The sequence below is a fragment of the Cydia strobilella genome, chromosome 27 (assembly GCF_947568885.1).
Source record: "Cydia strobilella chromosome 27, ilCydStro3.1, whole genome shotgun sequence".
NCBI classification, from domain to species: Eukaryota; Metazoa; Arthropoda; class Insecta; order Lepidoptera; family Tortricidae; genus Cydia; species Cydia strobilella.
This window is the reverse complement of record NC_086067.1, coordinates 7,949,163-8,021,251: the sequence shown is the minus strand read 5'-3', so window position 1 is coordinate 8,021,251 and position 72,089 is coordinate 7,949,163. Positions and strand designations below refer to the sequence as shown.

Sequence of the window (72,089 nt, the reverse complement as noted above, 5' to 3'; positions counted from 1 at the left end):
TCTCTCGTCCGTCGTAGTACTGGCTGCACGTTGATCTCACTCCCTCACTAGATGTCACTGACCTGGTGTATGATGAAGGCTGGCGGTTCGTCTCGCGTGTCATAGGTGTGATCCGTCTGCTCCGGTCTCTCGTCAGGGGAATCATACTGGCACTGCACGTTTGCGATCGGGAAATCTGTAACAAATAACGACGTAACGTAAGTATATTTCTTTAGCCTTGTAAGTGTAAGGGACAAAATTATCACCCCCCACCAGTATGTCCTCGCCAAATGATTAAGACACCGGCTTAAGGCTGCATGTCCACTAATTACCTACAACCAATGCTATTGGTTTATTCCCCACATTTCCACTCCACTACGCCTCAGTGGACATGGACAAGCAGTCATAAATCGCTAATAGGGGGTATTACTGCAATGTTCTGCCACCAGAGTGCAGCAGTAGCCCGTTTAGTAAACCATAGAGTAACTTATACATACTGTGCTTTTAACAGTTTTTTGACTAATTTTCATCAATAATAAAATATGACATTGATGCTCCAAGGCGGTTTGTTTACAGAGAACCTACCGAAAAACGCGAATCCGAAATTTCACTATCTGCCTCTTTATCGTGACAGTGACAGAGATATGTAAGATAACGAAATTTCGATTTTCTTGTTTTGCGATAGACCCTCAAATTGTGGTAGTGGCTCCCCCTGCGCAGAGTTTCGCGTAATATTCCCTATTCCAAGAGATTATTGACGTATTATTTGTCTTTCTAGCTTTTTGCTGCTAAAGGAGGGCGGAACCCGTTAAAAACAGAGGATCAGTGGTATTAAACCCAAGAATTGGTGCAGCTAGTGCTTGCTGCTTTTTTTAAAAAACGACTAGGTAGGTACCATTTGGTCATCCAAAAGTTAACCCAAACGAGGAAGTATATATTTCTTACCATTACCACAGAATAAGTAATAGTATTATCATACAGAACGGCCACGCACCGCCCCGCCCCGACTCGAATGACCTCGCCCCGCGACAGCAGATTGACGGCCGTTTGCCGGCCGCTCAGTACTCACAATGACGCATGACGTGTGTACAGACGTGCCGTTCACACATAGAAACGCAAGTGATTTCTGAAGTATATCGTGTCCGCCCTGTGCCATTACGTCCTGTTCCTATGAAGTTTTCCTTTGCCTAAGAAGGGGCTGGTATATATCGATAGATAACATATTTAGTTAAAACAGTTGTATTCGATCTGTGACATTTTCGTCCAATACCTTATAGGTGAATTCCCATGTATTATTGGTTCCTCTACACGATGGGCCATCATACTGGCCCACTAAGATGGGTCAGCGTGTAGAGAGGGTAGTGGTGTCGGATGGCTTATGGCGCGCGGGATGGCGATGGGGCGATGGGATATATGGCCACGGTGTCGGTTTTTCGTCCTCACATCAAAGGTGGTGACTGGTGGGCCAGCGATGGTGCGTACCTGCTCATCTACATGTGGCCCATTACATAGTGCGTGCTCTCAAGCATGGCCATCTCGCTAGTCCAGCGGAGGGCCATGGTGTAGAGGAGCCATAAGGTAAGTCCATCCTGTGCTAAAAATTTTCTACAGGCCTCAAGTATTATCACAATTAGTTCAGCAAACGAAAAGATTGGCGACTTTAGTACATAAATAATTAATATTACAAATATTACTTTTTTTTATAGTGGCTCTGCTCGCGCGTCTGCTGCGTGCGTGTTTTTTTTAAGCTTCATAAGTTTAAAAAATGTAAAAATAAAGAATACTTACTTCGTCGGGTCATTATCACAGCGAACTCACAATGGTCTTAAGGCGGATCCCTGAGCCAGAAGGCGAAAAATCTCCTTATATATGATCATATTTTTAACCGACTTCAAGATTTCAAAGGAGGAGGTTCTCAATTCGGTTGTTTTTTTTTTTTTTTTAATGTTTGTTACTCCATAACTCCGTCATTTCTGGACCGATTTTGAATTTTTTTTTTGATTGTAAGTATATACATACAGATTTGTCCCGTTTTTGTCAAAAAGCAGTTCTGATGATGGGATCCATGAGGGATCGAAGGAACTCCTCAAATGTTTAAGGCATACATATAGTGGTTTTAGTATTTTCATCAATAAATCAAGCACTTACATTAAAAAAGTGACATTTGATGAAGTGGAACTGCTGATGATGATCAGAACGGAACTCTTCAATGACACATAGTTCACGTTTGGCGATTTGTTCTCTTCCTTATGGACCCAGACCCAAACTTGGACCCGCACTCGGACGCGGACCCGGGTCTGGACATGGACCCCAACTCGGACCCGGACCCGAACCGAACTCTGACCCAAACTTGGACCCGGACAGCCGGACACGGACCCGGACTCGTATCCGGACCCAGACCCGGGTTAGGTGGGTGGGTGGGTTTTGAACTGCGATTCTCACAGAACAGAACTGCTATCAGAAAAGTAGGTTAGGTTAGGTTAGAGCTGTGACCCTTACAGAAACGAAATGCTATCAGAAAAGTAGGCTAGGTTAGAACTGCAACCCTTACAAAAACGAAATGGGTGGTTTTACCTCCTTTTCTACATAATTAGGCAAAAGATGCTGTCTTTTTCATTTCATTGTCTGGAATCTAAGAGTGCACCATCAACAATAAGTGAACTTTCAGCGGCATCCCCCATTGAAGTCGGTTTTTTTTTCTTAAAAATTATTCTAAGAGGCGTTGATATTCGTACACGTGGAAAAAATATATAGGTATGTAGTTCTTGATTATATTATCTTTAATTTATAAGCTTTTGATACACGAATATATGACACTTCGCTTGATGCAATTAACTCCCAAAGTAACCTCTATAGTTAGAGGTTAGGTTAGTACCTAAGCTTGTAGCTTGAAATACAAGCGGAAGTCCCTTTCTAACAAAAGCTGTCAAAAAGGGACTTCCACTTGTATTACAAGCTACAAGTTCTTGATAAATGGGCCCCTGCAGAGAATATCCGGACATGCGTAAGTTGAAACAGAGTTATACACGAACTTAGCCCCCATCCCAGGTAGCAAAGTGACGTCAGCGACGTCATAATGACGTAACAATGACGTCATAATGACGTATAAATGCTGTTACCTAAAATAGAAAATCAGAGAATAAAACAAGTAATAGACGACAAAACATTTTATTACCCCGATTACAACCACCCCTTACCCTAAAATGGCGATAATTCGATATTTCCTATAAATAAATACATTTATAAATAATTAAGTCCATACAAATACGTTTTATTCAAACATTTCATTTTATACACAAGTTTAAAAGTTAGAGACGAGTAAATAGCTAAATAATAAAACTTTTAATTACGAGTACAACTAGATGGCGCCACCTTGGCGAATCATACTTAATCGTAACGCCATCTAGTGAGCTCCTAGTTTTATGTGTTGATTTATTATTGTACTGGTCTCCGATTTGAAACAAGAAAACAAGGTAAAAAAGAAGTTTAAAAAAACAGTTTTAATTTTTAAAAGTTATAATTAAATAATTATAGTAATAATGAAATAAAACTATGAAAACAAATTATATCGCGTATATTGAATTTATAATACATCCCTTAAAGTTTATAGTCTATGATGGTTCATTATTTTTGGTATGTGGGTATTTTTGCATTTTGTAGTTTTCCTCAGTCACCCGTTGACCACGAACGCTGTAAAGGGTTCGAAACGTCGGGATGTATTATAAATTCAATATACGCGATATAATCCGTTTTCATAGTTTTATTTCATGAGTAACTATCGCGGTAACCGAAGACAATATTAATTATAGTAATATTTGTAAATATAATCATAATCATAATCATTTATTTGCATTTATAGCGTCCGGCAAGAACTATATTTTGGTAGGAAAAATTATATAAACAAAATAATGCCAGCGACATCTGTTATCGTAAGTACATAGTAAGTTAACACAGCTTTAATTTCATTAATTAATTTTACTATACCATGAGCTCTTATAATTTAAGTACCCAATCATTTTGACCTCGTCCATGACTACTGTAATTAACACGCAATAGCAAACTTTATTAGAAAGTATTAAGGTTTATTTTATAATGTAACCTTTCGCGGCTATGACCGGTGGAGGTGAGTTTGAAAAAAGGTACCATTTACAACGTGGGTACGGGTACTTTTGCGTTGTTACAAAATAATAGTTAAATACGGTAATGTATTTTTCATTACTCATGCTCTGAAAGAGGATCATTGTTGTTCTAAAAGGTGTGCAGAAAATGATACGTGTCTGCACTAGAGCATTTTACGATCGAAGTACGGTTTTTTGAATTTTTTTACGATAAGCAATTGAAATTTGAATTTAAATGGATTTGTTATACAATTTCCATTCTGATATTTGACTCTCCATTCCATAAATAGAGACACTTTTGCCTAAATTGTTAACTGAAGGTAGGGTACCTAAAAATACTATAAAAAATTATACTTGGTCATGTTTTAAAAAAGACATGCATTTTACTTTCCTCGTATTCGAAATGAAAAGTAGAGTGTTTAACTCGGGTGAAAGGCATCATTTCAGCCTCGGACTATTGGCGCTCTCACTGCGTTCGAGCGCCAAAAATACCTCGGCAGAAATGACTGCCTTTCATCCCTTGGTTAACAATCTACTATTTAATTGTACATGTAAAAATATAAAATTGATAAGATAGTTTTAGTTCAGTCAGAAATATAGAGAAGATGGCTGATGAAAAATTACAATAAAATTTATCAGCGCAAAAACAAGTTTTAGCTATAACACTGTTCGTAAAGCCAAATACTTTTAAAAATAACACTAGTTTTACTGCCTTAACACAATTTAATATAAATTCACTGTATTTTATTGACTAACATTTTATCAAATTTTATTAAGTACAGGTAGATTTATTTTAATAAAATAAACTAATATAGTAAATAAACATACCTTAAAATACAATAAAATCAAACTAAGTTGACAACAAATAAAAAAACTAAAAACTAATCAACAAATAATATTATGTTGGATAATCCTTTGGATGTTCTATTTGGCTTTCTAGGAACTTAATATTTGGCAAATAAAATAAAAAAAACATTGAGTGCTTTAGATATGTAGTCCAAGAAGAAATCGAGAAAAAAGTGAGTCCCGGCAAGCTCGGCCGAATTTCACCTTCCCATACAAACGGAGTTTCGTTCTCATTTTAAAACTACATGTTGGATTGTAATGAAAGCTCGCACATACAATAAGATGAAGTAATTAATTAAAATTAATCTCTAATTAGTCTGTAATTAGTTTATATAGCTCTAGTATTAAAAACAAACGAAATACAGCAAAAACAAGTTTTGTATGAAAAACTTAAATTTGCTGTATTTTTTTATTAACTGAACTGAAAAATTGTATCTGAACCTACATAAACTAATTACAGACCTAGATATACCTTATCCTATTGTAATAGACCGCGAGCCAGGCGCAAATTTCGTCAGTCATCGCCTCCCAGGCGAAAACTCATATATATAGCGGTTAACGGCTATGTAGGATGAACCCTCGTGAACGTCAGCTGCCGCTCCGTTGGTGGGTTGAGGAATGGCAGCCACCGACACGCGTAACACGGTCTTTCCACCGCGATACAACCGGCTGACGATTTGTTTTATTAACATAGCATCTAAACTATCATCTGACAAAGTATCAAACAGGAGGCGATGACGCCGATGACTGAAAAGAATTTTCTTTTTTACATGTTCATGTGACCAGCTGACGGTCTTTCCACAGCGATACAATCGGCTGACGATTTTGTTTATTCACAATAGCATCTAAACTATCATCTGACAAAGTATCAAGCGGGAGGCGATGACAATTTTTTTATAGACTTTATTTGCTGCCATTCCTCAACCCACCGACGGAGCGGCAGCTGACGTTCACGAGGGTTCATCATACATAGCCGTTAACCACTATAAGAGTTTTCGCCCGGGAGGCGATTGGTCATGGAAATCTGTTCCTGGCCCGCGGTCTAAAGTTTCAGAGCAATCTAGATAGTCGTTTTAAAATGAGAGCGTAACTACGTTTGTATGGAGAACCGAACTTGCCAGGGACTAAGAGCTGAAGAAGATGGACCATCTTAGATGGCGTTGTCATATGTTTTGTGGTTACTAAATTGCCAATCTTTTGTCATCAAGAATTATCGCAAAATCTTCAACGCACAGTGCCATCTACATTCGCCGTCAAGTTCAAAGCATGAATTTTATTGGCCTCAGATTTTACACATCAATGAATCTATGGGTAAATAAATGTGACGTTTTCAATAAAAAGGTACCACATTGTCGCTTGTCGATAAGGTTGATTTCGAATTGAAGCTATATGGAAATAGCGCCTTATTGACGTGTGTATTGACGATTCTTATTGGGAGATATTATTTGTATTATTTTATACCTACTCCATTAATATCACACTGTAACCACTGTTCCCATTTGGGATAAATTGACTTTTTATTTATTGTTTCTACTTTTATTGTTCTTGTGTGTTGTGTTTTTATTGTTTTAGTGTAAGTTTTGACATTGTAAATTTACTTATATTTTGGATTTGTAAGTATTTATCTACTTACTCTTATTGTAATTGTGTTGACAATCCTTATTGGAGCTATAATTTTATTTTCATTAGTATTGTTATTTTCATTTTTATTTTTATGTTGACGATCATGATAGAAATTCTTATATTTTTGACATTAATGCAAACTTATTATGTAAATTGTCTTTCATGAAATAAATCATCTAATCTAATCTAATCTAATCTATTGACAACCGACAATAAGTACCCCTTTTGGTTGAAAATGGCACAAGTGTTGTTTGGTCAGTCAGAGTGAAATTAAATGCTAGAGTACAAAGAAAAAAGCACAGGAAAGAAAATATACAGTATAAAATTTTAAATAAACGAATTTTACTCTGTTGTATAAAGGAAGTAAGTTACTTTAATATATCTTACTTAGATATATTTGTAGTTTAAACGAATAAGAATGCTTGTTATATATTAATATGAAGTACATTAGAATGTCATTAAATCTACCTTTTTTGAATACAGAACACCCACGTACATACAATTAAAATTTTACCAATCCGGAAGTGAACCTAGAATCTCTTTTTTTTACACAGCAGTGGAATTAAAATAAATAGAAAATTGATTATATAGGAATAATTGAAAAATTCACAATTAATTTTAAGTATAGATGGAATCATATCAATTGGGCTCATGCACTTACCTGTTTACTCAAAGAGTCTCAAGAATACAATGCCATTGAATGGTAAACCACAAATTAGGATAACTACCTCGTAGTAAAAGCAGATTATAACCGCCTTGAAATGTTAGTATAGATTAACGACTCTATTTTTTTAACAATAGACTACAAAATACACTAAATAATGGCTAACATAACTTTATTTGCATTTTACAACCGTCGACACCCAAAACGAATGCACTTTGTAGAAAACCATTTGTTACAACATGTTTTTAGACCATTCAACAAGGAATAAGGTTAAAAATTAAATATACATGCAATGCACTTATAACTTATCTTGTAAGTAACTAGTTGGCGGCTACGAGAACAAAAGCAGATAATAGTATTGTAATAATACAATGCCATTGTTAGTACAGGTAAGTGTATTAGCTAAGTTGATATGATTCGATCTATAAGTAGATAGCTTACTCAACTTACCACAAATTAATAAACATTAAGATTAAAATAGCTGCTCTCGGTAAACAAATATGGCGAAAATAAATTCAGTCCTATTATAATTTACCCTAGATTAGACTAGACGAATATTTTAAGTACACGATGTGACTAATACATTATCCGTTTCAACGAAAGGCTATACAGACATCGAATTTTTGGTAGCAAATTTTAATTACAGTTCAGGAGTTGCTATATCGATGACCTCCTAAGTAGCAAAGTGACGTCAGCGACGTACAAGTGACGTCATGATGACGTCATTTATACGTCACGATGACGTCATTTATACGTCATAATGACGTAACTGACGTCATAATGACGTAGCTGACGTCATAATGACGTATAAATACTACCTGGGCTCAACTGTCGATTCTTTTTTCTTTCTAGTGATGAGTTGATTAATAAGATTTGGCGGTTAAAGAGATACCTAAATCTATAATCCATTTTCTTAGCACAAGATTGACTTTGACGTTAACGCCATCTACTGGTACTGTATTGAAATCTTGTAAGTTACTTCAACTTTGCCCGTTTTTGTTTAACTTTGCCATAAGAATATTTATATAAAATTTTAGAGTACGACACCCTGTGCTATAATAAGCATTTAAAGAGCCATATCTACTGTAAAACGTTGTAAGATATACGTGCGAATAGGTAATTCGTACTCGTAAATAACTATTGCAAAGACTCAGTTTTAATAACAAAAATGTAAATATAACTAATAGTAATTCATTCTATACGGTAATAATCTAATAATAAAAAATAGTTACTTTCAATTTAAATGAAACCTCTTTATTAGTATTTAGTCAGTATTTAGGTACTTCGTTAAAAATCAAGATTTAAAAACATTTTACGAATTTCTCGAGTTCATGTTAATTGTGGAGAAATTTATGTGTGTTACTATTTTTGATGAGTATAAATAAAATACATAGATGCCTATTTTCAGAAATAATAATTACCTTACATCGACTTATAATTATATCAATATATCTATACATATAGAATCTTAGGTTACATTGTAATAATTAACTTTGGCTACTATGTTATATACTTTGTCCCTGTAAATACATATTTAGTAGAAGTCTTTGCCCGGCATAATACCTTTGAAATAAAATAAAAACATGTTTTATGTTAAATGAGCTGCTTGAATGACTAATTATGCTTATATTAATAGTCACATAGACAATTTATACGGAAATTCTTTCCTTTCTTTATAGTATTAGTCCGTATTGAAGTGTGATTCGACATTAAGTACCGTTCACGAAATTACGGAGCTAAGTACATGCATTCGTCATAAACTTATGTCTACCAATTTTTACATCCATTTGAAATAAGTAGGACTTGGATTAAGTACCTTACAATAATATATCTATTTTTGGCAAGATTATTTAAGTACTTACATCGATATATATTTCTTAACAAAGTTCGCTGCAATACTCTTAAAATAACCTTAATCTTGCAGCTCGTGACTACTTAGACTAAACTTTGTTCTTTTCAAAATCAATTAAATTTAGTGTTGGAAAAATCTGGTACATTTTTTACGGTACAAATTCGAATGGCAACTTTGCCCACACACGAGTTTTAAATGTCACTTTTCATTTATTGTGACCGTTGTGAAACCGTAACCATACTCAAGTATTCGGATTGTGAGGGTTTTGCATTACTTTTAAATATTTTATTAAATTCAGTGTGAATATTTGGTTTTTTTTGGATAAAAGCCTGTGAAATAAATAGTGTTTAAGTTACCAAAAGAAATGGAGCTTACAATGCCTCGTCAAACCTTTCTGAGCGAGTCTCCGTCATTAAATCGAGCGGATCTAATATCTGCGTGGACCTGGCGCCGCGTCTGCCTTTAGAAAACTGACTCTTTATATCATACTTTTCCATCCAATTCCTTAAAGTCTTCCTTGGTACCCCGTATTTGTTAGAAGCAGCGTATACACTATATCCTTTCTTCACAGCTATCAGCGCGTCTCGAAGGTGCTGGGATGAGTACTGTTTGTAGCTTTTCTCTTGAAAAACGTCCGTTTCAATGTTGACTATAGCATTAGGTCTCCGTCCGACTATCCGGGGTCTGGCGTGAATATTGAGAGGTATCCCGTGGTCCATGTCTATGAAGTGCCGCGTCACGATTTCCGTGGAGGTCCGTACACCTGCAAAAAGCCAGGAAAAGTGCCCATTAGTGTTTAGTTTGGGAGAGAGCTGAAAGAAATGGGCGGCTTTTCCTGGCTTCCTACAGGGCGGGGGCGAGGAAAAGTAGCACCAAATTTACATTAAATGTTTAACTAATATTACCTAATTTCTCCCGGGACCTGTCTGGAAATCAGCGCAGAGCCCTCTGGCGCTGCACATGCTGAGATACCTTTGCCTCATCATAGATTTAAGTTATAGTTGTGGATAAGTTTTTTTTGTATTTCCAGCTTTTTTTCATAAAATGTATATTTTTTGTTAAGGTATGGCAAGAAATAATTTTTATTGACTATTTATTTATTTACCTTCATGGAAAAATAGAAACCTCACCAAATTTAAATATATTTTGTTTCTTCTCTTTTTGTAAAAAAAAATATAGTTTACAGTCGAATGTCGGTATTCAAATTTAAACACGAGATTTCTAGGTACCTATATGTACTATATTTATATTATAGACAACTATATATACTACCACTAAAATGGGAAGGAAAAATAAATAAATGAATAGTTATATCTATAGAACGTCATCGGGACCGTGGTCTACTTGTAGGCCCGATATCGCGAACCGTGTCTCGCAGAAAATCCCCACTTGTTCGCCCTTTACCCCTCCTGAATGCGCTCTTAGCATCAGCGCCCGAGTGTGATTTATTTGCTGGCAGGTGGAGCGAAGTGCGAGAGGAATTGTTGAGGTTCTGTGAGAAGATGGATGAGCGTCCTTCAACAGTTTGAATGTGCTTATTGTATAATAATATTATTAGTTTACCTGTTTTTGTTTTTAATTTGTTTGTAGTTTTGCAGTGACTTTGTATATTTCATACTGTTATGCTGTACAACTATTTAAAAAAAAAAAAAAAAAAAAAATCAACAGTAAATAATTTGATTTTCCCCTGTAAATATTAGTTTTTCATCTAATTAGTATAATTACCTACGTAGATAAGTAAATAAATCATTAACTAAATTATTTAAATGTATAAAAAGAAAAGAAATGTAGTCGTAAAATTATTTTTATTTTACAATCTATCTTTATTTTATTAAATTAATTAAGAAAACATCTAACTGTAATGTTTTTATCAAATGAAAATAGTTAAAATTTACCAATAAAATGCAGTTTCATTTTATATAAGTTTATTTCATAACTCCCGTAATATAGCAAAACTGGTACAATCATTTCCATATAATAGATAGTATGTATATAATAATACGAATATTACACATGCAAATTGAATAAAGCAGTCCATTTATAGTAAACCAAAACAAAACGGAATTAAATCTTATGGCAATGTTACTATACTAGTACTTGTTATTCAAAACATTAAATTTTTAATGAACTTCTTTCTGTTATTTTCGCCATATTTTTTTTTTCAAAATCTTTTTTGTTAAACTTAATACAGCTTTACTGAAAACAGACTGCCTTATCCAATTTGTATGTATTTATTAATATAAATAAATTCAACGGGCGGACATATTGTTTTTTCATTAAATACAGAGATAACGAAACGACACATGAGATTGACGCATCTTTTTAATAAACATAAATATCAGAAAATCATTTTTTTATAACAATATGTCACTATAATCTAAACACTCGCTTTATTAAAACAATAATAAGATAGAGAATTCGGTGAAACGGTCATAATTGTGGAAGTTGCTCGTAACATAATAATGCCTAAAGGTAAACTTATAAAAGGCAACTTTATAAAATTTCGCAAACTTCCCTTGATTGTTCTCTTTTTAACAAACACAAAAATGTCAAAATGAGAGAAAGTCATAAACGATTATCAACGGCATATTATAGATTTGACAGCCCTTTAGTACTATGCCTTATGGGAAAGTGCCGAAGAGATAGTTCAGATCCGGAAACCGCCACCAACTTTTAGTATGTTGTTGGGCATGGTATCGGATCTCCAAACTGCCGGGAGACAGCGGCGCCGGCCATCTTCTTCAGCGGAATGACGTCATCAAAATGACTCCCGCCTTGTTGCGAATATTGCATATTGCACCCAAACTTTGCATTGCACATACACGTGTGGGGTATTTAACGCCCAAATCTTCCAAATCCCTGTCCGAATCACCGTTTAAGTACAATCTCAACTAAGCAAAAACATAACGACAACTCAATCATACATGGAAAATGTACGCAATGTCAAAAATTTGACAAACAAGAACAAAAATATGTATACAGTACACTTTTGTTATTAAGTTACTTGTAAACGCTCATACATATTTTAGTAACAAAACTTCAGTGGGACTTAGACATTTTTTTAAGATAGTCAATGACGTTTTTATGACGAATATTGCTCGACATGTTTCGTTTTCTAACGAGGAGCTTCAATAAGAGCCAAAAAAAACGCATTGGCTGAGTCGACGCTTTTCGACTTTATAACCCTTAAATGCATATTGTTGCTAAATGTATACAACGCAATGGACAGCTCACAGATTCAACAGAAAAAAGCTTAAGTGTCTGAACGCACCTTTAAACCAAACGCCAAGTAGTAGTAGTAATTTTTTAAATCACGCATTTAAGGGTTAAGGCAAGTGATACTGATACTGTCTGTTTTAAATTTCACAGTGTATTATTTCGCTGTAATGCTGTGTAATTTTTTTGCATCAATAAATAAATAAATAAAATATATAAGTGATACATTTTAATACATTTAATAAGTGTATACATATTTTTGCACTCGGCCGAACAAGCAGCAACATTTACAAAATGAAATTAATACTGCTTACAACATTTAATACGATGACAAAACATTAGATTAATGATGACATTATTATATGAAGGTTTTGTTTATTTTCATTTAATTCATGTCATAATATAATAATCTAAAAGGGAATCGATTAGTCTTTAAAGATGAATAATGTGTTGCCAGAAAAATGTGTCTTCTTAAATTGCAGTACCCAATAAAATACGAGTCTTACAATAGCCTGTCAAATAACGTTGTCAGTAGAAAAAAGACCCTTCGTGCCTACATTTTTTAAATTAGTCGCTTTTTTCTACTAACGGAAATGGCTTGACAGACTATAGATTGCACTATATGCAACCAGTACGGTATGGGATGGGATGCATGTATTGATTGTACAAAGTATGTGTACAATGTGTATTGTGTACATACATACTGCACTGGGCAATGTTGCACTACGTAAGACGTTTGTAAACTTCTTGCGACTTTGCCCAGTCGGTGATATTAAAGTTTAATCTATCTTTTACTGGCATATTTATTTATTTTTTCACTGTCTGTCTCTCTCGTAAAAATCCAATATCGGAAGTGGAAAACGAATAATATTTATAGATCACCCCCATTTAGAGTTCAGTCGTGATATCAATTTTTTAGGCCTTATTTTTTAACCAGCAACAAATAATTCAACTTTAAAGACAAAACGATTATTTTTATTACTATTAAGTTCAGTATACAATAATAGTATATATGTATATCTACAGTAGCACTTACATGACTTACATACTATATATTATGTATATTTAGTTATACACTAGTAGGCACTTCATGGATTTGGGCAATTTTATATTTGCAACACACCCGATTATAAACGTGATTTAAAAGTTAACGACTCTGGTACTGAACAAATGTATCCAGGCTGTAAAGAGTGCAGCATAAAAATTAGCTTTAGATTCCCTTAAGCTTACGATGTCTACAGGAAAGACGCGAACGAATTAAGCATACTATAAAATGTGTATGGCCCAATTCACCCACAATTTTAAGGATATCTGTATAAAAGATTATAAGGTCAACTGAAGGATGTAAGAAAAGATAGTAAGAAATATAGAATTACATATACACAGGGAAGTCGGTGAATACACATATTGTTTTATAAATCCATTGTAATATAAAGACAAGATCTCAAACATAATTGGAGCTGTTAGGTGTAATACTAGTAATTAATATATTTTCAAAAAATTATTTAAATTCTCTATCCTGGTTCCAAGGCTAGTTTAACAACATCATTGCAAATATAAAAGTGTCCATATAAAACAAATTATTCAGTGACAAAACTAAGGCATTATATTCAATATAACTATCTGGAAATTAGGAACATAAAATTGCACCAAAGCCACTAAAATCACTAGTAAAAAAAATGTTAAGATGAAAATTTGCTTTATATTTTAACATTTCTTATTAATATTATGTTTGACTGGGATTTTTCAAACGATAATATGGCTTAGATGGAAGTCTGTAGACTCTGAAGCACATGATAGTTTTGTGTAGTGATTTTATTTGGCCATAGTACGTTTGAACGAAGTATTAACATTCTTTTACGTACAACACACGACCATAACAATACAACAAATATAGAATACATTCCACTTCTTCCAACTTTTTTTAGTCGAATAGTTTGTCAAAACAATATAATCGAGAATTAGACTAAAATGACTTTTCTCAGATTAATTCGTTTTTCATTTTTTTCTTTTCCGATTCCGTGTATATTGTGCGTAAAAGAAACAAGTATTCTACCGAAAAGTATTCGTTTAAAAACTAATGTTCAAGCCACAATGGAAATAATAATATTAAGTACATTATTTATTAAAACACAAATAAATTACAATTTATTGTAATAGTATTAAGCCGTTCGTAATTTTGAAACACTCATTTATGATTTTAGGGTTACAAAAAATATTTTATTTAAGTCGTAATATCGAGTAAAGATTACAATCTTAAAAGTCAAAATTCCTCAAGGTTTTGGTGTTAATAATCCCCATTTGGTTAACAACGAGAGTAAATAAAAAGGCTGTGGGTGGGCAAAACTATGCTCAAATCACATTTATTTAACAAATTTTCAATTCGACTCAAATATAATGATTATTTACTCCAATATAGCCAAAACTAATAAGGCAACGTTTTTTTACTTGTCTCTATCCCTATTCAGCAAAAATGCCTTAAAAGGCTTTTCTTCCTAAGTGTTCAGATATTTTTGACAACCCTAAAACCAGTCCCAGGGCTGTCCCTTAACTCTATTCTAATTTCATTTTAAGTCTTTTCATTGTTAGTGGACGTTGTCCGAACAAGCACTCTTTTAAGTTTTTCTCAAAGGCCAATTTCATTAAATTTAAATATAAATTTATAATTAATTATTTCTAATCACAATTTTAACAAATAAAAACAGTTTTAATTTGATAAAATTGCGCGCTTAATGTTATATTAAAATTAAAATAAATAAAATATGCCTCAGATTCTTTCCAAAAGTTACCCTTTAAAGGAAACTTCACTGGCAGAATTGGGTAAAAGTAACTCTTTGGGTTTTTATTGCGGGGTATTTTTTCTTTGGAATTAGGAATTAGAATATAATTTTTATTTATTTAAAATAATATAATGAAATCTTTGCTTATTCTTTGGCAGTATTTTTTTAAAAGGTCGTATACCTCAGTTTATATATTAATCCAATTCTTCTAAAATTGCCATGCAGTTTTTATAGAAATTGTCTGATTTTTCAGACCTTATCCAACCATGCCCAATTTGTGACCGCTTATGGGCAATAATTACTAGTGCAAACTTTCAAAAATATATGCTCTTGCATATAACCCCACAGCGTTAGATAGCATCATCAGCACAACTTAGCGTCTATTAAGTAAAAATGTTAGTGGGCAAAGTTACCTATAATTTATGTAAATGGTAACTTTGCCCATGACTTTTAACAATGCAAAAATTGCTAGTGACGCATCAAACAAGTGAATAAACAGGATATTTTTAATTCATTAGTGCAAAAACTGCCATGAATAAAAAAACCTATTTAGTATTTTAGCAGGTTTCTTCGACTTACGAGTAGCGCAGAAATAATATCTCCGTATTCACCGTTGTAAAGTTAATCCAATCTAGCAATATTTTGACTGACTATAGCTATCCTACTCATGCACCGTCATATCAATAGCAGAATCATCTTTCTTCTCCCTATCATCATCACTAGAGACTCCTGGAAAGCTCAAAAAATGCTTTCCAAAATCTGTCTCCTCATAATCTTCCCCACTTTTTGCCTCGAATTTTTCTAGTGGGAACTCGAATTTCTCTTCTTTCTGCTTCTTGCTATTTTCTACGAACTGCTTGAGTTGCTGTGGCATGGGGAAGGAGGATTTGATGTGGCATCGCTTCATCCAGTTGCGGAGGGATTTGCGGGGGACTTTGTGGGTTTGGGCGGCTCTGAAATTAAGAAAAATTTGATAGTTATAGGTATTTAACCATTTTCGGTTTTACACTATTAGCTTTTTTACATAAAAAAAACATTAAATCCCCATATATACCGACGGCCGCTCTGGCCTAGTGAGTTGTAACCCTGCTTATGAAGCCGATGGTCCTGGGTTCGAATCCCGGTAAGGGCATTTATTTGTGTGATGACACAGATATTTGCTCCTGAGTCATGGGTGTTTTCTATGTATTTAAGTATTTGTATATTATATATGTGGTATTTTCTATAAAAAGGGACCTTATTGTCGATGGCGCTTACGCCATTATAAACGATGCTCCGCTATGAATACAAAGCCACGCGACGCTGTGCGGCGTAAGCACCATCGACAATAAGGTCCCTTTTCATAGAAAATGACCCATATTTCGTTGTCTGAGTACCCATAACACAAGCCTTATTGGGCTTACCGTGGGACTTAGTCGATTTGTGTAAGAATGTCCCTATAATATTTATTTATTTATATATAATTTTTCAATTTTTTCTCTTAAAATATTTTATAGAAGATCGAGGTCTAAATTGTCTTAAGACAACAGGACATCAACGATTTTAAAATGTTCAAGAGACTGCAAACACACCTTCTATAGTTTAATTCACACAATAATATTTCGCGATTAGTACAAACAATTTTATCGTTTAATGTTGACACCCACGGCGCTGTATCGCGTCCGCAATCACGATCAAAATTCATTTCTTAATTTAAAATCTCAAGGTTTTTTGGCTGTCAAATTCAGATCCCCAGAACTCAAGGGAACTGGCCAAAGTAATACACATATTTATACTTGCACGCAAAATTAACTCACCTATAAATACTCCCTCCTTTCTTGACATCCATAAGCGCAGCCCACATGGCCTCATTCGAATACCGCCGATTCGGATTAAACTTGCCCATCATCACCCTTTCCAAATCCTTTCGCGACAACCCAGACGAACTTACTTCTTTCCCTTCCAAAAATTGATCCAAATCAGACTTCAATACGGTCTCCCCTATATCGACGTTCCTATCTTTAAAAATCGGAGGCCGCCCTCTTCTGCGGATCTGTTTTTCAAGAATTTTAGGGAAATCTTTAGCTTCCTTCGGCTTGGGAATCAATTCTACTTCAGATTTTTGATTTTTGTAATCAGGCTTCGGCTTTTTCTGACCGCATTTGAGGAGAGACACTTCTAATTCCCCGTTCTGTTCCAACCAGGACTTGTAGTAATCGTTTTCAGTTTTGTCTTTAGGCTCCTCTTGGAAGCCGTATTTAGTAAATTCCTGGCGTATTTCTGTGGCGTTCATTTTGGAGAGTCTGTTGATGTATTCGGAATTGGCTTTGGCTAGATTTTGGAGCTTTGTTTGGAAGAATAGCTCGCTCTCAGGTTTTACGCGGAGGTAGTTTTGGCGACCTAAAATAGATTGCAGTGTGAATGTTGATACAGTTTGAAGAGAGCCCTCACAGACCTGCGGCGAGAACTTTCATAAAGACGTTAAATTTTAAATTAAAATGTATCTTCTTACAAACCGAACAATTACATCTTGAATTTAACCAACAAATACCAAAGTAACTAACTTAGCGGTTTCACTCACGTATTTTTAGTCACTCGTGCGACATGTTTCGCGTGGTGTTGTTAAGTTAGTTAAGTTAATATGACTCACGATAGTTTAAATTCGATGAAATACCAAAGTAATAGCTGTATATGTTTTTTTATTAAATTACAAAATGTATTCGATCTAAACCAGTAGTGTCAAAGTCAAGACATGTTTCTGCACAAAAAGCTTCACTATTTGAAATTTGAAAGTCTCGCCATAAGTCTGCAACGGTCACACGTCCACCGACTATGCAAATAAATTATCTAATAATGCTTAAAAACTATACTTGAGTTTGTAGTAAATAAGCTAAAAACAAAGTTAAATTTATTATTTAATGTTGGGTTGCGTTGTCAGTAGCTGTAATAAAATAAACTACAGCAATTCGAAAGTCCTTCTTTGGTATTTTCGAGAAGCTAGAATACACTCAAATTTTACTGTTTTATTCAAACAAGCTTTTATTTTGAAACGCAAGTTTTATTTTGCACATGACCACTAATTTAAATAAAAAGTTTTTATGTAACATTTGTGCCATTTTCAACCAAAAGGGTACTTATTGTCGGTTGTTAATAAGGCGCTATTTCCATATAGCTTCAATTCGAAATCAACCTTATCGACAAGCGACAATGTGGTACCTTTTGCTTGAAAACGTCACATTTTTTTGTTACTTTAAATACATCAAATACACAATAAAAGCTTGTTCACACCGAACCATGAATGTCTTTCACAAAGACTGACATGTCTGTAAGATAGCCCTGTCAGAAATTTAAACTTAAACCATTAAAACACATTCATGGTTCGTTACTACTAAATACCAATCACTATTTTCTCTACAAGTAATAATAAAACTGGCCTACCTTACAGACATTCTTTTTTTATCAATGTCCATTCACAATGAGCCTTCACACACTTTACGGACATTATACACGCGCGAGTTTAAAAAATAAATAAAAAAGGTTTTTTAAGCAAGTGACAGAGTCACATTGCAAATAAACATTGGTTTAAAAATAAAAGAAATGGAAAGAAACATTCATAATGTAAGTTTTTTTAACAATAATTATTTGTTTTGCGTTAACAATTGTATTTCAACAATGATAGTGATCAGAGCACAAAAAAATGTCTCAAAATAAGGTTGAAATGTACTTGTATTTAAGAACAACTACATAATTAATTGACACAGTTAATTGGAAAAATTGCTAAAGTAAATAAATACGTTCATCTTTGCCCATAAAGGTAACTTTGCCCACCAGTAATATGGGCAAAGACAAGTTACGTAACTTTTTGAACCAATGACGAATTATACAATCCTCTCCCTTTATGAGCATTTCATAGTATATTTTTCGTCGCATAGTAGAAGAAGCATAGTTTTTTGTGCTGTGATCTTAAAATTGATTTTGTAGTAATTTAATTTAAACTGTGTAAGCTTACCTGATGGTTGTCCTAGACTGCTGCCGGGTTTGCCTGATTCCTCGTCCTGAAAAGGAAAGGTTTTTGAGTTATATTATTTTATTAAAATTTTTGGGCTGTTTTTTTTTTTGTTGTTTTTTTTTGCCAGTTTTCCATAAAATTTGGTGGATAGATAGTTCCCTATTCAGTAGATAATTTTAGCATACGTCCTACAAAATCTGAGTTACGAAAACGTGTTACGAGTTACGAAATGGTATTTTGGTAACACAACGTAAAATTACATACACGGAGGTCTTCAAACCAGCAAAATTGTATCTAAATGTAAAGAAAAATTAATTTACATCAAAATAAAAAATAAAAACAGCCCATTTATAAAAATAATCTTATGTTTTATACAAAATGTTAAATAATTTTCATTTATTTTAAAAACGTTGCCATACAATATCGAAATTCGATAGCGGTAAAATTACTATTCATAATAAATAACCGAGTAAAGTTGGATTAAAAGTCCTAGTTAGAAGTTACTTTGGGAATTAATTGTATCGAGCGAAGTGTCATAATTCGTGTATCGGAAGCTTACAAATTAAAGATAATATAGTCAAGAACTACATATATTTTTTCCACGTCTACGAATATCAACGTCTCTTAAGAAAAATATGATCATATAAGGAGATTTTTCGCCTTCTGGCTCAGGGAACCGCCTTAACTGCTTCGATTTTTACCTATAAGTCTATATAAAATACCCTACCCAATCATACACCACAACGGCCAAGGCGTCCTCTAGTGCTTTTGAGTTTTGCCTTTGCGAGTTTAGAACGCCATATAACTGAACCATGTTATTTCACTGATATGTGTTAAAATTGTTAAATATGTGTCGGTGTCGCCATCTATCCGAGTATAGGCCAAAGGTGTGGCGCCATTTATTCGAGCATAGATTTTTCTTGATTTTCCGAGGCACGTTTTTTACTTAGACTTTACTTATCTTATACGGAGTTTACGGAAGCGCTGGTGGCCTAGCGGTAAGAGCGTGCGACTTGCAATCCGAAGGTCGCAGGTTCAAACCCTGGCTCGTACCAATGAGTTTTTCGGAACTTATGTACGAAATATCATTTGATATTTACCAGTCTCTTTTCATTGAAGGAAAACATCGTGAGGAAACCGGACTAATCCCAACACGGCCTAGTTTCCCCTCTGGGTTGGAAGGTCAGATGGCAGTCGCTTTCGTGAAAACTAGTGCCTACGCCTATTCTTGGGATTAGTTGCCAAGCGGACCCTAGGCTCCCATGAGCCATGGCAAAATGCCGGGACAACGCGAGGAAGATGATGATGATACGGAGTTTACATATAACTTTGGTTTGATGTTTGAGCGGTTTAGGAATTACTCATGTTGTAACGCCATCTAACGGTTAGTGCAGAAACTACACCTTAATTAAACTTTTCAACGCCACGCCCATCGAGTGCGGCGCGTCATCGTGAACCTTATAATGAATGCACGAAGGTTGATAATGCGCTGAAGCCGCGCGGCGGCGCGCGTCAGTTCAAGTTTTTGGGGCTCAAAGGATTTTGAACTTTGTTTCAATGTGATAGGGTTCAATTTCTGACGCCCTTACGCCTTATAAAGCCTCATTATATTCCCCTCCGCCGTCCCCTTTGTGCCTTTAACTGTTTCCTCTTTGACTTCTGCCTCATCTTGCTTGCGTTTCTTCCAACGCCGTCTAGCGTGGCGGGTAAGAAACACCAAACTAAATCTAGCGCCAGCTATCGATAAATTAAGAAACCAACCTCATTATACTCCATGTTCTCGTGATCCAACTCGCCGTAGTAAAGACCGTCCTCTTCGACCGTTTCCTCTTTGACTTCTGTCTCATCTTGCTTGCGTTTCTTGGTGAGTACCGGGCCGTTGGTGGGGGTTTGTGGTTGTGGAGGGGCGGGGGGACCTGCGGGCAAAATTTATTGTTAGTTACACGCATGTGACACCCTTGGAATTGCTGGTGTCCATAGAATCGCTTCCCAGGGCATATGCTAGTTGCTAGTTTGCCCATTGATTATAAATAATTTATTCACTACATTAAATTAAGCTGTATTCATAATGTGTCATAGTGTTGGTGGGCAATGTTGACATTATGGGCAAAGATGGACGTATTTTATTTATTCACTTTAGAAATTTCGTAAATTAACTGTCAAGTTTTTCAATTAGTTTCAAGTTAGTAATATTTTCTACTGTGTCTATATTTTAATAAAAAAATTACTTTGAACGCCCACTTAAATATTTATTTTATTTTGTTTTTAGTATTTGTTGTTATAGCGGCAACAGAAATACATCATCTGTGAAAATTTCAACTGTCTAGCTATCACGGTTCACGAGATACAGCCTGGTGACAGACAGACGGACAGTGGAGTCTTAATAATAGGGTTCCGTTTTTACCCTTTGGGTACGGAACCCTAAAAATTGAAAAACCTCACCATTGGTAGTAGCTTTGCGTTGCGCGTGCGCAACTAGAGCCTCAGTAGCGACGGTATAGTCTTTGCTGTCTCTTTCTGGCTTGTTCCCTCTCGCTCTAACATACATACCGTTGGTTGTAGCTTCGCGTTGCGCGTGCGCGACTAGGGCCTCAGTGGCGACAGTGTAGTCTTTGCTGTCTCTTTCTGGCTTGTTCCCTCTCGCTCTAACATACATACCGTTGGTTGTAGCTTCGCGTTGCGCGTGCGCGACTAGGGCCTCAGTGGCGACAGTGTAGTCTTTGCTGTCTCTTTCTGGCTTGTTACCTCTCGCTCTAACATACATACCGTTGGTTGTAGCTTCGCGTTGCGCGTGCGCGACTAGGGCCTCAGTAGCGACAGTGTAGTCTTTGCTGTCTCTTTCTGGCTTGTTCAGCTCGGACGCTAATCCACTGCTATCGCTCGAACATAAGCCTGGAAAAGGAAACCTTTTTATAATAATTGAAAATAAAAACAGTTCAATTTTTTAAGCTTCGATTGATTTTTCTATCACACATTGTCATATTGCATTGCCATAACTGTAGGGACGTCGACCGGGACAATTGCTTTTTTTTTATTTGTCAGGAGGGGTGTAAAGGCCGTAACACACCATCGCACCGCACCGCGACCTTGGAGCAGTTCTAGGAATAGGTAGTACTGGCGTGGGCTTCCACACTATCGCACCGAACCGTCAAAACGGTATGATCCTACCTTAATACAGACTGCCGCACACGTGCGCCAGTGTTGCCAAGTGTCCCATATTTCCATGAAAAAAAAATGAAAAACATGGAAATATGGGACACAAGAAAATATGAAGAATACATAACAGGTTCCTTAAAAATATCCTGGGACATGTTATATGACATGGGGACACCAAGTTTCAAACGGGGACATGTCCCGGCGTATGGGAATATATACAACTAGGTAAGTAAGTAGGCTAGTTAACTCACCTAAGTTATCGTATTGCACATTGTTGCTCACCAAAAGTTTACTGCGGTGTGGATGCAGACTCACTCTGAATCAGCAGCGCCTCTGCACTTTTTAGAAGGCTCGGCAGCTCTTCTTGGGTCACATTTACCTCTCCCTTATACATGAAGTCCACCAATGCTTGCATTTGAGACTCACCCCGGATCTGCAGCGCCTCTGCACTCTTCAGAAGGCTCGGCAGCTCTTCTTGGGTCACATTTACCTCTCCTTTATAGATGAATTCAACCAACGCTTGCATTTGAGACTCACCCCGGATCTGTAGCGCCTCTGCACTCTTCAGAAGACTCGGCAGCTCTTCTTGGGTCACATTCACCTCTCCCTTATACATGAAGTCCACCAACGCTTGCATTTCGCTGAACCTTGAACCAATAATCTCAATAAGAATTGTGTTGGGAGAACACAATTGGGGAGGGAAGGGGTGGGGACAGGGTCGAGCAGTCGTGTTGGAGGCCAAGATGGTTCTTAACTTAACCATAATTGAAGGCTCTCAGCGTTGCGGGGATCCATTTGTATAACTGAGTTCCTGAACACATAAAACAACAGGATAGTAATGCCTCAATGGGGGTGCAATCATCAAATATGATAAAACCCTTTTATTATAAAAAAGCACTCCTTATTGACCTTGCGTGCTACAGTGTAAACGAATTTCTGAAAAAAGATCATTGATCCTAACACTACAATCAAACCCTGTAAATAAAGATAATATGTGCAATTTAATATTATGTTACTTTATAATTTAATGTTTATCTTATCTTTGAATATTTTGTATTTTTGTTTGACATGTAAATGAGATGTACATTTATCAATAATTCAACTGAAATCTGAAGGGTACACGGAAAGAACATGTCTAGTCACTTTAGTAACATTTTAAGTAATCGCGGTTTTAAAATTTGGAACCATGTCAAAATGTATAACTAATAGTTCAATAAGAGCTCTACATTTTGAAATGAAAATCTAATTTTCCGAATAAAGTGACTAGACATGTTCTTTCCGTGTACCCTTCAATTGCAATGTATACTTCAACTTTTTGATTGGTCAGCTGCGACTCACCTCATATCCCTCATGAGCACTATGGGGTGCTTGCAGGGGTTGTTCAGTAGGAGCCTCTCTAGGTAAGCGGAGCAGGCGGAGAGAACTAGCTTGTGGCATCGCAGCTGTCGGGACTCGCACGCGAGGGTGACGTCGGCGAATTGCTCGGTGAGCAGCAGTCGGGGGAATACCGCCTGTTGGTAAAGATGGTCAGTATTAGCCTTAGAGTTAAGAGCCCATCACTGTACACACTAGCGCCACTGCTAAATAATAAAGGATAAGCCGTTCGGGATATAATCTGTGGTTCGGGGCCAGCTACAAATTGAAGGACTATACTTGATGTCATTAAAAATAGCTCCTGCGCCAATTCTTGGGATTAAGTAAGTAAGTAAACACTTTATTTTACAAAAAAGAAAGGAATCAAGGTTACATCAGATAAAAGTAGTACAGATATTATGACCGCACACATCTTCCTACCTGTCAGTGGGTTCTTCGTCTGAGAGCGATAGTTTTTTTAGTTTATATTTTAGCGATGCCACTGTTTCACACTGTCTCAAAGGAGGTGGTAGCGCGTTCCAAAACTTAGCAAAATATACGGTGAATGATTTGTTATATGATCGGTGTTTGTGAATTGGGATGGAGAGGGAAAGATCGGTTAAGTTCTCAAAAGCACCAGTGTATTAGTGTATGCCAAGAGGAATATTTTGTCAAACGAGGTTTACCTGTAAGTTGGTGTGGTAGGAGTTCCACCTGACGCAGAACTGTTGCGGCGGCAGCGCCATCTTCTGTTCCATCTACGAAACTCCACGGACAATCATAAACTAAAAACTAACACCATTCTCTTTGGCAAGCACTTGTAAACATTGCACGGTCCAAAATTGTGTATCACAGATTTTTGTAAAATATATAAATATAATTAAGTACAATTTTAATACTTTTCACTTTTTTTCGTAGAAACTTTTTAGACTAGAAAAATTGTTTGAATACTGCCACTTGCTTCTTACTTATATACCTGTGGAAGAAAAATAAAAAGTTAAAACATACAATGTGCCAGAAGTTTAGGTTAGCAAATTATAATTTTTATATTCACCACGTAGAAGTTGAAGATATAAAAAAATCGGCCAAGTGCGAGTCGGACTCGCGCACCGAGGGTTCCGTACGTTTTAGTATTTGTTGTTATAGTGGCAACAGAGATACATCATCTGTAAAAATTTCAACTGTCTAGCTATCACGGTTCATGAGATACAGCCTGGTGACAGACAGACAGACGGACAGCGGAGTCTTAGTAATAGGGTCCCGTTTTTACCCTTTGGGTACGGAACCCTAAAAAGTAATTAAATTATAATAAAATAACAATGGAAAATATTGCAAATCAGTTTTAATCTATTTCTAATAGTCGTATACATATGAAACTTCGCAATTACATATACCTAATATATAACAAAACAATAATTTGGCCCAATCAAGATGATCTGTTGATGGAGTCAGAAGGTGTTAGTGGAACTTTTGAGTGTGGGCTCAACTCAGGCTCATGTGACTCGTTTTGACGAGTCCAATATTCCTATTGGGGCATAAGATACAAGTAATAAAAGCGTGTTTTTATATGTTACATTTTTGGGACAACTGTTAACTGATAAAATCAAAACATTAAAAAATATTAAAATTAAGAATGTATACCTATCCAAAACAAACAACAACTCGATTTGATTGATGTCAACTGTCAAGAGGGTCAAGTGTCAACCATTGTAAAAAAAAAACTTGCTATAATGTTGCTAGTTGGATCGAAATAATGAAAAAATAATCGGATTAATCGATTTTTTTTTGACTCGGGATAAGTTTGAGTCTAATGTGTGTGATGATGATGATTCCTGTTAGAGCTGTTTTTTCATTATACATTTTTATAACAGTTTTTTTTACATAACGAGAATACCAAAGAGATTACGGCGCATGCAGTAACGGATTCAATTTTAACACTATTTGTCATATGCGGTCATATGTCACCTGTTATAATCTTATAATATATTGCCCCAGTCGAACTGACAGGTAAAAAAGATAATGATCGTCATCGTGATCATGAATAATTTTTCGAGCGCCGAATAAAAAAATCATAACAGTAAGTTTACCGCACTACTGCGATAATTAGTACCTTACGTGACTAGGTCGAAAATTTAAAGGGCCATATGTACTGCAAAACGTTCTACGATACATGTGCGAATAGGTAATTCGCAACTCGTGTCGATTTAAAACACTCCCTTCGGTCGTGTCGTGTTTAAATTTATCGCCACTCGTTGCGAATTTCCTATTTTTCGCACTTGTATCATAATGTACTATGCCAATAATCTAATACAATATCAATAATATAAACCAGGATTAAACGAAAGCGCGTCGACGTTAACAAATAAAACATCGCAGAATCTGTTAAAATAAACCAAAGAAAAAACGAAGCATGAAGCCATAAATACAATTTTCGTGAGCGAAAGAGAGGGAGGTAAAAGTTACAAACAAAAAGCTGGAAAATCGATAGGCACTGTGACCCTACGTCGGAGCGTTGACCCCACGAGTGTCTTCGTTTTTCTACGGAAAATGTAACATAATTACGTAGGTCCTTATTGTAGAAAGCGTATAAACCAACAATTTTAATATTCTGGTGATTAATGTTTATAATTTTTGATAAATGACGACATTTTAAACAGGGTGGCCAAAAAATATGTGCATTGCCGTTGCCAGGGAGATTTTGGGATTATACTGAGAAACTTTTACTATGGGACCAACCCGAAATCGCGAAAAAAAATTTGGCTGTTTCATACATTTTGGCTGGTCCATTTTCTATGGGAGGATAAATTTTTTTTTCGCGTTTTCTTGGTTGGTCCCATAGTAAAAGTTACTACGTATAATCCCAAAATCTCCCTGGCAACGGGAATGCACATATTTTTGACCCTGTATACTCAAAAGACGAGTTTTTGACTGCTATTTTTGTTTAAACTTCAAACACCTTTAAACTTTAAAGGATACTAGCTGTGCCTGCAGCTTTGCCTGTCTGTGGCGCTTCCCCTTTCTTCCGCAAGGGAGTAGGTTTCCAAAACTAAGCAGCCTGTATCGAATTGTCTGGAGATCGACAATTCGACACAGGGCTTAAGTTTATACAAGCAAAGTTTAATCAGAGTTGGATTAGTAATTTAGCAGTGAAAAGACAATATCGATTAACTGTTTTGTTTTGAATCTTTGAAAACATATAGAAGCAACAGCAATTTCATTTTCTAACTCATTCTAATCATTTATTATCCTGTGCATGTACATTCAAGTGTAAAAATATTGGTGCGTATAACTTACTCAAAAATATGTCCCATAGTTAATATTGTCTTCGGTTACCGCGATAGTTACTCATGAAACATTCATTATTTTAGTATGTGGGTATTTTTGCACTTTGTAATTTTTCCTCAGTCACCCGTTGACCACGAACGCTGTAAAGGGTTCGAAACGTCGGGATGTATTATAAATTCAATATACGCGATATAATCCGTTTTCATCGTTTTATTTCATGTCCCATAGTTCTTAATTCGCTAACAGACATAGCTATAGCTAGCTATGGGACATATTTATGAGTATGATGTGTGTATCCATATTTTTACGACTGTACTATTTGTTTTCAGAAAGCTTCATTATCTTTGGGCATATCGACACGGTTATTGACGTGATAACGTCATGGTGGAGCACACGTCACTTTTTATAACCGCTCAATAGAAAGAGACGGACGCTTTATCCTGTCGTCATAAAGTCGATAAGCGGCCGTTTTTTTTAGTAGTTGGATAAAATTTGGCTGGTTTGAATAGTTCCTCATTTCGGGATAAATTCGAAATTAATATAGTTATCCCGAAAAATATGTAATTTTCCGTTTGTCCGTGTCCTGTTACGAAAAAGCTTCCAGAGGAAGGTATTTACGATGAAACAACGCTTATATTGTAGTTGTAAGTACAGAATAGAGAACACTTTCCATCAATTTTTTTTTCGTAATTCGACAAAAAAAATCGCCAACAAAATAAAATGCGGACCTAAGGGCGTTCATAATATGCCTGATAGGTCAGTATGAATCAATTGAGTGGGATCGTAAAATTCTGCACTAGGTATCTGATTGTAGCAAATACCTACTTTGCAAGTTTGCACTGCATGGTAGGTATAACATCAATATTTATGTCACTCACGATTATAGGTGGGTAAAATTACATAATGCCGCCGACCAGTCAAATCAGATTTAAATGTCTAAAGTTTAATTATTTTAAAAGTTACGATTCCTCATGTTTACGAAAACTTTTTGCATATAATTATGTGTGTACCTAATCCTTATTATTTTACGCTTAAAAGAAGCTTAAAAGTGATCTAAGGGAGAGAATAACTAAAGGTATAGACGATTTATCCTACGAAAAAAATCCGATTTAAACTGAAAAAGAGAAAGAAAACTTTGATTTAAGAAAAAAACTGTAAATAAATGTTGAAAAACTTAGTTGAATTAACGTACGACTCTGTCCAAGCAAGAGCCGAGGAGGCAACCGATTAATAAAACTATTATTATAAACTAAACTAAAATTTAAATTTATTTGTGTGGTAGTCAAAAATCGTAGCTTCAAAGCTCGGTTGTGATTGTGGTGTATAGAGCAGAATAAATCGCTTGCAAAAAATGCAAAAAAGATAACATAAGTGCTTCTCCGTTAACAAAGTCTTGTACGGATCCTTAACATACACAGACAAGTGGATAGAATAGAATATATTTTATTTGTAGTAATTGTACATCGTCATATTAAAAAATATTTACAATTAAAAGAACTTATTTAAAATTATTAAAATTGTTAAAAGATTTCACAGCATCATAAGTTCTTCATGAAACTAAAACATACTCATACTCATACCGATAAAAATTACCCTTCAATTAGTTTTCAACTTCGAGCATAAATCGTCATCATATTTTGGAAGTCTGGTATTAAGATGTACCTATGTACAGACACAGACCTTATAATTTTAATAAGTTCAACAAGAAATGAAATCCCGATTATAGCTTGAACGTTGTCTGTTCCTCGCCGTGTACGGATATAGCGTCAGACCCCCGCGCGGTCTATTTCGGGCGCGCCCCTAGGGTCGACGGCCGGACCCCCCTACCGCGTCTGTACACCCTTAACTTTTGAGTTCGTTTTTTGAAGGGTCGCAGTACTCGCAGACTTGCAGCGTAGACATAAAAAATCAAAGATGTATCTATAGGAAAGTGTAGTAACTCAAAAATTGATATTTTTATTTAAAAAAAAGTTTGGCTAGGTTTTTTTGATTACGATTAATATCGAGAAACGGAATAAGCTTGGCTTCATCTATTAACTTAATTTTTATAAAGCAGATACGTCTACGTGCGATACTAATTCTTTTTTATAAAAAAAAAGATGGTATAATTCACCGCTTAAATTCGAGCAAGACTCGAACTTGCTTGCCTTTCGGAACACCTTTCTTGCTGGAAGCGGTGAAATTTTACATTTTGCTTTTAATATAAAAATCTATAACCTTAGGTTTTGTTTGTAACCCCTATTACTCATCTTTATAGATTGAAAGATGAGAAAATGGGTGACATATCCGAAGTCTGAATTATGTATACCAGTAAAACAGAACTGACATAGGTTAATAGGTACGCTTTTGACAAAGTCTGAGATCTTGAAGTGAAGTACAAACATATGCACACATCCTTCTTAAAAATAAATAGCGATATCTTTTGTAAAAAGACTTATTTTTTAAATTTTGTGCACTTGCATATTTTATACATAGACTGCGGCAAAACAGCAAATAAAAATATTCAATAACAACCTTTTCAATAAATTAAAGCAATTAAAGTATTGCCAGCAATTACGTATTTTCTAAGGTATTTGAGCTGAATCGAACGAGGCCAAATTTCTGCCGAACTGCCGATTTGACAAAACGCAGTAAATTGCGTGTCCCTTACTATCAGTAGACCTAAATAATTACGATTTGAAATGTACTTTAGCAGTAAAAGTTTTATTTTATTAACACGTTATCGTAATTAAACATTCAGTATGCCTGTATAGAGATGTTACGATTTATGTACGTAATTTTAACCTAAAGTCAAAATAAATGTTTTGACCGAGCGGAAGTGAAGGTTCCCGCTTAAGCTTGGACAAACATACTTTCGTATTATCTGGATGGTCTCCTCTCGGGAGTCTCGAGTAGCATTTTTCAGCTGATTCTCGCGAAATTTTGTGAGCAGCGGTGTCAGCATGGTTGCATTTTTATCACCTGTCACTACGCCTGTCACTTTCGCACTTACATACTTGTTAGAACGTGATAGGCATGGCGACAGGCGATAGAAACGCTACCGTGCTAAGCCCGCAGGTCCAAATTTTAATTTTTCGATTGTTTTTCTTTTCAATGCGTTCCCGAGGTCTTTAACTTATTGATCCACTGGTTATAATATAAGTAAAAATCATAAAAATGCTGCTCATGGTATGTTATGTACGATATGGGCCATATAAATTCTACCTGGCTAAAAACTATAAGATAGGAATCTATCAGCTGTGAAGATTAAAATGTTTTACTCATTGCTTACAAAACTAGTAATTATTACGAACACACAGTCAAATGATGTCACGTGTGATACTAGACGACTAAACAATAGTCAGCTTAATGTTAAGCAAATGTAATGGACGAAATACATAATTTAACAAACAAACAAGAGACAATAACATCTGCAACTATTAGGTAGGCGTCTACGCAACTTTTGGCAAGCGATCTTGAAAATATATGATTTAACTGGATGGAAGGCTCAATAACAACATAAATTGGCATTGAAATTCATTATGTAATTAGTCCTTCGGTTTTTTTTTATCACGCCCTGGGGTCATAAAATTATTTTAATTTTTCATGGAAGTTTTGTTATGCTTATGTCGAAGTCAGTACAATTCAGTAGGTACATAAAAAGGCCGACAAGGAAGGAAGATCATGTTTAATCAGTTTAATGTTAGAAAGACGGAAGTCATAATTATTTAAAAGTAAAGATCAATGTTTCCGTCTATTAAATCGAAAAAATATAGTTAGACCAAGATAAGTCTGCAGCGATTTTTATAGTCCAGACTATGCAAGTGTTATTTTTAACGTCAAACTTTTATGAAAATTATGATGTATAAATAACCCTTTCAAAGTCTGTGCTGTCAAAATCGTTGCAGAGTTATCTTAGCCTAACCAGTGCACGACCAGTGAAACCTGTGTCGAAACGTCGGTAAATAAAGGTAACAAAATAAATTCGCGATAGACCCGTTTGTAAATGTGATTTAATGTATCTTAGCTTAACTCTAGAAACAGATGCGGTAAAAAAGATTTTAATCTTAAACATATCACTACATAGTATAAAACAAAGTCGCTTTCCGCTGTCGGTATGTCTGTCCCTATGTATGCTTTTATATTTAAAACTACGCAACGGATTTTGATGCGGATTTTTTTAATAGATAGAGCGATTCAAGAGGGAGGTTTATATGTATAATTTGTAAAGGTTTTGTGTAAATTAGTTGAACTATCCTTGCGGAGCCAGGGCGGGTCGCTAGTGACAAATAAAATATCATCAATCAAACTACTAGATAATAAATTGGCTTCAAAATCTCAGTTCGTTTTCCAATGGGCAGACTAGTCACTAGTGACCTACAAACGGACCTAAATAATCACCACGCTATTTATATTATTCGGGACATTTGCTAAAATACACAATGCATTTTATAAAAGGTCTCTACCTTAGCGAACACGATGAACTATGTTCAATTTGGGCTCTATTTGAGTTTTTATGTCTTTACCGCTGGGGACGAATTGTACAAGTGCTCGATAGAAATGATAATGTAGTCTCATAAATAGCAATAATGGTTTTGATTATATTAATCCATATTGCAATGAGAACTTCTTCAGATTAATAGTAATGTCCGACCAAAGATTTTTTGTCAAAACATGATTTTATGTCGAAAGCTGCCGCAACCGAACCTTCGGTTAGACACTACCGACAACCGACAATACAGTTTCGACGAGGCCGAAAGATTCTAAAGTTTTGTGGCCGAAATCGAACCTTCTGCCGAAATATGATTTTTATACCGAAACCCGAAACTTCGGTCGGTATATATGGACAAATCGTAGATTAAAACTGAACTTGGGACACTTAAAATGTGATCATAAGATCAACATCTTACGTTATGTTTGTGCTATCTCGGTGTTGAAGTTTAATGAGCTTAAATAAAGGTAGGTACTTAAGAGTCCCCGGCAAGCTCGGTTCTCCATACAAACGTAGTTACACGCTCTCATTTTAAAACGACTAGCTAGATTGCTCTGAATCTTTGTACTTACAATAGGATAAAGTATATCTAGGTCTGCAATAAGTTTATGTAGGTTCAGATACAATAGTTAAAAAATACAGAGAATTAAAGTTTTTCATACAAAATTAGTTTTTGCTCTATTTAGTTTGTTTTATATACTTGAGCTATATAAACTTATTACACACCTAGATATATACTTAATGTCATTGTATGTGCAAACGTAGTTTTAAAATGAGAACGAAATTCGTTTGTACGGGAAGGTGAAATTCGGCCGAGCTTGCCGGGGACTCTTAAGAGATATGAAGGGGATCATATTTAATTATCAGCACCAGGTGGTGTTTCAAATGCATGCATCATACGAGTCAAAATGAATAATACTAAAAATGACAAGTCTAATCATATCAAATAAGCCCCTAATTGACAAATAGTAAAGTAATTTCAATTGTTTGTCTTTTCTCGACTTTCTGGAGATTTTTTTAACAGCCTGAACGCGACATGATGTTTAGATTTTATTCACTTGGTCAGTATTTTTTCTTATCTTCCCTTTCTGTTCCTTTATTCTTATCTAATCCTTTTAGTATTTAATTTTTTTTGTGGTATTATTTAATTAAGTACCTATGCTTATTTTACATTTTCCAAAAATTCTGAAGGACACGGAACAAATCAAATTACCTTATTTTCCTTACTCCCCGTATTTTCTCGTATTAAAAAAGTTTTGTATAGATTCATAAAACGTAGTTATTAGGTAATAAAAACATCAAACTAAGTAACGCATCTTCGATTTGTTTAACGGTTAACCTATTAAACCTATTATATAGTTATTTATAAATGTTATACCTAATAAATCGTTAACGAGTAAACATTTCGTAAGTATATAAAGATTTACTGAATAAGTATAAGGTCCTAAATAAATAAACATAAATGATTGACACACAGAAGGTTAAGATTCCGTTTTAGTACCTGCGAAAGGTCAAACCAGCGCGTACTAGCACATTTTCAGTAAGGTGGAACATTTCAAATTCAGTTCACTTGTATGTTGCTCATGTTTATTTACGACCCCAGTTCCAGGAAACGTAAGTTATTTGGGTCTTCTGTTGCGAAATCAAGATATAACGTTTTGACTCCGGTATGTGAATCACGATTCATGATAACGCTCAAGTTACCATCCGCGATCTCTAAATAAAGGCGAGAATTTTTCAAAAGGATAATTTTATTCAAAGAAATTTATATAGCACTAAATTAATATTTATTTAGCTTTAAAAAAAATTAAAGGTAGGCATTCAACATTTAATTCCAATAAGATTACAATAAGTAAGTAAGTACCTATCTAAAAGTCACAACATAATATAATGTTATAACACCGGCGTATAACTTTATAAAACGACTGCATAAGACCTCAAAATCTCAAGGAGCTATATCTTATCACACCACGTTCCTCAAGGCAGTAAACATTAGGTTTGGTTATTCGACCGATAAAAAAATACATCACTCAAAATGGAGCACGGAAAAATTAAAATTATGCACTTACCTGGTTATGCGAGATAAAGGAATCACAAGAGTTTTAGCTTTTACAGCGGACGGGAACCTAATGATGGCTCAAACATGAGCATTGGAACATTTGGCCGTTCCCAAAATAGTATATAGCAGGCCCCAAGTAATGTTATAAACATTCGGCCTGACTCACTCCGCGGGCCTTCAAAAATCAATATTTAAACGAACCTAACATCAGATTTACAAATAGGTAGCAAGCAACGCAATAGGTACTAAAATGGTGGTATTACACTGAAAAATGTGATTTTTCACAACCTTGTAGGGAAAACAACTGAAATGGGTGCAATACTCACAGCGGCCGCCGTCCGCGCCACCTCGCATCACGTATGCAATTAGCCACTCTGATGTTTTTTAACGATGAAAAATCAATAATTTTTAAGAGCACGAAATTGTTCATATTTTTCCATCGGACCCGCTTTTCCGTCTCAGTCGCGCGGGGCCGTAAAAATGAAAACCTATTGCGGGGAAACCGCGAGAGACAAAGACAGATATATGTCCCCAATTGTAAATAATGACAGCAAGGAATCATAACAAACGAAAGAGACGACTTGAGAAGCTTGTAACAAAAACAAAAATGCATTACATAATTATAATTATCGATTAATAACATTAAAGACTTACCATAATCCTGGCTAGTGTAGTGTGCATAAACACTGCAATTTTACACTAATTAAAACATTGCAAGTGCATTCTTCCATCGACCTCATCCGTCACGCGGCCGCCATTTGTAATTTGTTGCTGGCGTGCACTTTACTCTATACTTGAGCGACATTATTGCCTTTTTATTGACAAATTATCAATAAATATTACATATACATTAATTATTATATTTTTCTTTATCACGTTACAGATAACTAAAACAGCGAATGAAATAGATATTTACCTCAGAAACTTTAATTTCACTGAAATCGATTATTCGATTTTAGCACGCGACGTTTATATGGCAACATTTTTAAACGTCACGTGAATTTATTATGGCGGGATTTTTGATGTTGTATTGTATACGGATGAATGATCAAGGCTTTAATATACCAAAGATAGATATAACTCCGTAATAGATGGATACAGTCTAAGGAAAAAACGTGCCTCGAAAATCACGAAAATTTGATTCTCGATCAGATGTCGCTACTACCTTTGGCCTACTCTCGTTTAGAGGGCGTTGCCGGTTTCGTTTGTTATTTAACAATTTTAACGCATGCCAGTGATTGAACATGGGTCAAAATAATAAAAATAATTAATGCAAATAAAAAAAATCATTTATCCATATTTCAATACATTCTAACGTATTTTTACAAATCTTCATTTTTAGTTTTAAAGTATGTCGATAGATGGCAGTGAATTTACAGTGGTTACAAAATTTACTATGACAGTACCGCTCTATCTTATTATATCCTCTTTGAATATACCTACTTTACTCTTTGGATTAAGATCTTAAATTGCGTCGCTTAACTTTAAGCTCGGGTAAGTCGGGGTTTGTTCATTATTACGTGAATGTTTCGATTTTAGATACGTTTCAGCCATTTTATTCCAAGATAAATAAATTTACTAGGTAGGTACTTATTTTAGTCCCCTAATGTTTTTTTTAACTATGAAGTACGGCCCATAGGAACTAGTATGAAACGCTCATTTGTTTCTCGCATAGAAAATGTACGGCGTAGTATAGTTTGAATCTTCTCAAATGATTTTTACGCCAAAGACCCTAATCTGTTAAACAAAAGCCATTGTTTCTTTTTTGCGAGCGCGTGGCCATTGTGTCTGAGCGCGTGGCCATTGTGTCTTATCGCGTGGCACGCTCTCAGACTTCAGGCAAACAGTCTTTGGCGAGCTTCGGCGTACAAATCATTTGAGAAAATTCAAAATATACTATTACAATTTATGAAAGTTTTTGGTACAAGCGTTTATCACTGACTGCGCCTACTTTTTTTTCCTACAGGTAACTAATACTTATCGAGACACTTCTAACAACCCCAAACACAATTAGATTGCGTTGTTTTCTCACAAATTTCCCATAACCACCCCCTGTATCCATCATCAGGTCAGCTCCATGTCATCATAATGTTTCTTTCGTTGTTGTACCCGCTAGTCAAGGGCCTGACACTCTTTGATAGAGAAAGATAGTCTTATTGCGATTCCTATAAGAGAAAAAAGTGCCATGCTTTGTCTTTATCACCGACCGGGCATTTTTTCATGGTCGGGTTATGGCAGCATAGGTAGGAGGCGATGGCGACATACCGAAATGTATAAGAGTGAAAGAGAAAAAGGATTAAGCTGCCATACATTAACCTGTCAATACATGAATATGTCTTTCTCTTACCCCTGGTCGCTCGGTTTCATGTCTATAACTACTATACTATGTCTATGCCGCTAGTACATATTTGTATGAATACCCACACAACAGTCATCCGATTTACATATGTATGCAAACAGCTCAATCGGGAAGTGGGTCTAATATATTTAACTTACCCACGCATAACTAACATATGTGCCATTTTCAACCAAAAGGGTACTTATTGTCGCTTGTCAGTAAGGCGCTATTTCCATATAGTTTCAATTAGAAATCAATAACCTTATCAACAAGCGACAATGTGGTACCTTTTGGTTGCAAACGTCACATATACAGTCAGCAGCAAAAGTTGCTAAGCGGGCGTGGTGTTCAAAATGACCTTGACACACTTATTCTCTTAACAATAAAGTCGCGTCAAGATCATTTTGAACACCTAGCCCGCTTAGAAACTTCTGCTGCTGACCTAACAGCGCAAGTTAACCTTTACACCAATGACGGATATATCCGCGCCGTAGGTCCAACGCCAAAGACGACCGGTCTGGCCTAGTGGGTAGTGACCCTGCCTGTGAAGCCGATGGTCCTGGGTTCGAATCCGGTAAGGGCATTTATTTGTGTGATGGGCACAGATATTTGTTCCTGAGTCTTGGGTGTTTTCTATGTATTTAAGTATTTGTATAAGTATTATATATATCGTTGTCTGAGTACCCACAACACAAGCCTTCTTGAGCTTACCGTGGGACTTAGCCAATTTGTGTAAGAATGTCCCTATAATATTTATTATTTATTTATTTAAAAAAAAAAAAAAAAAAGACGGATTAATCTGTCAGAGACCACAGAGCAACAGACCTACGTGCATATCATAGACGTAGTATATACAAGTAGTTATAGACGCGCCACCGAGCGACCGGGGGTAAGAGAAAGAATATTCATATAAAATTTAGGCAGCATAGGATTTTTTTCTTTCACTGTTATAAATTTCGGTATTTCGCGATCGCCTCCTACCTATGATGCCACCCGGTCGGTGATAAGGACAAAGCATGGCACAATTTTCTCTTTCCTCTTATAGGAATCGCAATAAGATTATCTTTCTCTATCAAAGAGTTTCAGGCCCAAAGAGTGCTAGTACTAGTGTAAGACAAAGATAGTATGATTCTCTCTGTCTATGTTTGAAATGAGACAGTTCATTGACAAACTATATTAGAAGTTAAAAAAAAGGAGTTTTTTTTTCTTCATACAAAAGTGACACCACAACTTTGTCGCAATGAGGGCTAACGCGTATGAATTCGCCGCTAGGGGCGCTAGTGTAGATGGTGGTCTTTTCCATAGTTCGAAATATCACTTGTCACTTCAATGACTGACAGCTTTTCTATAGTCTTTTGGACCACCATCAACAGAGGCGCCAACTGGTGAGCAAAAAACGATAGCCCTCATTGTAAATTCGCACGTAAGTGTGACAGGGAGGCAACACGTCGAAGGTGGTTCGCGGTAGGCACTGAAAATTGAAAGGTAAATAAAAAAAATACAGGTGTTTTATGTTGTATTATTATTTATAGAAACATGACATTAGTCGGGTTTGATACAAATACATTAATCTATGGTAATATTAATAGCGCGAATTTTTGAAGACCAGCTGCTGATCTGTAACAAAATATATATATATTGATTATTAAATAGGTACGTAATGGGGTTGGTCGGTCGAAGTGTTTAGCAGATGATGGCGCCAGCATAGCTTGCCCTGTCAATCCCTAGAATTGTGTAATTTTTTTTTAAATGTAATTTTATGCTCTGGATGCCTATTAAGGCCGTTCCATCGGTTTGCCGCTGTCACTGTCACATTTCGCAAGAAAGAACGGGAAAGCTAATGCACGCCAAGTGTCAATTTTGATCGAATTTTGTAGATTTTTATTTATTTTAAAAACGTTACCCTACAATATCGAAATTCGAAAGCTATGAAACTACTATTTAAGTTAAGATTGTTTTTTCTTCTTTTTTTGTTTATAGTATCACATAATAAATAACCGAGTAAAGTTGGATTAAAAGTCCTTGTTAGAGGTTACTTTGGGAATTAATTGTATCGAGCGAAATGTCATCATTCGTGTATCGGAAGCTATGTTATTAAAGATAGTATAGTCAAGAACTACATATATTTTTTCGACGTTTACTAATATCAACGCCTCTTAGAAAAACATGATCATGTAAGGAGATTTTTCGCCTTCTGGTTCAGGGAACCGCCTTAAGCCAAATCTCATAGAAAAAAAAAACCGGCCAAGTGCGAGTCGGACTCGCGCACCGAGGGTTGCGTACTTTTTAGTATTTGTTGTTATAGCGGCAACAGAAATACATTATCTGTGAGAATTTCAACTGTCTAGCTGTCACGGTTCATGAGATACAGCCTGGTGACAGACAGACAGACGGACAGCGGTGTCTTAGTAAGAGGGTCCCGTTTTTACCCTTTGGGTACGGAACCCTAAAAACTATGTTTATTTATATGTTATAAGGTTTTTTAAAGCTATAGGTAAATAGTTATTTACGATACAAGTGCGGAAAAGAGGAAATTCGATACGAGTGGCGATAAATTAAAAGACGACCATAGGGAGTGTTTTAAATCAACACGAGTTGCGAATTACCTATTTGCACGTGTCGTACAATGTTTCACAGTACATATGGCCCTTTAAACTTTCGATATATGCACGAAAAGTGCTCTTTACGCACTAGTGCGAGAAAGTAGCACCATGTGTACTGTAAAATAAGTTTTTGGCAAAAAAATATTTTTGTTACAAGCTTTTATCGCTGACTGGACTTTTTTTTCTACAGGTAACTAATACTCATCGAGACAATTCTAAAAACCCTAAACTAGGGCGGGATGTATTTGCTAGAAAGGGATAAAACATAAATAAATCAATCGAGGTTTGTAGTTTAAGAGAATAAGGGGGCAATGTAGGTTTGCCACGGCGTGCGGCGGGCACGGACCGTGACTTATTCTGCCATAGAAAAATATAAGTAAAGAAAGAGTAGGAACTCCGTGCATCAGTTTTCTTACCAAAACGTGTCCCTGCATAGGTTGACAGTCGTCAGCAACGTGTCACACTTAGGTCCACTTGCGCCATCCCACTAACCCGGTGTTAAGCCGTTAACCCAGTGTCAAATTGTACTGGTAGCCGTGGTAACTCCAGGTTTATACAGTTAACCCCGGGTCAGTGTCGATATCTCACCTATAGGGTGAGCAGGTCGGGCTGCGCGCCCAGCAGGTCGGCGGCGGCGCGGGCGGCGAGGCGCCACGTGTCTAGCCGGGCGGCCAGCGCGGCGGCGGCGGCGCGCGGCAGTTAACCAGTTAACCCCGGGTCAGTGTCGATATCTCACCTATAGGGTGAGCAGGTCGGGCTGCGCGCCCAGCAGGTCGGCGGCGGCGCGGGCGGCGAGGCGCCACGTGTCTAGCCGGGCGGCCAGCGCGGCGGCGGCGGCGCGCGGCAGTTAACCAGTTAACCCCGGGTCAGTGTCGATATCTCACCTATAGGGTGAGCAGGTCGGGCTGCGCGCCCAGCAGGTCGGCGGCGGCGCGGGCGGCGAGGCGCCACGTGTCTAGCCGGGCGGCCAGCGCGGCGGCGGCGGCGCGCGGCAGTTAACCAGTTAACCCCGGGTCAGTGTCGATATCTCACCTATAGGGTGAGCAGGTCGGGCTGCGCGCCCAGCAGGTCGGCGGCGGCGCGGGCGGCGAGGCGCCACGTGTCTAGCCGGGCGGCCAGCGCGGCGGCGGCGGCGCGCGGCAGTTAACCAGTTAACCCCGGGTCAGTGTCGATATCTCACCTATAGGGTGAGCAGGTCGGGCTGCGCGCCCAGCAGGTCGGCGGCGGCGCGGGCGGCGAGGCGCCACGTGTCTAGCCGGGCGGCCAGCGCGGCGGCGGCGGCGCGCGGCAGTTAACCAGTTAACCCCGGGTCAGTGTCGATATCTCACCTATAGGGTGAGCAGGTCGGGCTGCGCGCCCAGCAGGTCGGCGGCGGCGCGGGCGGCGAGGCGCCACGTGTCTAGCCGGGCGGCCAGCGCGGCGGCGGCGGCGCGCGGCAGTTAACCAGTTAACCCCGGGTCAGTGTCGATATCTCACCTATAGGGTGAGCAGGTCGGGCTGCGCGCCCAGCAGGTCGGCGGCGGCGCGGGCGGCGAGGCGCCACGTGTCTAGCCGGGCGGCCAGCGCGGCGGCGGCGGCGCGCGGCAGTTAACCAGTTAACCCCGGGTCAGTGTCGATATCTCACCTATAGGGTGAGCAGGTCGGGCTGCGCGCCCAGCAGGTCGGCGGCGGCGCGGGCGGCGAGGCGCCACGTGTCTAGCCGGGCGGCCAGCGCGGCGGCGGCGGCGCGCGGCAGTTAACCAGTTAACCCCGGGTCAGTGTCGATATCTCACCTATAGGGTGAGCAGGTCGGGCTGCGCGCCCAGCAGGTCGGCGGCGGCGCGGGCGGCGAGGCGCCACGTGTCTAGCCGGGCGGCCAGCGCGGCGGCGGCGGCGCGCGGCAGTTAACCAGTTAACCCCGGGTCAGTGTCGATATCTCACCTATAGGGTGAGCAGGTCGGGCTGCGCGCCCAGCAGGTCGGCGGCGGCGCGGGCGGCGAGGCGCCACGTGTCTAGCCGGGCGGCCAGCGCGGCGGCGGCGGCGCGCGGCAGTTAACCAGTTAACCCCGGGTCAGTGTCGATATCTCACCTATAGGGTGAGCAGGTCGGGCTGCGCGCCCAGCAGGTCGGCGGCGGCGCGGGCGGCGAGGCGCCACGTGTCTAGCCGGGCGGCCAGCGCGGCGGCGGCGGCGCGCGGCAGTTAACCAGTTAACCCCGGGTCAGTGTCGATATCTCACCTATAGGGTGAGCAGGTCGGGCTGCGCGCCCAGCAGGTCGGCGGCGGCGCGGGCGGCGAGGCGCCACGTGTCTAGCCGGGCGGCCAGCGCGGCGGCGGCGGCGCGCGGCAGTTAACCAGTTAACCCCGGGTCAGTGTCGATATCTCACCTATAGGGTGAGCAGGTCGGGCTGCGCGCCCAGCAGGTCGGCGGCGGCGCGGGCGGCGAGGCGCCACGTGTCTAGCCGGGCGGCCAGCGCGGCGGCGGCGGCGCGCGGCAGTTAACCAGTTAACCCCGGGTCAGTGTCGATATCTCACCTATAGGGTGAGCAGGTCGGGCTGCGCGCCCAGCAGGTCGGCGGCGGCGCGGGCGGCGAGGCGCCACGTGTCTAGCCGGGCGGCCAGCGCGGCGGCGGCGGCGCGCGGCAGTTAACCAGTTAACCCCGGGTCAGTGTCGATATCTCACCTATAGGGTGAGCAGGTCGGGCTGCGCGCCCAGCAGGTCGGCGGCGGCGCGGGCGGCGAGGCGCCACGTGTCTAGCCGGGCGGCCAGCGCGGCGGCGGCGGCGCGCGGCAGTTAACCAGTTAACCCCGGGTCAGTGTCGATATCTCACCTATAGGGTGAGCAGGTCGGGCTGCGCGCCCAGCAGGTCGGCGGCGGCGCGGGCGGCGAGGCGCCACGTGTCTAGCCGGGCGGCCAGCGCGGCGGCGGCGGCGCGCGGCAGTTAACCAGTTAACCCCGGGTCAGTGTCGATATCTCACCTATAGGGTGAGCAGGTCGGGCTGCGCGCCCAGCAGGTCGGCGGCGGCGCGGGCGGCGAGGCGCCACGTGTCTAGCCGGGCGGCCAGCGCGGCGGCGGCGGCGCGCGGCAGTTAACCAGTTAACCCCGGGTCAGTGTCGATATCTCACCTATAGGGTGAGCAGGTCGGGCTGCGCGCCCAGCAGGTCGGCGGCGGCGCGGGCGGCGAGGCGCCACGTGTCTAGCCGGGCGGCCAGCGCGGCGGCGGCGGCGCGCGGCAGTTAACCAGTTAACCCCGGGTCAGTGTCGATATCTCACCTATAGGGTGAGCAGGTCGGGCTGCGCGCCCAGCAGGTCGGCGGCGGCGCGGGCGGCGAGGCGCCACGTGTCTAGCCGGGCGGCCAGCGCGGCGGCGGCGGCGCGCGGCAGTTAACCAGTTAACCCCGGGTCAGTGTCGATATCTCACCTATAGGGTGAGCAGGTCGGGCTGCGCGCCCAGCAGGTCGGCGGCGGCGCGGGCGGCGAGGCGCCACGTGTCTAGCCGGGCGGCCAGCGCGGCGGCGGCGGCGCGCGGCAGTTAACCAGTTAACCCCGGGTCAGTGTCGATATCTCACCTATAGGGTGAGCAGGTCGGGCTGCGCGCCCAGCAGGTCGGCGGCGGCGCGGGCGGCGAGGCGCCACGTGTCTAGCCGGGCGGCCAGCGCGGCGGCGGCGGCGCGCGGCAGTTAACCAGTTAACCCCGGGTCAGTGTCGATATCTCACCTATAGGGTGAGCAGGTCGGGCTGCGCGCCCAGCAGGTCGGCGGCGGCGCGGGCGGCGAGGCGCCACGTGTCTAGCCGGGCGGCCAGCGCGGCGGCGGCGGCGCGCGGCAGTTAACCAGTTAACCCCGGGTCAGTGTCGATATCTCACCTATAGGGTGAGCAGGTCGGGCTGCGCGCCCAGCAGGTCGGCGGCGGCGCGGGCGGCGAGGCGCCACGTGTCTAGCCGGGCGGCCAGCGCGGCGGCGGCGGCGCGCGGCAGTTAACCAGTTAACCCCGGGTCAGTGTCGATATCTCACCTATAGGGTGAGCAGGTCGGGCTGCGCGCCCAGCAGGTCGGCGGCGGCGCGGGCGGCGAGGCGCCACGTGTCTAGCCGGGCGGCCAGCGCGGCGGCGGCGGCGCGCGGCAGTTAACCAGTTAACCCCGGGTCAGTGTCGATATCTCACCTATAGGGTGAGCAGGTCGGGCTGCGCGCCCAGCAGGTCGGCGGCGGCGCGGGCGGCGAGGCGCCACGTGTCTAGCCGGGCGGCCAGCGCGGCGGCGGCGGCGCGCGGCAGTTAACCAGTTAACCCCGGGTCAGTGTCGATATCTCACCTATAGGGTGAGCAGGTCGGGCTGCGCGCCCAGCAGGTCGGCGGCGGCGCGGGCGGCGAGGCGCCACGTGTCTAGCCGGGCGGCCAGCGCGGCGGCGGCGGCGCGCGGCAGTTAACCAGTTAACCCCGGGTCAGTGTCGATATCTCACCTATAGGGTGAGCAGGTCGGGCTGCGCGCCCAGCAGGTCGGCGGCGGCGCGGGCGGCGAGGCGCCACGTGTCTAGCCGGGCGGCCAGCGCGGCGGCGGCGGCGCGCGGCAGTTAACCAGTTAACCCCGGGTCAGTGTCGATATCTCACCTATAGGGTGAGCAGGTCGGGCTGCGCGCCCAGCAGGTCGGCGGCGGCGCGGGCGGCGAGGCGCCACGTGTCTAGCCGGGCGGCCAGCGCGGCGGCGGCGGCGCGCGGCAGTTAACCAGTTAACCCCGGGTCAGTGTCGATATCTCACCTATAGGGTGAGCAGGTCGGGCTGCGCGCCCAGCAGGTCGGCGGCGGCGCGGGCGGCGAGGCGCCACGTGTCTAGCCGGGCGGCCAGCGCGGCGGCGGCGGCGCGCGGCAGTTAACCAGTTAACCCCGGGTCAGTGTCGATATCTCACCTATAGGGTGAGCAGGTCGGGCTGCGCGCCCAGCAGGTCGGCGGCGGCGCGGGCGGCGAGGCGCCACGTGTCTAGCCGGGCGGCCAGCGCGGCGGCGGCGGCGCGCGGCAGTTAACCAGTTAACCCCGGGTCAGTGTCGATATCTCACCTATAGGGTGAGCAGGTCGGGCTGCGCGCCCAGCAGGTCGGCGGCGGCGCGGGCGGCGAGGCGCCACGTGTCTAGCCGGGCGGCCAGCGCGGCGGCGGCGGCGCGCGGCAGTTAACCAGTTAACCCCGGGTCAGTGTCGATATCTCACCTATAGGGTGAGCAGGTCGGGCTGCGCGCCCAGCAGGTCGGCGGCGGCGCGGGCGGCGAGGCGCCACGTGTCTAGCCGGGCGGCCAGCGCGGCGGCGGCGGCGCGCGGCAGTTAACCAGTTAACCCCGGGTCAGTGTCGATATCTCACCTATAGGGTGAGCAGGTCGGGCTGCGCGCCCAGCAGGTCGGCGGCGGCGCGGGCGGCGAGGCGCCACGTGTCTAGCCGGGCGGCCAGCGCGGCGGCGGCGGCGCGCGGCAGTTAACCAGTTAACCCCGGGTCAGTGTCGATATCTCACCTATAGGGTGAGCAGGTCGGGCTGCGCGCCCAGCAGGTCGGCGGCGGCGCGGGCGGCGAGGCGCCACGTGTCTAGCCGGGCGGCCAGCGCGGCGGCGGCGGCGCGCGGCAGTTAACCAGTTAACCCCGGGTCAGTGTCGATATCTCACCTATAGGGTGAGCAGGTCGGGCTGCGCGCCCAGCAGGTCGGCGGCGGCGCGGGCGGCGAGGCGCCACGTGTCTAGCCGGGCGGCCAGCGCGGCGGCGGCGGCGCGCGGCAGTTAACCAGTTAACCCCGGGTCAGTGTCGATATCTCACCTATAGGGTGAGCAGGTCGGGCTGCGCGCCCAGCAGGTCGGCGGCGGCGCGGGCGGCGAGGCGCCACGTGTCTAGCCGGGCGGCCAGCGCGGCGGCGGCGGCGCGCGGCAGTTAACCAGTTAACCCCGGGTCAGTGTCGATATCTCACCTATAGGGTGAGCAGGTCGGGCTGCGCGCCCAGCAGGTCGGCGGCGGCGCGGGCGGCGAGGCGCCACGTGTCTAGCCGGGCGGCCAGCGCGGCGGCGGCGGCGCGCGGCAGTTAACCAGTTAACCCCGGGTCAGTGTCGATATCTCACCTATAGGGTGAGCAGGTCGGGCTGCGCGCCCAGCAGGTCGGCGGCGGCGCGGGCGGCGAGGCGCCACGTGTCTAGCCGGGCGGCCAGCGCGGCGGCGGCGGCGCGCGGCAGGGCGCGGGGCCGCACCCACGTCACAGACACCGTCGAGCTCACCTAAAAGTGGAACATATATGTGATGTTCGCTATCAAAAGGTACCACTTTATAACATTTATCTCAATTATGTGTATAAAATTAGAGATAAAATGTCATTTGTTTAGGAGTAGAGGCCTTATTCCTACAACGAGCGTATTTTGCAAAATGCTTCCTTTTTCATTCAACATTACGACGTAACTATTAGTATTTATTCAAAAACTGTTAACGTTCTTAAATAATCATTTCCTAAACTAGCGGCTGAGATAGTTAAAGTTTGCATTTTCTCTTTTTAAACCTAAAATAAATGAGTTTTCCTGGGAGTATTTTTCAAAATTTGCAGTGAGAAGTGTCGTTTCGGTTGCCAATTGTGCAGTAAACAAGAATCATTTGGTACATGAATGATTACAATTCAATTCACCATATCTTGTACGAGGGGCTGAAATGATTGAAAATCAAAGATTCATTTAAAAAAATTGATAAAATACCTTCCGAGTTTTCTTCATTTTTTCGGTGAAAACAGGGTCGCATTATATTTTTTTTATCGCAAATTGTACTTATATTTTGCCCTCAAAATAATATTATAGCAAACTCTAACTTTATGTGAACCCATAAAAAAAAATCATAACTATAGGACCTATTTTCCCGTAAATATAAATATTTTTATTTTTTAATCACGCTGCACCGACACTGCGCGCTCAGTCTCCGCCGAGAGCGCTTAGGGGACGGACCTGTGCTCGATCGTCAGGCGTTTGTTTTGTTCGTAACCAACGAGTTAGTTCCGAGAAGTGGTGTATACTGCGATTAGAAAATCTTGATCCTTAGGTGATCAATGTAATCATAGGTACATTTTATAGCACAAATATTAAATTTTTTCGCCTAGGTGATCGGGTCTGTTCAGGGTGGCTAGCCAAGATGCCAACCGTTTAGGTACCTATAGTTTACATTAAAACCAAATCTGTAGCTGGCCTCTGAATGGGTAGTAGAAACGGGTTCCGTATGTCTTTCCCTTTTCAGATGACCAAGGTGCCTAGCCAAGATGCCAACCGTTTAGATACCTAGAATATAAAGGCGTCACAAATTGGCTTACCGACCATAATTTACAGATAAATTTCAAAAAAACTAAAATCATTCAATTTAGACCAACTCAGAAACAACCCTTGGAAATAAAACTAGAAATAAACGGTCAGTCTACTGAAGAAGTTAGTGAATTTAAACTATTAGGGATAACGATCGATACTAGCGTTAACTGGAAAAGTCATATTCAAAATGTAAAAACTAAACTATCACGGTTTGTCTATGCGTTAAATATTCTAAAGAGAAACACAAATTTCGAAACAGCGCTAACCGCATATTTTGCATATGCGTACGCGTGGCTCCGGTATGGTGTGGTCTTGTGGTACCCAAGCACTGACGCCAATGACTTGTTCATAATGCAGAAAAAATGCGTCCGTATTCTGACAAACACACGAATACCAAACAGCAGTCGCCCTCATTTCGTAAAACATAGACTACTTACCTTACCGTGTATATATATACTGGAGTGTGCACTTTTTGTTAGAAACCACTCGGAATTGTTTAAAACCAAAGGAGAAATCTGTAAAACTAATAGTAGGTCTAAGAATCAGTTAGCCATACCAAATACCAAGTTAGCTATGTGCAGAAAGGGACCTTATTATCAATGTATTAGAATCACAAATAAACTACCCGACAGTATAAAACAGGAACCGAATGATAAACCGTTTAAAAATACGCTTAAAAAGCTTCTTCTAGAGAAAGCATATTACACAATAGACGAATTTCTAAATGACCAAACACTGAAATAATGCTATGTACTTACCCAAATTGAATTAATTAAATTTTATTGAAATATTATTGTAAACATTTATTGACATTTATGCATTTTCTAAAATGACATATAGTTAATTAACATTAACTATATTGTTTCACATTATTTAAATCTATTTATAAATTAACCTGGACATTTAATATTTAGCATCATTATTTTATTATTTTACTAATTTTCTAAACGAACTTGACATTTAACGTTGCATAAACGTCGATAAAATATAAAGTTATAAATATAGATTTAATTGCTATTTGTATGAGATGCATGTAATTTTACCTAGACTTAAGAAAATTGAGTGCCCTGACAGGGTGTCATGTACCTACCATCCTCAAACTGTAACACCTAATGTATTATGAACATGACTGCAATACAATAAAGAATAATTTACATTAAAACCAAATCTGTAGCTGGCCTCTAAAATGGGTCGTAGAAACGCGTTCCTTATTGTATCTTTCGCTTTCTAGATGACCAGGGTGCCTAGCCAAGATGCCAACCGTTTAGGTACCAATAGTTTACATTGAAACCAAATCTGTAGCTGGCCTCTGGATGGGTATTAGAAACGGGTTCCGTATGTCTTTCCCTTTCCAGATGACCAAGGTGCCTAGCCAAGATGCCAACCGTTTAGGTATCTATAATATAATTTACATTAAAACCAAATCTGTAGCTGGCCTCTAAAATGGGTAGTAGAAACGCGTTCCTTATGTCTTTCGCTTTCCAGATGACCAGGGTGCCTAGCCAAAATGACAACCGTTTAGGTACCTATAGTCTACATTAACACCAAATCTGTAGCTAGCCTCTGAATGGGTAGTAGAAACGCGTTCCGTATGTCTTTCCCTTTCCAGATGGCCAGGGTGTCCAGCCAAGATGCCAACCGTTTACGCTCCGTAGCGAACGAAACGCAACTGTCTGTCGCATTAATATGTAAGAGTGATAGAGAGAGATTACCCTATCATTCGCTACGGAACGAACGACTGGCATCTTGGCCAGGCACCCAGGTTTAGGTACCTATAGTTTACATTAAAACCAAATCTATAGCTGGCCACTGTAATGGGTAATAGAAACGCGTTCCGTATGTGTTTCGCTTTGCAGATGACCAGGGTGCCTAGCCAAGATGCCAACCGTTTACGCTCCGTAGCGAACGAATCGCAACCGTCTCTGTCGCACTAATATGGAAGAGTGAGAGAGAGATTACCCTATCGTTCGCTACGGAACGAACGACTGGCATCTTGGCTAGGTACTCTGATTATCGGGAAAGCAAAACACGCGTTTCTATTACCCATTTCAGTGGCCAGCTACAGATTTGGTTTTAAGTGGTTTTAACGTAAACTGTAGGTACTAAACCCGAGTGCCTAGCCAAGATTCCAGTCGTTCGTTCCGAAGCGAACAATAGCGTAATCTCTCTCTATCACTCTTCAATATTAGTGCGACAGAGACAGTTAAGTTTCGTTTGCTACGGAGCGTAAACGGTTGGCATCTTGGCTAGGCACCCTGGTCATTTGGAAAGCGAAAGACATACGGATCGCGTTTCTATTACCCATTTCAGAGGCCAGCTGCAGAATTGGTTTTAATGTAAACTATAAGTACCTAAACGGTTGGCATCTTGGCTAGGCACCCTGGTCATCTCTGGGTACAAGTATGTATATTTTATTAACATAATAAACTGAAATTACTACTACCATGCATATAAAATAAAATAAAAGAGTGGCTATAACAATAAAAATAATGTTACTTGCTATTGAAATCGACAACGATCAAGATTATTCTTCTCTGCGTTCAAAACGCGTTATAGTTGCCGGCGCTCGCGTACCGCGCGTCAACGCCATCTATTGAGTGTTATTTCGTGAAATCGATGAACGCTCCAGGGAATAAGGGCTCTTAAAGAACATTTTAAAACCGCTATCTCCATAACTTCGCAGTTCGCACTAGAATTGGTATTAAACTTTCAAACTTAAACATCGAATATTACGAATGTTTTTATTTTTGGATATTTTTCAATGAAATAAATTTTATTTTATCTTATCTCAAAACTGTAGTACATTTACATGATGAATTTTCAAAAAATCATAGAATAATAAATACGGAACTTAGCGTTCTGATTCTTTTTGCATTTAAAAGAGCATGTTTTGGACTATATGCTGGTAGCAATAACTCAATACCGAAAATAAGTACTCTTTTAATTGACGATGACACATATTAACATGTTAATATGTAATATTGTCTTCGGTTACCGCGATAGTTACTCATGAAATAAAACTATGAAAACGGATTATATCGCGTATATTGAATTTATAATACATCCCGACGTTTCGAACTAGTCACCCGTTGACCACGAACGCTGTAAATGTCGTAAACGTATGTCGTAAACGTCGGGATGTATTATAAATTCAATATACGCGATATAATCCGTTTTCATAGTTTTATTTCATGTTAATATGTGTCAATAATTGTCATTTATGTGGGTAGTTTGAAAATGTGTTGCCTACCCCAAACTTTTTCATACACTTTTCGTCGGGTAGTCACACAAATCTCTGTTTTGACATTTTGCTAGGACGTAATTTGTGAGCTACAGGATAGCGGATGGACCTCGGCGATTTTAACGAAATGGTAAGCGATTACCGCCGCCCATGGACACCCGCAACACCAGAGGGGTTGTAAGTACGTTGCCGGCATTTAAGATGGGAGTACACTCTTTTCTTGAAGGTTTGAAGGTCGTATCGGTCCGGAAATACCGCAGGCAGTTCGCAGTTCATTCCACAGCCTTCATAAGGAGCAGCTCTGCTTCGTTAAGGGGCACGCGAGCCTCCTAAGCAGTTGTGTTATACATAATAAGTGTGCTATTATAGAAATAGTTTATTCGTGGCACATTATAACACAAGAAGAACCAAAAGCAAACTTACACATAACATTACAACGCATATTTAACATTACATTACATGAGACGACCGATATTAGGCACGAAATGGTCCCGACTCAGCACGGTGTTAGCCTGGATAGGCCAACGCTGGTCTTCCGTCGGGGCCACGAGTGAAGCACGGAAAGTACACAACATAAAAAAAGAACAAATGAATAATAAACAATGGCAGTAAAACAAACAAATAAGAAAGAAATAAATAACAGATGACAGTTACATTTTATGTATATAGGATAAAAACTAAAAAGATAAGAGGGTGATAAAAACAACAATATGGCAATAAAACAAACAGATTACAAAGAAATAAATGACAGATCGCAGTATTTTTTTAAATATGAAAACATACGTAATGATGGCGATACAAACTAAAACGTGAACGCGACCAATTTTGACATAAATGACAAGCAGCTGACGCCATCTGTTACACCACAGCACCAATTAAAACGCGCTAAGCAAAAACAGCAAAACATAGAAAGTAATTCACGTGGTGCAACGTTTTACAGGCGAAAATAATACTAAACTATCTACAATTACTAAAGCTACGACATCAAATATTGAAAATTATATTAAGGCCGTTCCATCGGCTTGCCGCTGTCTCTGTCACATTTCGCAAGAAAGAACGGGAAAGATCATGTGCGCCAAGTGTCAATTTTGATCGAATTTTGTCGATTTTTATTTATTTTAAAAACGTTACCCTACAATATCGAAATTCGGAAGCTATGAAATTATTATTTAAGTTAAGATTGTTTTTTCTTCTTTTTTTGTTTATAGTACCACATAATAAATAACCGAGTAAAGTTGGATTAAAAGTCCGAGTTAGAGGTTACTTTGGGAATTAATTGTATCGAGCGAAGTGTTATAATTCGTGTATCGGAAGCTATGATATTAAAGATAATATAGTCAAGAACTACATATATTTTTTTCACGTCTACGAATATCAACGCCTCTTAGAAAAAGAGGATCATATAAGGAGACTTTTCGCCTTCTAGCTCAGGGAATCGCCTTAAGAACTACGTAAAACAATAAAAAGAGTGTGAATGGCGGTTGCGGAAGGGACAGAAAAAAGATGGTAAGTACTTATGCAATATGCAATTTACAAACGCGCTTTTGAACGTCAAATAAAGTTACACCGGTTCTATTCCTACACTATAGTTCGTATATACAATTTTAAATTCAGCTTCTCTAGTTTGAGGCATTCCTCACTTAATTGGTGTTTGAGCATGAACTTCTTTAAGGTTATTAAAACTGTGAACGCTTTGCAGGTTCCTGATAGGAGGAGGGATATTGTTCCAACAGCGGCTGGCCGCGTAGCGAAAACTGCTCCAGAAGGCTGCTGATGCGTGTCTAGGAGTAAGGAGTAAGATCTTATATCATACTGTATACTCAGCGAATACAACACTAACTTGATCAATATGTCCCCGGATGAGTTTCTCAGCCAGAGCCTTCATAACCAGCAGCTCCACTTCGTTAAGGGGCACCCGAGCCTCCTGAGCGATCTCAGCGAACGTAAGCTTGCGGGTCGCTGATGTGCGGTTGAATGCCATCTGAAATACAACACATTTTTATAAAAAATAATTTATACAGGGTGTATTTTTTAAACAGGGCACTCACACTCACGGTAGGTTACCAGATTTCGTAATGATACGTCAAAATGGTCTTCGATAACTTTATTTTTGATTAACAATTATAAAAAAATAATTTGATTAACAATTATTGACATTTAGGGTCACTTACATCATTCACTAACCTGGGGTTAACCGGTCAAACATGGATTTCTATCAAAAAATGACGATTTTGTCGCTGACTGTACATTTTATCCAAAACTTGTAAGTGCCAATGACAACAAGACCATTCCACTAACCCGGGATTAACCGGTAAAACCGTTAATCCAGTGTCAAATTGTACCAGTAACCATGTAAACTCCAAGTTTAACCGGTTAACCCCGGGTTAGTGGACTCGCTAACTTAGGTTAGGACAATAGAGAGGTGACAAACGGAAGATAGTAGTTTCTTAAACATTGACATTTCAGGATGGGGCTCGCTTATTTACCTCCATGAGGCAGGTGATGGCGATCTTCCGCCTCACACTCTGGTCATTTCGACGCAGTGGAGAGTTTTAAAGGTAGTTAAAGATAACTAAAATAATGCTATTGATAAATGGAACGAAGTATATTGAAACTCAGGAAGATACAAAAAACGAGAAACGCAGACATCCGCATAAAAACTAGATTAACAGATGCTCTTCATTTTAGTTTAAAACAGAAGTGGAATTGGGCAGGACACTTGGCAAGATATGAAGATAGGAGATGGACGCGTCAAACAATTATATGGCTAGGCCCAAAAGGCAAAAGAAAGTGGGGAAGACCAAAGAAAAGATGGGCCGATGACATAATAAACACAGCAGGAAAAAGCTGGATGTATACGGCAAAGGACAGGGAAAGTTATAGATAAAGTATAAATTGAAAAATACATTGTTGTGGAAAATAAAGCTGTAATAATAATAATAATAATTGATAAATTTACCGGGGGACATGGTGTGAAGCTCTTTGACTTGCTGCATTAGTAGCCTTACCTCCATGAGGCAGGTGATGGCGACCTTCTGCCGCACGCTCTGGTCGGCGCGGCGCAGCTCGGGCGCGGGGGCGGAGGCCCGCAGCGCCTCGAAGTATTATATAATCTGTGGCCTCACCTCCATGAGGCAGGTGATGGCGACCTTCTGCCGCACGCTCTGGTCGGCGCGGCGCAGCTCGGGCGCGGGGGCGGAGGCCCGCAGCGCCTCGAAGTATTATATAATCTGTGGCCTCACCTCCATGAGGCAGGTGATGGCGACCTTCTGCCGCACGCTCTGGTCGGCGCGGCGCAGCTCGGGCGCGGGGGCGGAGGCCCGCAGCGCCTCGAAGTATTATATAATCTGTGGCCTCACCTCCATGAGGCAGGTGATGGCGACCTTCTGCCGCACGCTCTGGTCGGCGCGGCGCAGCTCGGGCGCGGGGGCGGAGGCCCGCAGCGCCTCGAAGTATTATATAATCTGTGGCCTCACCTCCATGAGGCAGGTGATGGCGACCTTCTGCCGCACGCTCTGGTCGGCGCGGCGCAGCTCGGGCGCGGGGGCGGAGGCCCGCAGCGCCTCGAAGTATTATATAATCTGTGGCCTCACCTCCATGAGGCAGGTGATGGCGACCTTCTGCCGCACGCTCTGGTCGGCGCGGCGCAGCTCGGGCGCGGGGGCGGAGGCCCGCAGCGCCTCGAAGTATTATATAATCTGTGGCCTCACCTCCATGAGGCAGGTGATGGCGACCTTCTGCCGCACGCTCTGGTCGGCGCGGCGCAGCTCGGGCGCGGGGGCGGAGGCCCGCAGCGCCTCGAAGTATTATATAATCTGTGGCCTCACCTCCATGAGGCAGGTGATGGCGACCTTCTGCCGCACGCTCTGGTCGGCGCGGCGCAGCTCGGGCGCGGGGGCGGAGGCCCGCAGCGCCTCGAAGTATTATATAATCTGTGGCCTCACCTCCATGAGGCAGGTGATGGCGACCTTCTGCCGCACGCTCTGGTCGGCGCGGCGCAGCTCGGGCGCGGGGGCGGAGGCCCGCAGCGCCTCGAAGTATTATATAATCTGTGGCCTCACCTCCATGAGGCAGGTGATGGCGACCTTCTGCCGCACGCTCTGGTCGGCGCGGCGCAGCTCGGGCGCGGGGGCGGAGGCCCGCAGCGCCTCGAAGTATTATATAATCTGTGGCCTCACCTCCATGAGGCAGGTGATGGCGACCTTCTGCCGCACGCTCTGGTCGGCGCGGCGCAGCTCGGGCGCGGGGGCGGAGGCCCGCAGCGCCTCGAAGTATTATATAATCTGTGGCCTCACCTCCATGAGGCAGGTGATGGCGACCTTCTGCCGCACGCTCTGGTCGGCGCGGCGCAGCTCGGGCGCGGGGGCGGAGGCCCGCAGCGCCTCGAAGTATTATATAATCTGTGGCCTCACCTCCATGAGGCAGGTGATGGCGACCTTCTGCCGCACGCTCTGGTCGGCGCGGCGCAGCTCGGGCGCGGGGGCGGAGGCCCGCAGCGCCTCGAAGTATTATATAATCTGTGGCCTCACCTCCATGAGGCAGGTGATGGCGACCTTCTGCCGCACGCTCTGGTCGGCGCGGCGCAGCTCGGGCGCGGGGGCGGAGGCCCGCAGCGCCTCGAAGTATTATATAATCTGTGGCCTCACCTCCATGAGGCAGGTGATGGCGACCTTCTGCCGCACGCTCTGGTCGGCGCGGCGCAGCTCGGGCGCGGGGGCGGAGGCCCGCAGCGCCTCGAAGTATTATATAATCTGTGGCCTCACCTCCATGAGGCAGGTGATGGCGACCTTCTGCCGCACGCTCTGGTCGGCGCGGCGCAGCTCGGGCGCGGGGGCGGAGGCCCGCAGCGCCTCGAAGTATTATATAATCTGTGGCCTCACCTCCATGAGGCAGGTGATGGCGACCTTCTGCCGCACGCTCTGGTCGGCGCGGCGCAGCTCGGGCGCGGGGGCGGAGGCCCGCAGCGCCTCGAAGTATTATATAATCTGTGGCCTCACCTCCATGAGGCAGGTGATGGCGACCTTCTGCCGCACGCTCTGGTCGGCGCGGCGCAGCTCGGGCGCGGGGGCGGAGGCCCGCAGCGCCTCGAAGTATTATATAATCTGTGGCCTCACCTCCATGAGGCAGGTGATGGCGACCTTCTGCCGCACGCTCTGGTCGGCGCGGCGCAGCTCGGGCGCGGGGGCGGAGGCCCGCAGCGCCTCGAAGTATTATATAATCTGTGGCCTCACCTCCATGAGGCAGGTGATGGCGACCTTCTGCCGCACGCTCTGGTCGGCGCGGCGCAGCTCGGGCGCGGGGGCGGAGGCCCGCAGCGCCTCGAAGTATTATATAATCTGTGGCCTCACCTCCATGAGGCAGGTGATGGCGACCTTCTGCCGCACGCTCTGGTCGGCGCGGCGCAGCTCGGGCGCGGGGGCGGAGGCCCGCAGCGCCTCGAAGTATTATATAATCTGTGGCCTCACCTCCATGAGGCAGGTGATGGCGACCTTCTGCCGCACGCTCTGGTCGGCGCGGCGCAGCTCGGGCGCGGGGGCGGAGGCCCGCAGCGCCTCGAAGTATTATATAATCTGTGGCCTCACCTCCATGAGGCAGGTGATGGCGACCTTCTGCCGCACGCTCTGGTCGGCGCGGCGCAGCTCGGGCGCGGGGGCGGAGGCCCGCAGCGCCTCGAAGTATTATATAATCTGTGGCCTCACCTCCATGAGGCAGGTGATGGCGACCTTCTGCCGCACGCTCTGGTCGGCGCGGCGCAGCTCGGGCGCGGGGGCGGAGGCCCGCAGCGCCTCGAAGTATTATATAATCTGTGGCCTCACCTCCATGAGGCAGGTGATGGCGACCTTCTGCCGCACGCTCTGGTCGGCGCGGCGCAGCTCGGGCGCGGGGGCGGAGGCCCGCAGCGCCTCGAAGTATTATATAATCTGTGGCCTCACCTCCATGAGGCAGGTGATGGCGACCTTCTGCCGCACGCTCTGGTCGGCGCGGCGCAGCTCGGGCGCGGGGGCGGAGGCCCGCAGCGCCTCGAAGTATTATATAATCTGTGGCCTCACCTCCATGAGGCAGGTGATGGCGACCTTCTGCCGCACGCTCTGGTCGGCGCGGCGCAGCTCGGGCGCGGGGGCGGAGGCCCGCAGCGCCTCGAAGTATTATATAATCTGTGGCCTCACCTCCATGAGGCAGGTGATGGCGACCTTCTGCCGCACGCTCTGGTCGGCGCGGCGCAGCTCGGGCGCGGGGGCGGAGGCCCGCAGCGCCTCGAAGGCCGGCACGTCGCCGCGGGACACGGCCAGCACCAGCGCCCGCGCCCACGCGTCCGGGGTGTTCTCCAGCGACTCCAGGATCGGGTGGGCCAGCTGGAAGTCACAATTTACATTTTAATTCAGAGCAGGGAAGTTTTTGAAGACGCCGGTGTATTTAAGAGTTATTTCACTCACCAGCTCTCCTAGATCGTAAACGTTAGGGGCGACGACAGCGGCTATGGCCAGCGAGCGCGCTAGTGCGCGGCGCTCCTGCAGCGGGAGTAGCGCTCCGCCCTCGGCGCAGCCCACGTAGCGCAGCGCCGCGCGGTAGTAGCGCGCCATGGGGCCGCGGACTCTGCAACACCACCATCACTTATTCCTCATCACACTTCGCACTTTTCTGCTATACGTAAATCTGCCAAAACGTATCATGCCCGAATACATATAGTTAGATGTTCTTAGGCTACGGTGACTGCTTATCGTCAGGCGGGTCGTATGATTGTTTGCCACCGACATATTATAAAAAGAAAAGTTTTTAAAAATGAAATACCTATAGTACTCAGAAGCCAGTTTGTGGAACCGACCATGACTCCGTCACCTTCTCCAGTGAGCCTTCCAGTTCCTCGATGATCTCCATGGCATCCAGGTTGTTCAGCTGTTCCAGGTAGATCTCGCCTTGAAGCTTTAAATACGAAATACCTGTAGTACTCAGAAGCCAGTTTGTGGAACCGTCCATGCACCGGAGTGACTTCGTCAGCGTCCTCCAGCGAGCCTTCAAGCTCCTCGATGATCTTCTCGGTAGCATCCAGGTCGTTCAGCTATTCCAGGTAGATCTCTCCTTGAAGCTTTAAATATGAAATACCTGTAGTACTCAGAAGCCAGTTTGTAGAACCGTCCATGCACCGGAGTGACCCCGTCAGCGTCCTCCAGCGAGCCTTCAAGCTCCTCGATGATCTTCTCCGTTGCATCCAGGTCGTTCAGCTGTTCCAGGTAGATCTCTCCTTGAAGCACCTGCAATTTTTTTGCATATATAAAGGACTGTAACATGTGCACCATGGTTTGCAAAGAATACAGAGATACATGAATACTTAAAGATTCCAACAATCAAAGAGGAGGTTAACAGATATTGTGTTAAGTACAAAGAACGACTAAAAAAACATACAAACGAACTTGCAAGGGACTTGGTTAACACCAATGACAATCCGAGTAGGCTCAAAAGGTGGCAAATACTGCGGCTAGATCAGAGGCACTAGAAGATAAATTCTATTCTATAAAAGTCAAGAGAGAGTATTTAATGGAAGACCTCTCAAAACCCTTAAAAAGACAGAACATCTGATTATGGCTAGAACGGCCGATTGCAGATTAAATGAGAGAAAAAAATATATATATATATATATTTATATATATATAAATTTGAAGGCCATTTTAAGTACTTCTAGGAATCACTAGTGGTTAGTAGCCCACTGGTTAAGAAAGAAGATATGAGTAACAAAATTACCTTAACACCTTCGCTGCAGCAAATAGTGTAACTTCCTACTAACCATTGTTTGCATAGGGTCTTTTAACCCCTCTTGCAGTGAATGTGTTAAATTAGATAGAATAGATAATCCGTTTATTTGTTTGCCACAATACACACACAGAAAATACAAATAATAAAATGCCAAAAAAACAGATAATACAAAATCAAATAAAAACCGGCCAAGTGCGAGTCGGACTCTTATATGCTAAAAGAGAAGCCCTTTATAAGGCTAACCCTTATAAGCAATATGCAAGGTGTTGGTGAGCGGATGATAAGGGTTTTGTAAGGGTATTTGGGCTACCGATTACTCAAATGTGGTAGCTTTATATAAGGGTTTTTAAAAGCAAAACAAAGGGTTTCGTCTGGCAAAGGGTATGGTGAGTTAAGCCTTATGCCTTATAAAACCCCGATAAGGGATAGCGGGCCGGTCCCTGCCCGCGACAGCAGATTGACGGCCGTTTGCCGACCGCTCAGTACTGTTTTAAGCAACTTACTCACAATGACGCATGCCGCGTGTACAGGCGTGCCCTTCACACATAGAAACGCAAGTGATTTTTAGGGTTCCATACCCAAAGGGTTAAAAACGGGACCCTATTACTAAGACTCCACTGTCCGTCTGTCTGGCTGTCACCAGGCTGTATCTCATGAACAGTAATAGCTAGACAGTTGAAAGTTTCACAGATGATGTATTTCTATTGCCACTATAACAACAAATAGTTTTTTGTTTGTGTTGTTGGCATATGTGTCGCCACCAACTCATAGTTTTAAGTCAGGTCCCCACTGAAAACCAGCGCCGCGGATTACCGCGGCATTATGCTGAGTGGGGTCCTATTTTAGCGTCCAATGTTTTTTGTCTGTATGTTTCCTTTTTTTCATATATGTAATCTGTTGTGGCGTTAAATAAATGTATTTTCTTTCTTTCTTTCTTCTTTCAAATACTAAAAAGTACGGAACCCTCGGTGGGCGAGTCCGACTCGCACTTGGCTGGTTTTATTGATGTATAGCGTGTCCGCCCTGTGGTAATACTTAGTGTCAGGTATATACTATATAGTTAAAAGAGATGTTTTGTACCTTGCAGAGGGCCAGTGCCTCGTCATTCATCTTCACCTTACTCTCCACCTTCTCCAGGAAGGCGATGGCATCTTTCTTGTTGTCAAATTGCTTCACAATGTGTGAGGTTATCTCCACCAGTGAGAGGGGGTTGATTCTGGAACATACAGGCACAGAATAAATAATCAGGCACAGAAAACAAAACGCGTCTATTACGACATATATGACCGCTAGGTGGAGCAAGCGGAGTGAACCACGCCTGATACCGGTGAGAAGTTAACAAGGGCACTTAAGTGGGCAGTGGGTCATTTTATTAACACCCAGGCACAAGAGAGGGCGAAACGCTTCGAAACCTATTTGCATTGTTACGCTCGGCCAGCTCATTCAAATCATAAGTGGGAAAGAGCGAGCAAGAAACACTGAGTGACAATCGCCATTGTTGTCTTAAATGTGAAAAATTATTTCCACCTTGGGCGTTAACACTTGAATTGAAGTGTTCCATTTTATATAATAATCCTTCACTTAGTTCAGGATTCAATGAACGTCCACGCCGTAAATGCCATTTTGCTCCCTTGTGACACAATCTACTATAGGAGCATTTACAGCATTACATTTTAAAAGAAATCGTGAGCAAATTAGAGGTAATCAACGGTTCATAAAGAAAGAGTAGCCAATTCATACGTTTTATGGAATAACAGGTATGTGATTTTGTACTGAATACTCGTATTATTCCTCAGTTTCAGAGTATTTCTTAATATATACGAAAATATAACGGGATATTTGTAAGAAACAATAAAGCACAAAGTGACTTGCATTTTGACTTACTTGTTCTCAAAGGTCGTTAAAAAGTTGTTGTACAGTTGGATAAGGCTGTCGCCGGTTTGTAGCGCCGGGTGGTTTACGAAGTCTTGCAATTTTAACGTAATTTGGTGCCATAATCTGAAAAAACAAAGCACAGAGGTTATGATTGTTTACAAGCAAAATTTCGGACAAAAATGTAAGACAAGGGATATGTACTTACTTTTTATTGTAAAGTTCTTCTAAATTAGCCCAATCTGCTGCCAAAGCAGGCTCGGCAGCCTGCTTTTTGGATAAAAAATCGTTTACATCAATTACTGCAAACTTTACGGTCGCCATCTTTCAAAACTGTAACGTCATTGCAAATGAAGTTAGCTGCAAATGTTTGACAGCTTAAAGGCAGTATTACACTGGAATTTCTAAAAATGATAAAATTAATACTGAAATTATTAAATTCTAGGCTTTAATTATTTATTTATGCGTATTTTTAATTCATGTAACGTAGAGTAGTAATTTGTTTATATATATTTTATTCCCTATAGGCTCCCTCCACACGTGTATAAAATGTTTATTGCCACAGACTAATCAGGAGTTAGCATTAGCAAATGCTGCGCCATCTGTCGTCGAATAGCTTTATACGTCTTTACTCTCATTGTCGCTAGATAGCGCCACTAGTCCTTATGTTTGCGAAATCTAGAATGCTTTTGTGAGTGTAATGAAAATAAACTTTTTATAGATCAAATTAGAAGTATGAATTATGTATAGCGGATGCTGGATACCATTTGGATTTTATTAGGGCGGTGTGAATTTTCGGTACAATTTCAAGATAATAAATTATATTGATTTGATTTGGTTAAAACTATAAAAGAATTAAATTAGGACTGAGATTACATACACGTTTTATATGATATTTACGAGCATATTTTCACTTAAGATAATTTTGTTGACTAAGAATGATATTCCATCTGTCCAATATCTATGTCCAATGTGTATTTGCGTCTCGCATTTTCCTTAATGAGATAGTGAGACGCAATGCACATTGGACAAAGAAATTGGGGAGGTGTAATACCATTATACCACCCTAAAATCGTATAAGAGATAAGCCAAGTAGTCCAAGTACCACTTAAACTTAAAATATATTATTTTCTGCAGAGTTATAGTTCTGTTGTGCTCTACGATAGAGTAACTTATACTAGAGCGGTACTGTCATAGTAAATTTTGTAACCCCAGTAAATTCACTGCCATCTGTCAACACACTTTAAAACTAAAAATGAAGATTTATAAAAATACGATAGAATGTATTTAAATATAGATAAATAATTCTTTTTATTTGCATTAATTATTTTGATGATGTTCTTTCGCTAAGCGCCCTCTGAACGAGAATCAAATTTTCTTGATTTTCGAGGCACGTTTTTTCCTTAGACTGTATCCATCTATTACGGAGTTATATCTATCTTTACTATGACAGTACCGCTCTAGTATAAGTTACTCTATGGCTCTACTTAGGTGACCATTTTTCGCTCTACCAGCGCAGCAGAAAACCAAACTAGAGACTATGGTAAAGCCCAGTAAAGTTGTAAGTAACATGTGACGTTTTCAAGCAAAAGGTACCACATTGTCGCTTACCAAAAGGACGAAAGGTGCTTGTATTTTTATACGAATAATCTGTCAGAGCGTCTCTATGGTAAGCGTCAATGTCGTGCCTTTTGCTTGAAAACGACACACGTTGTAATGCATTATGTGAACTTTTCGCCCTTAAGTGCCCTCCACACTCATGCGCGAATCACGGCGCGAAGCCGCGAACGCGCCGCGATTCGCGCATGAGTGTGGAGGGCCCTTTAGGCTAGTGAAGGGATAGTGGAGTGAAAAAAATCGTTTGATTACCGATATTTACATTTGTTATACCGATTATGGATGGTATAGAAAGGATGCCAATCTCTTATGGCAGAATTGTTGCAAAAGTGATCGCTTTCAGCTTTAAATAATAGTTTCTAATCTCTCCGGTGGCGCTAGTTAGGCTCTGGGACATGAGTATAACATGAACCATATAAGGCAACAAATAACCCGACCAAATTACGCAGGTTGTTTTTGGTAGTATTTCGGTGTATGGTGGCGCCGCCTAATTACTGTTTTTTGATGGACACTTTATAAATAGAGATTTGGCTCCTTTATACAGTCTCCATGATACCGATATTTCTACTTCTTTCTCCGTGCCTCTTCCCATTTATTTGGGGTCGGCCCCAATACTTACTCTTTGGTCGGCCCTCTGAATACGTTTTCACCATTTGGCTCTGTCAAACTTGTCAAAGTAGGTTGCTGGTATTTTTAGCGACTGTTTCTCTAGGTTTCTCCACGGTGGCTTATACCAATATTTGCTTTTTTGTATGTACCTATTTTTGACGTACAATCGCCATCAGATATATCGGAGCGGCCGAGGTGCTCAAAAATATCTGAACACGCACCTAGCGCCTTGACAATGAGGGCTATCGTTTTTCTGCTCACCAGTTGGCGCCTCTGTTGATGGTGGTCCAAAAGACTAAAGAACAGCTGTCAATCATTGAAGTGACAAGTGACATTTGACATTTCGAACTATGGAAAAGACCACCATCTACACTAGCGCCCCTAGCGGCGAATTCATACGCGTTAGCCCCCATAGAGGCGTGTTCAGATATTTTTCATTTCATTTTCATTTATTTATTTCTTTAACAATAATGCATTGTGTTAGAAATCTTACGAACTAATTACATACATGCTTATAACTTAATTAAATTAAACTGAGTAATTATGGGACATGTCAGCAAATAAATATATTATTAATAATAAAATTAAATAAATTAAATAACAAGTGAAGACAAGTGAAAAACAAATAAAATAAAATTCATAATTTGTAATAACTACATACAATTTAATTAATTATTTGATAACATGTCAATCCATAAAAAAAAATACTTAACTAAAAAAAAAAAATACAACGATTCATTTACGATGCACATGTCAGAATTAAATAGATTCATTATTGTACTGGAAAAACTCTTCAACTGAATAAAAACATTTTCCCAGCAAAAACGACCTCAATTTATTTTTAAATATGAACGGGTTAGACATAGCTTTGAGTTCTGTGGGTAGCCTATTAAAAACTTTGATAGCCTGGTACCGAGCACAGTACTCAGTGACTTTTAGCCTTGGTGTAAAGGGGCGGTTCAGATTTTTTGTCCTTGTTGCCAGTCTTATCGCTCGAGCCTCTACAGTTTCACTACTTGCCAGAGATTTTACTAAGTCCGTACAGAGTATCATAATATAAAGGCATGTGTGCATTTGTGAGCACCTCGGCCGCTCCGATATATCTGATGGCGACTGTACGTCTTTTTCACTTTAGCACATTCGCCTGCGCAAAGATAGATATAAAGATAGATATAACTCCGTAATAGATGGATACAGTCTAAGGAAAAAACGTGCCTCGAAAATCAAGAAAATTTGATTCTCATTCAGAGGGCGCTACTAGTTTTGGCCTACAGTCGTATAGATGGCGTTGACGGTTTCGTTTGTTATTTAACAATTTTAACGCATATCAGTGAAAGAACATGGGTCAAAATCATAAAAATAATTAATGCAAATAAAAAAAATCATTTATCTATATTTAAATACATTCTATCGTATTTTTATAAATCTTCATTTTTGGTTTTAAAGTGTGTCGACAGATGGCAGTGAATTTACTGGGGTTACAAAATTTACTATGACAGTACCGCTCTAGTATAAGTTACTCTATGGCCTGCGGTAGTTTGCCTGGTAAAGCCATTTTCTTCAAATTGGGGTAGACACTATACTGGACGTAAATTAGATTGTGACAGATATTTGTGACGTTTTCAATCAAAAGGTACCACATTGTCGCTTACCATAAGGACGAAATTGGATTGTATCTTTATACGAATAACCTGTCAGAGCGTGCTTATGGTAAGCGACAATGTGGTACCTTTTTGATTGAAAACGACACATTTTATAATTTATATCGTATGTTGCCCTTCTCACTTTCGCCGTGGTGCGACTATTATAGCTATTCTTTTAAAAATTGGCGCAGGTACTAGTTTTAACGAGTACGTTTCAGCCGTTGATACAAATATGATTCTTGGTGATGACTCCATGTTAGAAATGGGGAGCAGGTACTTAATTAACAATTTTTTACGAAAACCATTACTATCATCAGGCTTGCTTAGCACGTTCACAATATCATTAAACTTTATTTGAACAGAAGTTAGACCAAGACCACACGCAGTGAAAGTGTTAATTTATACGTAATAATTTCATAGGATGTGTGCTATCATAGAGTAACTTATACTAGAGCGGTACTGTCATAGTAAATTTTGTAACCCCAGTAAATTCACTGCCATCTGTCGACACACTTTAAAACTAAAAATGAAGGTTTATAAAAATACGATAGAATGTATTTAAATATAGATAAATGATTTTTTTTTTTGCATTAATTATTTTTATGATTTTGACCGATGTTCTTTCACTGATATGCGTTAAAATTACAAACGAAACCGCCAACGCCATCTATACGACAGTAGGCCAAAGCTAGTAGCGCCCTCTGAACGAGAATCAAATTTTCTTGATTTTCCAGGCACGTTTTTTCCCTAGACTGTATACATCTATTACGGAGTTATATCTATCTTTGGTGCTATTAAAATCAGGGATCGAATACCGGTATATTTTTCATACAAATTAACCGGTATTCAATTTCGGTATCTCGGTTGCTTATGTATATTTTTCCATTTCATTTAGGTGATTTTATAACTCATTGTCCTTACCTAAATACAATTCTACAATATCAAAGAAATATTTCAAATGCTACGTGATATTTTGATTTTAAGTTATACCGGTAACGATCCCTGATTAACATCGTTGCAGACTTTTCGTGGTCTCACTCTACCTACTTAGCATCATACTTAGTAATGTGCTTCATTACTAAGCATGATGCTAAGTAATGAAGCACATTACTAAGCATGATGCTAAGTAATGAAGCACGTTACTAAGCATGATGCTAAGTAATGAAGCACATTACTAAGCATGATGCTAAGTAATGAAGCACATTACTAAGCATGATGCTAAGTAATGAAGCACGTTACTAAGCATGATGCTAAGTAATGAAGCACGTTACTAAGCATCATGCTTAGTAATGTGCTTCATTACTTAGCATCATGCTTAGTAACGTGCTTCATTACTTAGCATCATGCTTAGTAATGTGCTTCATTACTTAGCATCATGCTTAGTAATGTGCTTCATTACTTAGCATCATGCTTAGTAACGTGCTTCATTACTTAGCATCATGCTTAGTAATGTGCTTCATTACTTAGCATCATGCTTAGTAATGTGCTTCATTACTTAGCATCATGCTTAGTAATGTGCTTCATTACTTAGCATCATGCTTAGTAATGTGCTTCATTATTTTTAGGGAAGCCTTTTCTTACTAAGACTCGCTGTAAACCTTCCTCTTGAATCACTCTATCTATATTTATCAGTACGGTTTTTACTCACTATTATTTTTAGTCGCTTTTGCACGACGTACAACCGCCGCGGACACTCGTGCCTGAGGATGGATTCCCAAAGAATCCGAAACATGTCGCCAAAAGCGACTAAAAATAATAGTGAGTAAAAACCGTACTGATAAATATTTTGAAATGTCTCACGATAGTTTAAGTGCGATCACTCTATCTATAAAAAAAAACGCATCAAAATCCGTTGCCTAGTTTTAAAGATCTAAGCATACATAGGGACAGACATCCATCCAGACAGCACGAAGCGACTTTGTTTTATATACTATGTAGTGATGATTTTAGTACATAAGTAGTAGGCATACCTATGTCTCGCTAAGAACCAGTATGCAATTTTTACGTGTGATTTACACCCCAACAACCTATTGTAGTTACTTTCAACACCAACAATGCTAATAAAATGTCTAAAAGTTAAAAAATCATGACCCCACCGCCGTCGCATCACACAAAAAAACTGGCCGTGCGAATCGGACTCGCGCACGAAGGGTTCCGTACCGTTACGGCAAAAAATAACAGCAAAAAAATCACGTTTGTTGTATGGGAGCTCCACTTAAATTTTTATTTTATTCTGTTTATAGTATTTGTTGTTATAGCGGCAACAGAAATACATCATCTGTGAAAATTTCAACTGTCTATAGCTATAGCTATCACGGTTCATGAGATACAGCCAGATGGACAGACAGACGGACAGTGGAGTCTTAGTAATAGTGTTCCGTTTACCCTGTGGGTACGGAACCCTAAAAATGCATCCTCCCGCCGGCCCCTAAACTCACCCTTGCGATATTCAATATCGCCAATTTCCTACTTTTTACTAAAAAGTTTGACAAAAAAACCCTTTTCGCAAGGGTGCAACGGGTAGCCATTGTTAGTCTGCACCTGGGCATGTTGTATTTTATATTTTTTGTAGAACTTTAAAAAAGGAATTCGGTGTTTTATATTATACTAAAGTGCGTAACTATTTTCTGGGTGAATTCACGCATTTGGTTCTGTTACAGGAAATTGCAAATTAAAAGTTCCGATTGTGTGATTCTAGTGAAAAAGGCTCTTTGTCCCTAAGCACAACAAAATATTTATACCTAGGTAAAGAAAGAAAAAATACTGTCCTCTTTTACTTACCTAGATTGTAGATAACTATTTCATTTGGAGTTGAAACTCTAGGTCCATGGGGGCCAGAAATCGCGAAGCGTCTGGTTACGTAACTGGTGACTGAAGAGCTGGCGGCTTTCTCGCACAACGTATCCGCATTGCTATACAGCGAGGAAATGCCGCCAGCATCCTTTGTAAAATGCCTCAAGGGCCTATTTTATATTAATGAGGTGTGTCTTTTAAAAAGGGTTTATTTCTCTGTCTTTTCACAAGGCTTATTTTTGTATGGTTTTCATAGAGCAATATACCCTTTTCAAAAGACACTCCTCATTTAAGCTAGTTATTAATTTCGTTTAGTAGTACCACTGCATATGTGTTATTTTCTATAAAAAGGGACTTTATTGTCGATGGCGCTTACGCCATTATTAACGATGCTCTGATATAAATACAATGCCGCGCGACGCTGTGCGGCGTAAGCGCCATCGACAATAAGGTCCCTTTTCATAGAAAATGTCCCATATATCTTATATGTAAATAAAATCCACCCTGTCTGCTATGACCTTGAGTACCTAATATACTATTGTGGCTAGGGGCAGTCACACCAGAGACGCTATTCGTTTACGCCGGATGGCATAGAAGTCGTCAGTTCGTTCCGCGGCAAACATCCCTGATAGACCTGTACCAATAACTTCTGAGGTTATAAGAATATTAATGTTGCTTATTTTTTATATATAGTTTCCAGACCATATACTAAACCTAAAAATAATATTTTGTGTCATCCTAGGTATTTGCTTAGGTAGAAATTTAGGTATTTCTTTTTTCAATCAGCATTCTGTAAAAAAAATATTAGAGACGAAATTCTTTGTTTCCCTGTAAAAGCAAAGTGGCTTCCGACGTACACACGCATTTTGTGTCATTTTCATCCACGGCTATAATGGCATTTAATAAATACCTAATATTGACCCTAAAACGCCTAAAAAAATATTAGAGTCGATAAGTGAAGTGTTGTACTTTACAGAACATTGTTATATGTTATTCAAACAAATCTGTGTCAAATTCATCCACCGCTTTTATTTAAAAAAAATTTTTTTCTAATTAACACCCTGTATCTGCCACAAAAAAAAATTCATATTATTAAGTTTACGTCTACAATATTATAATACCACATTGAGACATCATTCATAATTTGGGTCATTTTGATCCACGGTTTTTTTACTATCTGGCAAAATAAAACTCAATTGAGCAAGAAGGGCGTGCGCGGGGAAGGGTACCTACGCGGGTGGGGTGCTTATTATACTTGCCGCAACATCAGCTGGCGACTGAGATCTTAATACTATCTCCTTTACCCTTGTTAAGACCAACCAAGAGATGGCATTATGAGTTAGTTTTGCGATACAGTGTATTTATTTCTTTCGGAGGCATAATTACATTGTCTTATCAATCTTACCGTAGTAGGTATATAAATATAATTAAAAATAAACTGTAGGCTGCACTCCTCATACTGACCAACATTTGTGACGTTCCTAATCAAAAGGTACCAATTTCTCTGACAGGTTATTTGTATAAAGATATAAGCAAATTTCGTCTTTACGGTAAACGACAAAGTGGTACCTACCTTTTGATTGAGAATGTCACATCAGCAATTAAAAAAATACTTTTGTTTCGATTTTTAGTAGACTTTTTAAGTTTATTTTAAGACGCAATTTATTGCGATTTTTGTTATGTTTAAGCGTGGCAAGCAGCATTAATTACAATGATGATGATGTTCATTAAATACAATATTTTTTCATACTATACTGAACTGTCACCCTATACATGAGAATGAACAGCGCCCTCTTGACAATGATCATATATTACTGGTCAGGCTTTAATATGTGTCATAATTTAGTAGTCCCCTTTGTGGATTCTAAGTTTCCGAGTTACAGCAGTTTAGTGAAAGCGTTTTTTTTTAATATAAATTAAGGGTTGAATAAAGAGGAAAGAAAATTTGATTATTTTTGCGCTACGATGCACGGTTTAGGAGATACAGCCCTATAAAGTTTTTTTTATTGTTTTTTTTTTCTTTTTTTCTTTTTTACATTGTGTTTTTTGTATATTACTTTGGGGTTTTATAAAGGGGAACGAAAATTTAATTATTTTTGCGCTACGACGCATGGTTTAGGAGATCAAGCCCTATAAAAAAAAACTCTTTTTTTTTGCGTTTTTTTTGTATAAATTAATGGTTATATGTATAAAGGGGACCGAAAAGTTGATTATTTTTGAGCTACGACGCACGGTTTAGGAGATACAGCCCTATATAGATTTTTTCTTTTTCTTTTTTACGTTTTTAAATCTTAATTAAGGGCTTCTTAAGGGGAACGAAAATTTGATTATTTTTGCGCTACGATGCACGGTTTAGGAGATACAGCCCTATAAAGTTTTTTGTTATTTTTTTTTTTTTCCTGTGTTTTTGTATATTATTTTGGGGCTTCATAAAGGGGAACGAAAATTTTATTATTTTTGCGCTTCGACGCATGGTTTAGGAGATACAGCCCTATAAAGATTTTTTTTTAAAATTTTGCGTTTTTTTAAATATAAATTATGGCTTGCATAAAAGGGAACGAAAATTTTATTGTTTTTGCGGTACCACGCACGGTTTAGGAGATACAGCTCTATAAAGTTTTTTTTCCTGGTTTTTTTTTAAAGTATTAATTACGGGTTTCTTAAAGGGGTTTTTTTAATTATTTTTGCGCTACGACGCATGGTTTAAGAGATACAGCCCTATAATGATTTTTTTTTAAATTTTGCGTTTTTTTTAATATAAATTATGGGTTGCATAAAGGGGAACGAAAATTTTATTATTTTTGCGCTACGACGCATGGTTTAGGAGATACAGCCCTATAAAGATTTTTTTTTTAAATTTTGCGTTTTATTAAATATAAATTATGGGTTGCATAAAGGGGAACGAAAATTTTATTGTTTTTGCGGTACCACGCACGGTTTAGGAGATACAGCTCTATAAAGTTTTTTTTCCTGGTTTTTTTTTTGTTTTTTTTTTAAGTATTAATTACGGGTTTCTTAAAGGGGTTTTTTTTAATTATTTTTGCGCTACGACGCATGGTTTAAGAGATACAGCCCTATAATGATTATTTTTTTAATTTTGCGTTTTTTTTTAAATATAAATTATGGGTTGCATAAAGGGGAACGAAAATTTTATTATTTTTGCGCTACGATGCATGGTTTAGGAGATACAGCCCTATAAAGATTTTTTTTTTAAATTTTGCGTTTTTTTAAATATAAATTATGGGTTGCATAAAGGGGAACGAAAATTTTATTGTTTTTGCGGTACCACGCACGGTTTAGGAGATACAGCTCTATAAAGTTTTTTTTCCTGGTTTTTTTTTTTGTTTTTTTTTTAAGTATTAATTACGGGTTTCTTAAAGGGGTTTTTTTAAATTTTTTTGCGCTACGACGCATGGTTTAAGAGATACAGCCCTATAATGATTTTTTTTTAACTTTTGCGTTTTTTTTTAATATCAATTATGGGTTGCATAAAGGGGAACGAAAATTTTATTATTTTTGCGCTACGACGCATGGTTTAGGAGATACAGCCCTATAAAGATTTTTTTTTTAAATTTTGCGTTTTTTTTTAAATATAAATTATGGGTTGCATAAAGGAGAACGAAAATTTTATTGTTTTTGCGGTACCACGCACGGTTTAGGAGATACAGCTCTATAAAGTTTTTTTTCCTGGTTTTTTTTGTTTTTTTTTAAAGTATTAATTACGGGTTTCTTAAAGGGTTTTTTTATTATTATTTTTGCGCTACGACGCATGGTTTAAGAGATACAGCCCTATAATGATTTTTTTTTTAAATTTTGCGTTTTTTTTTAAATATAAATTATGGGTTGCATAAAGGGGAACGAAAATTTTATTATTTTTGCGCCACCACGCACGGTTTAGGAGATATTATATCTATATATATAGCTATAATAGCTCTATAAAGTTTTTTTCCTGGTTTTTTTTTAAAGTTTTAATTAAGGGTTTCTTAAAGGGGAACGAAAATTTGATTATTTTTGTGCTACGATGCACGGTTTGGGAGATGCGACCCTATAAAGATTTTTTTTGTTGTTTTTTTTTTTCATTGTGTTTTTTGTATATTATTTTGGGATTCCGTAAAGGGGAACGAAAATTTTGTTATTTTTGCGCTACCACGCACGGTTTAGGAGATATAGCTCTATAAAGATTTTTTCCTTTTTTTTTTAAAGTATTAATTAAGGGTTTCTTAAAGGGGGACGAAAAATTGATTATTTTTGCGCTACGATGCACGATTTAGGAGATGCAGCCCTATAAAGTTTTTTTTTTGTTTTTTTTTTTTTCATTGTGTTTTTTGTATATTAGTTTGGGGTTCCACAAAGGGGAACGAAAATTTGATTATTTTTGCGCTACGACGGTTTAGGAAATACAGCCCTATAAAGTTTTTTTTGTTTTTTTGGTTTTTTTTCATTGTGTTTTTTGTATATTACTTTGGGGTTCCGTAAACGGGAACGAAAATTTTATTATTTTTGCGCTACGACGCACGGTTTAGGAGATACAGCCCTAAAATGATTTTTTTCCTCTTTTTCTTTTTTGCGTTTTTCAATCTTAATTAGGGGTTTCTTAAAGGGGTTTTTTTTAATTATTTTTGCGCTACGATGCACGGTGTAGGAGATACAGACCTATTTGTAATTTTTTTTTTTTTTTTCATTGTGTTTTTAGTATGCTTTGGGGCTTCATAAAGGGGAACGAATTTTTTATTATTTTTGCGCTACCACGCACGGTTTAGGAGATATAGGTCTATAAAGATTTTTTCCTGTTTTTTTTTTTTTTTTAAGTATTTATTAAGGGTTTCTTAAAGGGGAACGAAAAATTGATTATTTTTGCGCTACGATGCACGATTTAGGAGATATAGCCCTATAAAGATTTTTTTTGTTTTTTTTTTTCATTGTGTTTTTTGTATATTAGTTTGGGGTTCCATAAAGGGGAACGAAAATTTGATTATTTTTGCGCTACGATGGTTTAGGAGATACAGCCCTATAAAGTTTTTTTTGTGTTTTTTTGTTGCGTTGTTTTTAAATATAAATTAATGGTTACATAAACGGGACCGAAACGTTTATTTTTGCGCTACGACGCACGGTTTAGGAGATACAGCCCTATAAAGATTTTTTCCTCTTTTTTTCTTTTTTGCGTTTTTAAATCTTAATTAGGGGCTTCTTAAAGGGGAGCGAAAATTTGATTATTTTTGCGCTACGATGCACGATTTAGGAGATACAGCTAATACAGCCCTATAAAGATTTTGTTTCTTTTTTTTCATTGTATTTTTCATGTATTACTTTTGGGTTACATAAAGGGGAACGAAAATTTTATTATTTTTGCGCTACGACGCATGGTTTAGGAGATACAGTCCTATATTTTTTCCGCACTAGTGCTTTTTGTTTTCAATTTTTTTTTACAGTACATATGGTGCTACTTTCTCGCACTAGTGCGGAAAAGAGCACTTACCGTGCATATGTCGAAAGTTTAAAGGGCCATATGTACTGTAAAACGTACGATACACGTGCGAATAGGTAATTCGCAACTCGTGTCGATTTAAAACACTCCTTTTAATAATTAAACTTATTTGCCATGATATGTTTTTTTATTTACTCGCACAATGCATAGTAAAACATTGTATGATACACGTGCGTAAAGATGATTTCCGCACTTGTTGCATAAATAGCAATTTTTTTTATCAAAGAATGAAAGAAAGTCACGGTATTAATAACCAAATTTTACTTTAGTGGTACCTTTTCCCTATCACTGTCACAAATGTATGTGGCGTTCACGTAAACGCGATATTTTTAAGATTTCCCTGCGCAATGTTGCCAGCTCGCTCGCAAATCAAACATGTACTTACAGTCCTTTTGCATAATGGTGACATTGTACAATATCTATAAGTTTTAAAGGTAAAAGGTAAAAGATAATTCGACGCATTCTTTGCTTGCTTGTTGCTTGTTGTTGTGTTGTTTGCGTAACTTCTTTGAATAAGTTGCGTTAATTTGGCGCACAGGCGAAGTAAACATGCGTTGCGTACGGCAAGGTCACGCCGCGGCCCCACCCTGCACGGCCTCCGTTGCCCATTCAGACCGCCCGCTAGCTTCGTTTGAACGCAAATAATATTTTTGTAATATTTGTTTATGCAGTGGATGCAAGTGACACAAATTCATACATCTTATTTATCCCGCATTTCAAATTAATAAGATGTAAACTCTAATATCTTTAATATTCTTTTGTAACGGTGACAGCCTGTTACAACAAAATCATCAAATATCTTATGAAGCTATGCCTTAATAAGACACAAAATCATTTAATGGACCTATTTAAACAATTAAATTCGACCTAAGTAATTTTTTTTAACTCTAATTTTTTTTGTGTCATTTAGAATATTATGACATAGTATCAGATTGCAGTGGACGTAATTGACACAAACTATGTTTTCACACTAAAAACACTATCCTAAATGCAACACAGTTACATGTTTTCTCTCGAATATTTTTTTCTCCAAAATAATTCAAAATAAAAAATAATTACCACAAAATAACAAATTACTAGAAAAGCAAATTATATATATGACACAAAACAAAATGTAAGATTTACATCTTAACAAAGTATTCATAAGCGAAAACAGAATTGACTTTAATATTTTTATAACCTAGGGGTCAAAATATAGCCAGCGGTACAGGTCTATGAAGCGCTGCAGTTACGAGGCAGTCCCATCCCAACAGCATCCTGAAGGCGTCGTTATATTGGATTCGAAGCGCGTTGTGTGCTTTTTAAGTATAGAGGTATAGCTGACTTGACCCATAGGCTGCTGCTGTATTCTCAAGATATTCTAAATACAACAAGTTTTTTCAATCAGTGGCGTAACTAGGGGGGGGGGGCTGGGGGGGAACGTGCCCCGGGCGCCGTCCAAGGGGGGGCGCCAAAACGGGCGAAAATTATCAA

The 72,089-nt window shown here is 40.4% G+C and overlaps 2 protein-coding genes across 7 annotated transcripts in view; both read right to left on the bottom strand.

The window, feature by feature from the left end:
* The window catches only part of LOC134753606 (protein bric-a-brac 2-like), a 39,208-nt gene extending 4,959 nt beyond the window's left edge, over window positions 1-34,249 (bottom strand). The window contains exons 1-9 of one of the 6 annotated variants that reach the window (XM_063689536.1): window positions 34,045-34,188; window positions 24,262-24,551; window positions 23,561-23,733; window positions 22,760-22,869; window positions 21,833-21,958; window positions 20,828-20,982; window positions 19,067-19,112; window positions 16,875-17,457; window positions 10,991-16,031 (exon numbers count right to left, since the gene is read on the bottom strand). In XM_063689536.1, coding sequence (XP_063545606.1) covers window positions 15,740-16,031; window positions 16,875-17,457; window positions 19,067-19,112; window positions 20,828-20,982; window positions 21,833-21,958; window positions 22,760-22,869; window positions 23,561-23,733; window positions 24,262-24,333 — 1,557 coding nt within the window. In that variant the 5' untranslated portion in view covers window positions 24,334-24,551; window positions 34,045-34,188 and the 3' untranslated portion in view covers window positions 10,991-15,739. Of the gene's footprint in view, window positions 1-62; window positions 176-8,561; window positions 9,846-10,990; window positions 16,032-16,874; window positions 17,458-19,066; window positions 19,113-20,827; window positions 20,983-21,832; window positions 21,959-22,537; window positions 22,644-22,759; window positions 22,870-23,556; window positions 23,734-24,261; window positions 24,552-33,400; window positions 33,669-33,716; window positions 33,949-34,044 lie in introns of those variants that run through there. The other 5 variants (XM_063689537.1, XM_063689538.1, XM_063689541.1 and 2 more) reach the window with 5 other exon arrangements.
* A 10,146-nt stretch (window positions 34,250-44,395) lies between these two features.
* Window positions 44,396-58,832, bottom strand: LOC134753628 (26S proteasome non-ATPase regulatory subunit 13). Its single transcript, XM_063689565.1, has 8 exons — window positions 58,678-58,832; window positions 58,482-58,595; window positions 57,678-57,813; window positions 55,950-56,098; window positions 55,283-55,442; window positions 55,016-55,201; window positions 50,689-50,829; window positions 44,396-44,548 (listed from the first exon to the last, which is right to left on the bottom strand). Exons 1-8 carry the CDS (start codon window positions 58,791-58,793, stop codon window positions 44,396-44,398), a joined length of 1,155 nt encoding a protein of 384 aa, XP_063545635.1. The 5' UTR covers window positions 58,794-58,832.
* Between the last annotated feature and the right edge of the window lie 13,257 nt (window positions 58,833-72,089).

Excerpts from the sequence above, each read along its gene's own strand:
- LOC134753628 (XM_063689565.1), bottom strand. The coding sequence starts at position 58,793 with ATGGCGACCGTAAAGTTTGCAGTAATTGATGTAAACGATTTTTTATCC. Across the intron at positions 57,814-58,481 it reads TTAACGACCTTTGAGAACAA|AATCAACCCCCTCTCACTGG; the intron begins GTAAGTCAAAAT and ends TGTATGTTCCAG. Across the intron at positions 50,830-55,015 it reads CCATCACCTGCCTCATGGAG|ATGGCATTCAACCGCACATC; the intron begins GTGAGGCCACAG and ends GTTGTATTTCAG.